This window comes from Triturus cristatus, chromosome 5_2, assembly GCF_964204655.1.
Source record: "Triturus cristatus chromosome 5_2, aTriCri1.1, whole genome shotgun sequence".
Classification (NCBI taxonomy): Eukaryota; Metazoa; Chordata; class Amphibia; order Caudata; family Salamandridae; genus Triturus; species Triturus cristatus.
The window spans coordinates 647,303,439-647,375,527 of NC_140588.1; the positions used below are offsets into that span (position 1 = coordinate 647,303,439).

General features: G+C 46.7%; 1 non-coding gene and 1 pseudogene across 1 annotated transcript; both read left to right on the plus strand.

Moving 5' to 3' along the window:
- Positions 1 to 15,387: 15,387 nt before the first annotated feature.
- On the plus strand, positions 15,388 to 17,012 carry LOC146829113 (18S ribosomal RNA; annotated as a pseudogene).
- Positions 17,013 to 17,898: 886 nt separating this feature from the next.
- Positions 17,899 to 18,052, plus strand: LOC146829114 (5.8S ribosomal RNA). Its single transcript, XR_014962345.1, has one exon. It is a non-coding gene; the product is annotated as a 5.8S ribosomal RNA (ribosomal RNA).
- The last annotated feature ends 54,037 nt before the right edge of the window (positions 18,053 to 72,089 follow it).

A 72,089-nucleotide genomic window follows, 5' to 3' on the forward strand; every position in this document is an offset into this window, starting at 1 on the left:
GGAGAGAAGAATTTATGAGTAAATGCCATGGGAAAGGTGGGTTTTTAGGAGAGACCTGAAATGAAGGTGAAAGGGAGAAAGTCTCAGTTCCAGCGGCAGAGAGTTCCAGAATGAGGGTGCCAAAAAGGAAAATCTGAGACCTCCGTGTTTTTTGCGCTTGAAGCGGGGAGTCTGAAGGAGCGCAAGATGAGAGGAACGGAGGTTCCTGGGGGGGTATAAGGATGCAAGAGGGAGGAAATAAAGGAGGGACCGGTGCCTGCCAGAGATTTATGAGTCAGGCAGCCAAGTTTGAACTTGCAGCGCTCCGAAACAGGAAGCCAGTGGAGGGCCTTGAGGAGAGGACGGACGTGGTGATGTTTAGGTTAGTGGTAGATAAGGCGAGCTGCCTGATTCTGAATCAGCAGCAATCTGTTGATTTGGTATTGTGGGATGCCAACGTACAGGGCATTGGCGTAGTCGATCCGAGAGATGACTAACGCCAGCAGTGCCAAGGTGAGGGCTTCAGTGGTCAGAAAGTGGGCTATTTTCCGGATCTTCCGGAGCTGAAAAAAACAGGAGGACACAGTGGCACTGACCTGGTGCTTCATTGAGAGGTTTTGGGAGATGTAAACCCCGAGGCTTTTCACTTTGTCAGCAGGGTGGGGGGGAGGGCCGAGGGAAAGGGGCCAGAAGGTGGAATTCCAGGGGTGGGATGGGCCTCCGACAAGAACGAGCTCCGTCTTGTCGGGATTGAGTTTAAGATGGTGAGTGCTCATCCAGTTACTGATATGGCAAAGGGTGGACTGGAAATCTTGAGCCGCTTCGTCCGAGGAGTCGAGATTGAAAACGAGCTGTATGTCATCTGCATAGTTAAATGCAGTGACATTCCTACCGCGGAGGGAGCGGATCAAGGGGGTGAGGTAAAGGTTAAAAAGAAGGGGTGACAGGGATGAACCCTGCGGCACACCGCAGGTGACTCTCGTCCGGTTTGCCGTGAACTGGGAAAGACAGACCGATTGATGGCGGTCTGCAAGGAAGGAACAAACCCAGTTAAGGGCCGTCCCGCTGATGCCTGCCTCTTTGACACGGTCGACTAAGATGGTGTGATCGACCGTGTCAAAGGCCGCTGACAGATCTAAGAGCACCAGGGCTTGACTGATGTTGGAGTCAGCGCCTCTACGAAGTTCCTCCATAACAGAGAGGATAACCGCCTCTGTCGAATGGGCAGGTCTAAACCCAGCTTGCTGGGAATCTAGAAAATTGGAGTCCTCAATGAAGGAGCTGAGGACGCTGGTCACATGCGTCTCAAGTACCTTGGTCAGGTAAGGCAGAAGGGAAATGGGGCGGAAGTTGCCCAAGACCGTGGGGTCGGCGTTGGGTTTTTTTTAATATGGGGACCACTTCGGCGTTCTTGAACTGACTGGGGACCACGCCGAGCAGGAGAGAGTTGTTCAGGAGGGCCAATGGAGGGCCAGAGCAGGTTGAAAAAGCGGTCCGGAGAATTGCCGGAGGGCAGCAGTCTGTGGGGGAACCAGATGAGACTTTGTGGAGCAGGGGGAAGAAGTCTTCTTCAGGTATAGGAGGGAGCTGTGTCAGGGAGCGAGAGTTGAGAAAGGGGGCGGCCTCTGGGAGGGACATTGCTGGGGCCCCGGAAGAGATACTGTTTTTGATTTTACTGATTTTGTCTATGAAAAAATGGTTAAGGGAATCGCAGAGTGCCTGGGAGGGGAGGGGTTTGATGGTCACCCTATCCGGGTGTGAAAGTTCCTCCACAATAGCAAAGATGTCTTTAGATTTTTACGCGGAGTTGAAAATTTTTGTGGAGAAGTAGGCAGATTTTGCAGCTGAGATTGCATGTTTGTATTCTCCGGATAATTTTAGGAAGTGGGCTTTTTCTAAGGGGTCGTAGTTTCGGCGCCAGCGACGCTCGGCTTGGCGAAGTCCCAGTTTAAGGGTTTTGAGGCTGTCGGAAAACCAGCGATGTGCGTCATGAGGGCGCTTAGTTCAGATAGACTTAAGGGGGGCGACTTTGTCGCTGGCAGATTCCAACCAATCGACGAGTGCGGCTTCCTGGGAATCTAGAGAACCTAGGCCGGGCGGAGCGGAAGATGTTAGGGAGGAGAGAAAGAGGTCGAGGTTAGCTTTATTCCAGTTGCGGGCCAGGAGGCTAGGGCCTCGACTACGGGGGGGCGGTGGGGGGACCAGAAGAAGGAAAGAGATTAAGAAATGGTCCGACCAAAAGCAAGGAAGGATCGTGAGTGATTTGATTTCAAGGTTGTAAGTCCAGACCTGATCTAGGGTGTGGCCTTTGGAGTGAGTAGCTGTGTGGACATTTTGACGGCCATTGAGGCCGCTTAATAGATCGGTGAAAGCCAAAGAGTGGGGGCTTTCATGTGGGTCAGATGGCCAGTAGTTAAAGTCTCCTAAGACCAGGAGTTTGGAGTTATTGAGTGTGAGCTGGGATAGAAGATCGCCAAAGAGGGAGGGGAAATTGGGCATGGGTTGAGGGGGGCGGTATACCAGGACACAGGTAAGAGGGGACACCGAGGATTCAAGTCTAATAGCCAGGCAGTCAGCCTGGGGGATGGTGAGTAGAGAGAGGGAAGAGAATCTGAGAGAGAGTTTGATAATAGCGGCTACGCCACCTCCGGATTTGCCAGCTGGTCGGTTGGCTTGGAGAATGTAATACCCCGGAGGAATAGCTGCCAGGATGTCGGGGGAGGAGTCCTCATTCAGCCAGGTCTCAGTTAGGAACAAGATGTCGGGACGGTCTGAGTCCAGAAGGTGGTATATGTCGTGTTGGTGACTGACAAGAGACCGGGTGTTGAGGTATGCAACTGCTAGCTCCATGTTGACAGGTGACTGAGCAGGCCGGGTTATAGAGGGTGGGAAGGAGGCAGTGTGCTCAGGGGTGATGGAGGATGAAAGGGCCCTGAGCTCTGGAAAAACACTATGGGCGTTGAAAATCCCCAGTTGGAGTAGTTTTGAATGGCTGGAGGGTTCCAGCGGCCAGAGAGCGTGTAATGCAATCAGGTCCCTAGGGGCATAGGATATGATTTGGGCAGAGTGACGGGCCCCGGGCCCCTGCCGGCCGTGGACGGGCGCAGACGGGCTTGCCTTAGGCGCGCCTTCGGCTGACACATGTTATATACCAGTGAAAGAAAGGGTTGGGAGGGGGCGTGGCCTGCGCGAGTGGGCGTGGCCTAAGGCTCGCGGCGAAATGGCGGCAATAGCAATTCAAACACCTCACCCGCTGCAGCGATAGCTCCGCTGTGCGGGGGGTGTCAAAGCCAAGTGATGAAGATATGCCAGGGGTAAGTGCAATCAAGAAGTATAAAATACACACAATAAGCAGTTTTTTTTAAAAAGAGCGAAGAGCGCTACTCCCGGCTGTGCCTCAGGAGAGCAAAGTGAGTCTAAAGTGATATAAAGTTCTGGGGTTTAAGGTCTACTACTTATACCCAGGTTTGTCTTTGTTCTCTTTGTTCAAAGGTATCTGAGCCCATTCCAAACCAGTTCTGTCCTCACTGGTGCAGTATGATCACAGGAGACTGAGACAGCATTGTACAATGAAGACAAGCCCTATTCAGGTGCTAAGACATCTCCTCCCACTACCCTAAATGCAGCCAAACCCCATTCAGCTCAGTTCTGAGACATCCAGGAAGGGCCAGGCACAGCTCAAACCCCCAGTGGATGCACATTCCCAGCCCCCGTCACTCCAAAACCAGACAGTCAATCCACAAACAGGGAGGAGCACACAGAATGGTTAAACAAGAAAATGCCTACAACAGGCATTTTCCAAAACACAATTTAAAAACCATCTTTACGAAAAGATGATTTATGAAATTCTGAGTTCAGTGAGCGTAAACTTTATTTCTATATCTTTTCCTAATGTGAATTTTTTACATTGTAATATGTTACAATGTCTCTCCCATTCTATCCTACCTGAGAGATACCCTCCCTCTCAATAGTGAAAAATTAAATTGGCACTATTTTACTATCAGGACATGTCACACACACCAGTACATGTCTTACCTTTCACATGCACTGCACCCTGCCCATGGGTGTACCTTGGGCCTACCATAGGGATGCCTTACATGTAAGAAAAGGGAAGGTTAGGGCCTGGCAAGTGGGTGCACTTGCTAGGTTGACATGGTGGTACAAAACTGTGCGCTGACACTGCAGTGGCAGGTCTGAGATACTTTTCAGGGCTACTCATGTGGGTGGCTCAATCAGTGCTGCAGGCCCGCTAGTAGCATTTTATTTACAGGCCCTGGCACACTCATTGCACTTTACAAGGAGCCTATAAGTAGATAAAATAAACCAATCATGGATAACCATTCACGATAACAATTTACACTGGGAGCATATGCACTTTGGCACTGTTCAGCAGGGGTAAAGTGCACTAGCTAGTACCGCCAACTTGAGGATGGGCAAATGCACGGCAATACCCAAAACGTCTCCCTCAAGAGGGAGGGTAAACGGGGGCAACCAGCTTCCTGTTCTCTGCTGACTATTTCACCATTTCTTCAAGTTGGTGTCTGTAGGAAATTGGGTTATTAGTTGCATGGTCTGCACAAGCAATAGGTCCACAATTGTCCTTACTGGGAACCAAGCACCCTATTGTAGCGCTTGACTCTCTTAGGGTAGTGAGGCAGAGCAGTCCAAGGCCTTCTTAGGGTAGAAGTTGTGGGCTAGTAATCACCATTCTCTGGCACACAATAATAATGCTCAATAAATGAAATCCAGTCAGTACTTTTTTTAAATGCAATTGTCAAAAATAATACTTCAGCATGAACTGCACTTATTAATACCCATGAAACATATGTACTTTGAACAGAAATCATTGACATCATTATGGTGAACCAATAAAGCAATTGAATGAGTAAAACCTGTGTATCTGTGTACTGTATATAAAGGTTTCTCTGTTAAACTACACTTATAAAAGCATCCCCAGATGGTGTCACATTGTAATGCTACTGCATTGCAAACATACACTTGGTCTCTAGAGAGCATTTTAACACATGGATTTATTTTGACCATCTTCAGGCTGTAAACACTGTAACGATACTTTTGGCCCCTATAGAGTGCAACACTCCCAGCTATAGAGCAAAAGCTCAAACCTTGAGAGTGCTAGAAAAAGTAAAAAAAATCCTGGGGCGGTGAATGTTTTGGGGTCCCCCCAACTTAGAATGGGGCCTCCTAAAATCTATTGTGGGAACAAGTTTTTGCATCACTGATGCCATTGGTGGTGAGCCCATTGTCCTGGGGAAACCACAAAAGGATAAACAGCACAAAATGCAGGGGTAACCAAATGAGCCCCACAAGGCATTATGGGGTGTTCCTCGCTAGTGCAGTAAATGAGAAAACATCAGTTCTCCCACTGAGCTAGGAGAGCTTTCATGCACTTTTCTTTAGCTTTTTCTTTGCTCTCAGGCGTGCCCGGTCCCACCTGGGCACCCTGCACTTGGATCACACTCGGGGTAGCCCAGGGAGCCCACATAGGCAGCTCTCTTCTGTGCTGCAGCTAAAACAGAAATGTCTATCTGCTTGCTTGCTCCCCCTAAAGGAGGAGTGCCAGAGTTCTCTGGGTGCTTAAAATGATGCAGGGAGGGAGCCCCATGCCTGCCCCCTTCCTGTGGAAAACATAAGAATTATCCTTGCACCGACCCGCTGGGCCCTGGCCCTTCCCGAGGGTAAATGAAGAAACAGTGGCAAGACACCACATGCTTCGTCGCTCCAAAAAGTTCAAATGTTGCCAACCCTTAAAATACTGTAACCTGGTCCCATTAGGCTGATTGTGACGATCTTGGGCTTGTTTAACTCTAGGTGGAGAGCTCTGTCCAACAGGGACAGTTGCAGAAACCCTGCTCACCTCCAAAATTGAAAAGACCCAGAAATGATGGATGGAATACAGAACAAACCAAACATTTACCCCCAGTCAAAAGATCTGGGCTACATTCATCCTTATTTTCCTCACTATGCTACCCCAGTTCAGACCCAGCCAGAGTGCAAATTCAAATTAACCCCATTTGACAGGATGAAACCTTCCTTTTGAATATTTTCAAGTCACTCCTAAGTCATATTGCCCATCAGAAACACACGGCTGGTAACTGTTATGCAGCATTTTTTTATTTGAACTGCTCTAAATACTGCTGCTATTCGGTTTGGGGGGAATTACTTATAAAATTGTATTTGCACTATAACATTTTTCAACAAAAGAAACCAGGGCATTAATTTGGGGTTGGATACTTGTGGCCATGTTCATTGCCACTTCTGCATCTTGCAACACTACAGCTGCCATTTTTGATAGCAGCCTAGCAGTTTAAACCCTGCAACTCTTCCCCATAAAAGGTTTGCTGGGGTGTGGACACTCAGCTGATGTTCATTGCAGGTTGCAAAAGGTAAGCCTGTCTGTGCCTGTCCATGCCTGACTGTGGCCAGGGGCCAGATCCGCTTCTGGTTTATTCCTTTTTTCAACATTAAGATTACATAATCAACAAATGAGTTCAATGTACTTAATATAATGCCAATTACCAAATGTTTGCACTCTATTTTGCCGCTCACACTTCTCTTCTATATGTAAACTTTGTAGGGCCGCCATAGCACTTGGCAACTCGGACAGTGAGAGTAAGGAATCAGTGTTGCTTTCCTCTGGATCCAAGTGGACCAATATGTTACTGCTGAACTGAAGGTCACTCTCAAAACATAGCATTGAGATTTGTACTCTTCTTGAAGATAAATCTCCAGACACCCTGTTTCTTACTGAAACTTGGCTAAATTAAAGTTCTTCACCTTACATTGTTATGCCACTTCCCCAGGGGCGTTCATTCATGAGGCTTGATAGGGAAAAGAAAAGAGGTGGAGGAGTAGTCATTGCTTCTAAAAACAAATATAAGTGTACTAGCAGGCCTATTGATATCAAAGATAGTGAATGCCTTTTGTCATCTCTTGGACTATCACCCACTTTTACATTCTCTGGGATTCTTATCTAATGGCCCCGGGAATAGCAACACAATGTACATCAGCTCTGCAAGAAATTGTGGCAGAATGCATCCTAAGTGAAGTAAACTTCATTGTGTTAGGCAACCTCAACGTACATTTCAAAGATGGTGAAGATATTACGGCAACTAGATCAAGACCTTGCAGCATTACAATTCAATTTGATTACTTAATTTGTGACCCCAGCCAGGGCCACTTATTGGATTCTGTTTTTTCTAATCTTAACCAGTTAGACAGGGAAGATGCCCTTCCAGTTCAATGGTCAGATAATTTTATCATCCGGTTCTGGTTTAGTATTCCCATGAGGCTGAAAGAAATCCCACATGGCAAGATCAGGAGACTGTGGAAAAAACCTCATAAAAGTAAATGGCAAACTATATTAAAGGACTGCATCCCAACCGAGGGGAGGACATGGCTATAATGTATACCACATTCGACAATTGGCTAACAGAGTCACTTGACTCTTTTATCCCTTATAAAGCTTTGACTCGTAGAGGGAGAGATGGCTGCGTTCCATAGTACCCTCCAAAGCTGGCAGGGCTTAAGAAAGAATCAAAGAAAATAGAAAGACTATGGAGAAAGGAGTATGACCCAAGCAACAAAATAATATATAGAAAATCAGTAAACAAGTACCAGCAGGCAATAAGCAGACTGGAGTCTCCTATTTTAGTACTAAAATTGAAGGCGCTAGCAATTTTTCACAAGAGCTATATAAAGTAGTCAATACCCTTATGACAATACTTGCTTGTATAGCAGCCCCTCCGACTTTAGCACAATTTTAGATAAATATGTAAATACACTTCTTTCAATTTTTTTAGAAACTCACTCCATCCTTCATCCCACCCAGATGGGCTTTAGACTCGAAATTACCACTGAGAGCGCACTGTTGATGGCCGTGGTGGAGCTGCTGGCCATCCTAGAGCTGGGTGGCTCCGCGGCCATGATCATGCTAGATTTCAGTGCTGCCTTAGACACTGTCTCTCATTGTATCCTGGGTTAAATACTGGAAAATGTTGGCATCACAGAACCTTCAAGATTTGCGATGGACCTTTTCTCTCAGCTATTTTTCCCATCAAATGCAGAGTACTGCATGGCTCTTCATTATGTCTGACTTTTTTAAGGCACACATCCTCCAGGTGGTAAAAATAGTGCAAACCCACAGTTTAGACTTCGTCTCCTATGCTGACGATACTCAGCAGGTCCTTTCGCTAACACCTGAAACTCAACAGGCATCCACAGGCTATATACCTGTCTAAAGAAGTAACTGAGTGGACGTCAGCCAGCAATTTAAAACTTAACAGGTGAAGACTTAAGTGCCGTTTGTCAGCAAAAGCACATCCTGCTGGAAAGAACTGCTCTGGCCTCAATGTCTTGGAGGGCAGCCAGTTCCTTCTAAAACCGTAAAAAGCCTGGGTTTCTGGCTGGACAGTAAAGTCACCATGGATGCCCATGCCAAAAAGCTGTCCGCAATCTGTCTAGGACTATTAAGTATGCTAAGGAAAATTATGCAGTGGGTTCCTCTCTCATCCAAGAGGATAATCATACAAGTATTGATTAACACCCACCTTGATTACAGCAGTTCCTTATTTTTGGGAAGTCCTCAAAATTTCCTAAAACGTCTACAGGTCATTCAAAATGCTGCAGCACGGTCATTGTTTAAGATTGCCAAACACCATTCCACTGCTCCAGCATTGGCTGCACTTGACTGGTTCCCAATTCAAAAAAGGGTCCTTTTCAAAGTCCTTTGCATGGCTCATCGAGCTATGCAAGGAAAAGGTTCAGTTTTACATACCCAGAAGATCATTACCCTCTGAGAGCTCTAACTTGCTGACCATCCCCAAGGTCAAGAGAGCCAGGTGTGACATTTACCTATTTGTCTTCCATGTTATGGAATGCCCTCCCAGTCAAACGAAGACAAATGCAGTCCGAAACTGCCTTCAGGATACTATTAAAGAAAGATCTATACTGAATTTCAGCCTGATTCGCCTAGGTTTTGCAGGTGGGCTGTCTCAGCGCCAGGAGGTCCTCTGGGGTAGCTGTGTGCTATATAAAACACAGTGCTTAGAATAGATTAAGGCAGGTTACATGGTACTTAAAAGCAGGATTTGTAATAGGTTAAGCCCCAAAACATTATTTTACTATAGAAAGGCTGACTGTTCAATAGAAAAACACTAGGATACACTATTACATTTAATAATGCCAACGTTTGGTTAGAGAACAGGTCAAAATATAATTCAAATACTCTTTGTAATAGTTATTCAAAACCCAATTTACTGGTATATTCATATTCTTAATAACATACTTTCAGGAAGTTACCTTTTCCCTGCCTATCGACTCTGGCGGTCTATTTGAATAAGCTTCAACTGTCAACTGGCAGTTGAATGAAGAGTTAAAACTGCTCCCATGAGGGTGGGAGGGGTTATGCTTCCTCTGGCGGATGACCAGAACTTGATTAATTTCAAAGAAGCTAATATGAGCTGACACCTGGGAAGGGTCCTTCATAATTCTGCCAGCCAGGTAGTCGCAAATCTCGATGGGAGGGGAGCTGCCCCCAAAAATCATTTATAGTGACCACAGAGGAAATGTTGATCATTTCGCTGGCCACACGTCTGGGGTGGGCATGCATGCTCTGCCCAGGGGAACAAAGGTTTTGCCATTTTGAATTTAAGCAGAGAGTGAGATTGTGGGATTATTTGCTGCAGGACACACAGGAAGTGCTGCAAATGTGGGTAGGTTAACCCCTCAGGACTTTTAAACTATTGCTTAGGGAGGGGACAGGAGACACCCACACCCACAAACAGCTGCCAGACATAAAGGTGCCACCATCAATAAGCTGCTCAGAATACTATTCAATCTGTGAAAGATGAGAAGAGGATTGAATTTGCCTGTATGAGAACTGAGAAGAGCCTAGAAAACTGGACCTGCTCTATGTGTTGCACCAAGGACAAAGAAGTGGACTCCAAGCATCATATGGCTGACCTTGTGTTTCAAGTTACAGTGATACAGTGAGCTACAAGTGCACTTTACTGAACAGCCCAGAGGACTAGTTCATACTAGACTTATCCTGAAACCTTCTGGTGGCCACAAGTGATGTTCCTGAAGTCCCGAAACCCATGGCCTGTGTCAATGTGAACTCCTACTACCATATCTTGAAACCTGAAACTTGGAATCTTTTTGCCTCCAGAGGCCCCTGAAGGACTGGGACTATCCTGCCAAGCTGATCCGACTAAGATGCATTGCTGCTGGGTTGAAGATTGAGGTTACACCTGCTCTGAGCTTGTCTGCAGCACAATATCCCATTGAGCTGGACCTAGCAGAGAAAGGATGTGGCCTCATGGTGCCCTTTTGGGCTACAGACTTCAATCTTGCCCCAGTGGAAGAATACGAGCATCAAAAAAGTGAATGAATCTGAACGTCGAAATCATCATCGGGCAGCAGCTCCAAAAATATCCTGACAGTGAGAGACCTTTGTTGTGAGCAGAATTCAAATGTCTCCCCTCTGTCAACAGCTTCAATGTGACCTCATCCACTAGCTATCCAACATCATGGAGGCCTCTTTGGCAAATTTATAGTCTAAGTCCAAAATTAAAACCTCTGACTGGGTCAAACATGCTTTCTGTATCAAACAAATGCTCCATTGCAGTCTGGCTTATCTCAGCCCCAGTGCAGCTGAATGATCATGTTTGGCATGTAACCATTTTAAACTTCAGACGTTCTAAATATCACTAGTCCCCTTATTGGGATTTTGTCATTTGGTGTCATTTTATTTATTATGTTATTATTTTGCCCTAAATTGGTTTAAGAATTATCTTCTGTTGGGTTTTGACTTTATTACTGTTTTTGTGCTGCATACATTTTTTACCCCTTGCCTTTAAGTTAAGCCTTTGTGTTCTGTAGCATAGTGTTAGAAATGGAGTGTTTAGTTGTCAGAGGTAAGTACCTTTGTCCAAGTAGGAACCCTTGCTTCTAGTCAGGTTAAGGTGGATACACACATTAGAATAACCCCCGCTTACCCCCTAGGTAGCTTGGAATGAGCAGACAGGCTTATCCCAAAGGCAATGTGTGAAGTATTTGTATTAAAAACACACAGTAATACAGTGATAACTAGGGCTGGGCAGACTTTGCGTAGTCCCACTACGCAGAATTTTGAAGAAAATTGTGGAAAACGAGCGCACGTCCTGAGTAGGGCTGGGCTGACCTTGCATAGCACAACTACGCAACATTTTGAGAAAAATTGTGGAAAACGAGCACACAACCTGAGGGGCCATGTGCCCGGGCCAGGGGTCCCTCGTGCTTGGGCAGGTTCCCCGATCTCTCCGGCCTGGCTGGGTTGAGAAGCAGGGACCGGCCTGTGCCTCCTGAGTTTCGGTCAGGGCCTGGGAGCCAACGTCCTGCAGCCTGCCAAGTGTCCATCTGCCCGGGACAAGGGTCCCTGGTGCAGAGCACCCGAGCCCTGCAGGGGCAGGCGGGAGCCCTACCGCTATGACTCGGCGCTGGCAGATGGGAGTCCTTTCGGTCCCGGCCATCTGGTCGCACCTTTCCCTCTGCCATCTGGTCGCACGCAATGCTTTCTAATGGGGCGATCAGATGTCCGGGCTGTCCTGGAAGTCCAGATGGGGGCTCAAACACCTCCCCGATCCTAGCCAGGGGTCCAGGAGGCCGGGCTGGTCCACGCCCTGGGTTCCCTCCGTCACTTGGTGCGCACGGGTACCCAGAAAGAGGGGTAGCCTTCCTCCAGATTACTAAGGGCAGGGTATGCCGGGACACCCCTCTTGGGCTGGCGGTTCTCTGCCGGGGACCAGATGGGTTATGCCCGGGCAACACCTCCCAGGCATCCGGGGCTCCCTCCTCCGGCCCACAGCATGGCAAAGTGCCCGGGACGGGCTCGATGGGTCACAGGGCGTCCGGGCCCCGGGAGCTCCTGCGGGCCTCCCCATGCCTGAGGCCCAGCGTGAGGGCTCCCCGAGCCCTGCAGCCCCCGAGACCTGCAGGCCCCGTGCCCTGCAGCCCTGGAGTAACGCAGCCCACGAGCCCTGCAGCCCTGGAGCCTTGCAGCCCCGGAGCCCCGGAGCCCTGCAGCCCCCAAACCCTGCAGGTCCAGAGCCCTGCAGCCCCCAAGCCCTGCAGTCCCCATGCCCTGCAGCCCCGAGCCCTGCAAGAGCAGGTGGGAGCCCTCCTGCGATGGCTCGGGCGGGCAGATTGGCATCATTTTAGTCCTGGCGATCTGGTCGCACCAATCCCCTCGGCCATCTGGTCGCACGCAATGCTTTCCAATGGGGCGACTAAATGGCCGGGCCGGCCTGGAAGTGCTGATTAGGGCTCATTCGCCTCCCTGATCCCAGCCAGGGCTCCAGGATGTCGGGCGCCTCGGCGCCTAGGGTCCCCTCTGTCACTCGGTGAGCACGGTTTATCAGAAAGGGGGGTAGCCTTCCTCCGGATTACTATGGGCAGGGTATGCCGTGACGCCCCTCCCGGGGATGATGGTTCTCAGGTGGGGACCAGATGGGCTGGACCCAGACGATACCTCCCAGGCATCCAGGGCTCCCTCCTCCAGCCCGCGGTGAAGCAAAGTGCCCTTGAGTCCTGCAAGGACAGGCGGGAGCCCTCCCACGAAGGCTCGGGCAGGCAGATAGGCGTCCTTTCTGTCACGGTCATCTGGTCACACCTTTCCCCTCGGCCATCTGGTCGCACGCAATGTTTTCCAATGGGGTGACCAGATAGCCGGGCTGCCCTGGAAGTCCTGATGAGGGCTCATTTGCCTGCCCGATCCCAGCCAGGGCTCCAGAAGGTCGGGCACGTCCGCGCCTAGGGTCCCCTTAGTCTTGCAGTGTGCACAGGTTACCAGCAAGGGGGGTAGCCTTCCTCCGGATTACTAGGGACAGGGTACTCTAGGCCTAGCGGTCCTCAGCCGGCAGCTGGAGGGGCCAGGATGCTGCCCCAGCCCTGGGTCCATCCCTGGGCCTGCCGCGTGGCAGGTTCCCCTGGATGGGGTCCGGTGGGACCAGGGAGCCTCCCCCTGCTGGGCTGAGTCCAAGGGCCCTGGGGAGGGCAGCCTCCCCACTCCAGGCTCTGTCCTCGGTCCTGCTGTGTGGCAGGTTGCCCGAACGAGGTCCCGCGGGCGCATGGAGGATTCCCCTTCACCTCTGGGCCTGGGTCCCCCCACCCCGGGCTCTGTCCTGCCATGTGCCAGGGTGCCCAGGACAGGGTCCGGCAGGCCCGGGGAGGAGTCCCCTGCGCCTCCGGGCCTGGGAGCCCCAGCTGGGTCCAGGGGCCCTGGCTGGGCCCCGTGTCGGGGTCTCTGGCCCTGGGCCCCATCCCCCGGCCTGCCGCACTGCCAAAGGCCCGGGGCGGAGTTCCATTGTGCCTGGGGAGCCTTCCATTGCTTGGCTGGGTTCAGGAGCTCTGGCCGGGGCCCCTGAGGGCCCCGGTGAGGGTGGCCTCCCCACCCCGGGCTCCGTCCTCAGTCCTGCCGCGTGGCAGGGTGCCCGGGATGGGGTTCGGAGGGCCCGGGGAGGCGTCCCCTGTGCCTCTGGGCCTGGGAGCCCTGGCTTGGTCCAGGGGCCTGCCGGGCCCCGGGTCGGGTGCTCCGGCCCTTGGCCCCGTCCCCCGGCCTGCCGCACTGCCAAAGGGTCGGGGTTCCGTTGTGCCAGGGGATCCTCCCATTGCTTGGCTGGGTTCTGGAGATCCGGCCGGGGCCCCTGAGGGCCCAGGTGAGGGCGGCCTCCCCATCCCGGGCTCTGTCCTTCGTCCTGCCGCATGGCAGGGTGCCCGGGACGGGGTCCAGAGGGCCGAGGGAGGCATCCCCTGCGCCTCCGGGCCTGGGAGCTCCGGCTGTGTCCAGGGGCCCCACCGGGCCCTGGGTCAGGTGCTCCGGCCCTGGTCCCCGTCCCCCGGCAAGCTGCTCCACTTTCGCGCCTTGGGTCCCCTCTATCACCTCGTGTGCACGGATTACAAGAAAGGGGGGTAATTTTCCTCCGGATTACCAGGGAGAGGGTCTGTCAGACCTCCATGAGGTCCGGTTATTCTGAAACAGGGGAGATGGTCCTTTTTCTCCGAGTTTGCTCTGTTAGACCTCCGTGAGGTCCGGCAATGCTGAGACGGGGAAGGCAGCACCCGGGCCCGCCCACTGGGGCCCCCAGGGGCCCGGGTATGCACCTGCCTCTCAGCCCCTTCCCGATGGTCCTTTTTCTCCAAGTTAGCTCAGTTAGCTCTCCGTGAGGTCCAGCGATGCTGAGACGGGGGAAGGCAGCACCCAGGCCCACCCGTCGGGGCCCCTAGGGGCCCGGGTACACACCTGCCTCTCAGCCCCTTCCCGATGGTCCTTGTTCTCCGAGTTTGCTCAGTCAGGCCTCCGTGAGGCCTGGTGATGCCGAGTGGGGGAAGGCAGCACCGGGCCCGCATGCCGGGCCCCCAGGGGCCCGGGTATGCACTTGCCCCTCTGCCCCTTCCCGATGGTCCTTTTTCTCTGAGTTTGCTCAGTTAGACCTCCGTGAGGTTTGGCGATGCTGAGACAGGAAAGGCAGCACCTGGGCTCGCCCGCCGGGGCCCCCAGGGACCCAGGTACGCACCTGCCTCTCAGCCCCTTCCCGATGGTCCTTTTTTTCCGAGTTTTCTCAGTTAGACCTCCGTGAGGTCCGGTGATGCTAAAACGGGGGATGGCAGCACCCGGGCCCGCCTGCCGGGGCCCGGTTACGCACCTGCCTCTCAGCCCCTTCCCGATGGTCCTTTTTCTCTGAGTCCGCTTGCCCCGGGAGCAGGCAAGGATGCTAAGCCAGCATACCCCCTGCGCAGGGTGACCTACCAGGGGATGCACCAGCCGTACTCTGATCGATTGGGCACTCTCGGTCCGTTTAGGGATGGACTGCTTGGCCATCCTCGGCTGTTGTTTTGAGTAAAGCGCTTCCACCCCACATGGACTGTCCAACTCAAGGGCCTGCCACCTGGCGGGAGACCCTACCCAGCAGAGCGAAGGCTGAGTGGCCCGGCAGCTCGTGCCCCCCAGGTGCCTGACCCGAGCAGGAGGGGTCGGGTTGCGCCAGGCCCTTGGATGCTGCTGCTCAGTAGGTCCGAAGGCCCCGCCCGCCACCCCATCACCCCTCTCTGCCCAACACATTTCCACAGCAGCTCAGAACGACTGTTCTGAGTGGTGCTGCTGCCGCCAGGCTCCGGCACCCCTGCGTCTCGCTCAGGCTGCACCTCGGCCTGCCTCTCCCTCCCGGGGGAGACGGCTGGGCCTGCCGGTGCCCATGCGACTGCACCTCTCCACACCCCTCCAGTGATTCCTCCTGCCCAGGCAGGTTGGCTCCTTTCCCTGGCAGGCTCCAGAGAGGGAGGGGTGCGTGAAGGCTTCCGGTCGGGAAGATGGGCAGATGGGCACGCGGCACCCACCCCGTCAGCAGATGCAGCTACCTGTTTGATCCTGCCAGTAGCATATGCTTGTCTCAAAGATTAAGCCATGCACATGTAAGTACACACAGCCGGTACAGTGAAACTGCAAAGGGCTCATTAAATCAGTTATGGTTCCTTTGATAGCTCCATCTGTTACTTGGATAACTGTGGTAATTCTAGAGCTAATACATGCCGACGAGCGCTGACCTCCCGGGATGCGTGCATTTATCAGACCAAGACCAATCTGGGCTCACCCGGCCGATTTGGTGACACTAGATAACCTCTGGCCAATTGCACGTCCCCGTGACAGCGATGATAAATTCGGATGTCTGCCCTATCAACTTTCGATGGTACTTTCTGTGCCTACCATGGTGACCACGGGTAACGGGGAATCAGGGTTCGATTCCGGAGAGGGAGCCTGAGAAACGGCTACCACATCCAAGGAAGCAGCAGGCGTGCAAATTACCCACTCCCGACTCGGGGAGGTAGTGACGAAAAATAACAATACAGGACTCTTTCGAGGCCCTGTAATTGGAACGAGTACACTTTAAATCATTTAACGAGGATCCATTGGAGGGCAAGTCTGGTGCCAGCAGCCACGGTAATTCCAGCTCCAATAGCGTATATTAAAGTTGCTGCCGTTAAAAAGCTCGTAGTTGGAACTTGGGATCGAGCTGGTGGTCCGTCGCAAGGCGAGCTACCGCCTGTCCCCCCCCTGCCTCTCGGCGCCTCCTTGATGTTCTTGACTGAGTGTCCTGGGGGTCCTTTGAAAATATTAGAGTGTTCAAAGCAGGCCGGTCACCTGAATACTTCAGCTAGGAGGTTCGAAGACGATCAGATACCATCGTAGTTCCAACCATAAATGATGCCGACTAGCGATCCGGCGCCGTTATTCCCATGACCCACCGAGCAGCTTCCGGGAAACCAAAGTATTTGGGTTCCGGGAGGAGTATGGTTGCAAAGCTGAAACTTAAAGGAATTGACGGAAGGGCACCACCAGGAGTGGAGCCTTCCAGCTTAATTTGACTCAACACGGAAACCTCACCCAGCCCGGACACTGAAAGGATTGACAGATTGATAGCTCTTTCTCGATTCTGTGGGTGGTGGTGCATGGCCGTTCTTAGTTGGTGGAGCGATTTGTCTGGTTAATTCCGATAATTAACGAGACTCCTCCATGCTAACTAGTTATGCGACCCCCAGCGGTTGGCGTCCAACTTCTTAGAGGGACAAGTGCCGTTCAGCCACACGAGATCGAGCAATAACAGGTCTGTGATGCCCTTAGAGGTCCGGGGCTGCACGAGCGCTGCACTGAATGGATCAGCGTGTGTCTACCCTTCGCCGTCAGGTGCGGTTAACCCGATGAACCCTGTTTGTGATAGGGATTGGAGATTGCAATTATTTCCCATGAACGAGGAATTCCCAGTAAGTGCGGGTCATAAGCTCACGTTGATTAAGTTCCTGCCCTTTGTACACACCGCCCGTCGCTACTACCGATTGGATGATTTAGCGAGGTACTCGGATCGACCCCGCCGGGGTCGGCAATGGCCCTGGCGGAGCGCCGAGAAGACGATCAAACTTGACTATCTAGCGGAAGTAAAATTAGTAGCAAGGTTTCCGTATGTGAACCTTCGGAAGCATCATTAACGGCGGAGCGGCCCGAGAGACCGACGGCGCCAGCCTGAAGCCCTCGGCTGCCTCCTGGAAGCACATACCATAGGCATAGGGGCCCGGCCCTGCCCTGGTGCGCCCTGGCCGGCGGAGCGGTCTGCAGCTGCATGGGTCGCTCGGGTGAGGACTGGGCCTTTGGCGGGCCTCTTCCACCTGGGAGGACCTGACCGAAGTGTGAGGGACCGGGGGTGGGGGCTGTCCCCTTTCCCTTTCTGGGAGGGGCACAGTGAGACGGAACCCAAGCTCACCCGGCACCACCCCCGCAGTGGGGGTAAACCGAATGACAGTGGGCTGGTACCACCCCTCCTAGAAGGTCCTGCTGCTGGCTGTGCCCTCCTGCACCCAATGTCCCGGCCCAACCGAGATCCGGGCGATTGAGGTTGGGCCCTTCTCGTGTGGCAGGGCAGCCTGGAAGAGAAGGGGCTGAGGGCCTGTGAGGGGACCCCGGCTCCTCTCGGTGGGAGGCGTGCGGGATGGGTGGGGTGGGCTCTACAAGCCAGCTTGTTGCATGGCTCGGGGCCACCAGCCAACGGATGGCTGAGGTGCAGGTGGAGCGATGCTCCCTCAATGCCAGGTACCCGGTTTGACCCGGTCCTGTGTGGCCGGGCCGAGGGGTTTGAAGACTCGTGCGGTCCCTCCCGGTTACTCCGGGAGGGACCAGCATCTGTGAGGCTGCCTGCTCCTAATGCACCATGAGCCCCCTTCCTCACCTGTGGGTGGGTGGGGGGACTCCTGGGCTGGGCGCCTGGCAATGTTTTTTCTCACAACGGTGCAGTCTGACTCCCAGAGGGGTAGCCTTGAATGAGGCACCCGTTTCTCCTGCGCCCGCAGGTGGGTGAAAGTTTTTGAAAAGTTGACTGTGACTCTTGGCGGTAGATCACTAAGCTTGCGCGTCAATGAAGACCGCAGCTAGCTGTGAGAATTAGTGTGAATTGCAGGACACCTTGATCATCGACACTTCGAACGCACCTTGTGGCCCCGGGTTCCTCCCGGGGCTACGCCTGTCTGAGGGTCGCTCGAACGTCAATCATCCCGGGGCTTCCCCGGGACGCGGCTGCAGCCGTCGCAGGGATAGCTCCGGTTCCCCTTCGTTCCCCCACAAGTTCAGACCCCCCGATCACCCGTGGCAGGGTCCCTGAGAAGGGGTCTGGCGACCAGTCCGCCCTGGGCCCATCCTGGGGCAGCTGGCTGCGTGCCGTGTATGGCTGTCTGTGGTGTCCCACCGGCTGCCCATGTGCCTGAGGCGCCCACCTCCGAGGCTGGCTTCCCGGCGAGGGTGAAACCCCTCCAGAGGCGATCCGGGGAAAGAGGGCACAAGCTGCCGGGACACCAGGCCTGACCTTCCCCGGCAACCCCCTTGACGCTCCGGCGTTATTCTTCCTACTACGACCTGAGATCAGACGTGGCAACCCGCTGAATTTAAGCATATTACTAAGCGGAGGAAAATAAACTAACCAGGATTCCCCCAGTAATGGTGAGTGAAAAGGCAAGAGCCCAGTGCCGAATCCCCGCACGGTGGCGGGCGCGGGAAATGTGGGGCACAGAAGACCAACTCCCCGGCGTCGCTCAGGGGAGGCTCACCCCGCGGACGATGTTAGTCCGGTAGCAGCCCCCGGCGTGCCTCCATCGCCCTTAGTGCATCGCATGTTCGTGGGGCACCTGGTACTAAATCATTCGGAGACGACCTGATTCTGGGTCAGGGTTTCGTAAGTAGCAGAGCAGCTACCTTGCTGCGATCTATTAAAAGTCATCCTCTGAGCCAAGCTTTTGTCTTTCCGTGTATGGGCGCCCGCAGACGCCCTCCTCCACCACACACAAAGGTGGGTCCCTGTGCTGCCGGGCCAGCAGGAGGGATGCGGAGGGGGTAACGTGGGCCTGCGGGAGGCTGCCTCAACCAGCCTACCCCTCCTGTCCCTGCCCCACAGGGGTGCGGGGGTGGGGGCCACCATTCCTTGCGGGTCGGCAGAGTGACCAGATGGCCTGGGCCGGCCGGGCCTCCCCTTCCGGCTGCTCCCGGGCAAGTCGAGCAGAGAGGCGAGCAGCGGCAGCCCCAGGGGAAGGAGCCTTTCAAGCAGCTGCCTCTGGTCGCCTGGCTACGTGACCAGATAGCCCTGCGGGCCGGGCGACCAGATGGCCCTGCTTGCCGGGCGACCAGATGGCCCCACGGGCCGGGTGACCAGATGGCTCCACGGGCTGAGTTACCAGATGGCCCTGCGGGCCGGATGACCAGATGACCCTGCAGGCTGGGTGACCACATGGCCCTGCGGGCTGGCAGCTGGGCTAACTCCAACTTTTGTCCTTCCCCAAACTTCTGTAAGCCCCCAATAGAAGCGCCGGGATGCCCAAGGGTAGCTGTGCGCTATATAAGATTTTAAATAATAATAAATAATAATAGTCGAGAAAAATGGGCTCCCCAGGCAGGCCGTCGGGGAGAGGAAGTGGCCTGGGCTTAAACCTCCTTGGTTCCAGCCGAGGGTCTGGGCGCTGGCAACCGGGGGTCCACCGGGTCCCGGGGAGGCTCTGCCCGGCCTGGCTAGGGTTCGAAAGCTGGGCCTGGGCCCGGGACTTGTGCTCTGTCCCAGGGTCCCATGGTGTGGGAGCCCCCCATCCTGCAAGCCAGCCGAGGGTCTGGGCGCTGGCTAAGGGTGTCCTCCGGGGCCTGGGGAGGCTCTCCCCAGCCTGGCTAGGGTTCGGAAGCTGGGCCCGGGGCTTGTGCTCTGTCCCAGTGTCCCAAGGTGCGGGAGCCCCCCGTCCTGCAAGCCAGCCGAGGGTTCGGGCACTGGGGACAGGGGTCCACCGGGGCCCGGGGAGGCTCTCCCTGGCCTGGCTAGGGTTCGGAAGCTGGGCCTGGGCCCGGGGCTTGTGCTCTGTCCCAGGGTCCCATGGTGTGGGAGCCCCCGTCCTGCAAGCCAGCCGAGGGTCCGGGCACTGGGGAAGGGTGTCCACGGGGCCCGGGAAGGCTCTCCCCGGCCTGGCTAGGGTTCGGAAACTAGGCCCGGGCCAGGGGCTTGTGCTCCGTCCCAGTGTCCCAGGGTGCGGGAGACCCCGTCCTGCAAGCCAGCCGAGGGTCCGGGCGCTGGGGAAGGGTGTCCACGGGGCCCAGGAAGGCTCTCCCCAGCCTGGCTAGGGTTTGGAAACTGGCCCCGGGCCCGGGGCTTGTGCTCCGTCCCAGTGTCCCAGGGTGCGGGAGACCCCGTCCTGCAAGCCAGCTGAGGGTCCGGGCACTGGGGTCAGGGGTCCCCCGGGGCCCGGGGAGGCTCTCCCTAGCCTGGCTAGGGTTCGGAAGCTGGGACTGGGCCTGGGGCTCGTTCTCTGTCCCAGGGTGCGGGAGTCCCCAATCCTGCAAGCCTGCTGAGGGTCCGGGCACTAAGGACAGGTGTCCACCGGGGCCCAGGGAGGCTCTCCCCGGCCTGGCTAGGGTTCAGAAGCTGGGACTGGGCCCGGGGCTCGTGCTCCGTCCCGCGTGCCCTGTGGGTGCGGGTGCCCCCCGTCCTGCAAGCCAGCTGAGGATACGGGCGCTGGAGACAGGGCTCCACTGGGGCCCAGTGAGGCTCTCCCCGGCCTGGCTGCTTTCAGAAGCAGGAACCGTGCCGGTGAGCAGGGGTGGCTGGCTTTATCTGCTACGCTGGCGGAGCGTAGTTTTCTGCCCACCCCTAGTGATAACACCACAAATGGACACCACATCTAAACTCAACAAGAACAAAACAACAAATATCCAACATGCATGTAATAAGAATAAGAATATGACTTTTCAGAGGTTTCCAGCAAGTTGGTCCATAGAAAACTATGGATGTGTGATTCTACACAAAGTACCTTTAGATTCATCAAAATTCAAAAGGCCATTCAGCCGCTTAGAAGGGAAGCATTGAGAAACAAAGAGATGCATCAGTTGCTAAGTCCTTGGGGAGGCAATGCAACAGTTATGCTGCATGCAGGAGAAGTGATGCATCAAATCCGGACTGTAGGGGGAAGTATGCGTCAACTCCAAGATGGTTCTGGTCTGTGGATGAGGAGACGGAAAACTTGGCACACAGTGGAATGTGTGGTAATTCGGGATGTGTTGTCGATCTATGCGACAGTTCTCTTCAGCCGCGATCCTACGATGCGTTGGTTCTTGCATCTGTGACAGGCACTGCATAGTCTCTGCAGCAGTGTGGTGGTGAGTGGAGATACTTCTCGCACAGCGGTGCTGCATTGGGAAAAAAGACGCAAGAAGTGTGATGTGTCGATTTTCTCAGTCCTTATGGTTTTTTCTAGCTCCCAAAAGCAGGAACGATCTCCAGGGGCTCAGAACTGGAATAGGCACCTCCTGGCAGTTCAGAACTCTCGGAAAACGGGGCGACACCAGTTTCTTCCAAATTTTCACAGTTAATTTAGTCATTGTATAAACTGTTTGCGTGCAAGCCCAGATGCGTGGTTTGCCCTGCGACCACGCGTTTCGCATCACATCAAGTCAAGATTTGGAGTGAGGTAACACCCCACCGGATGCACATCTTGATATGCCTTTAAAACATTAAATGATACATCAACAAATCCATAGCTTAAATTTAAACTCACCCCATAATCAATGTTCTCCCTCTAAGTGCGTGACTAAACGCCATGAAAATATGCCCAGACCAACCTCTCCCAAACTTCATAACCCTTCCTTTTTTTACCTCCACAATCACAATTGAAACCCTGAATGTCCGGATTTGTTGATGTATCATTTAATATTTTAAATGCACACAGGTCTGAACATATAATCTAATATTGCTGTTTTGAATTCGTACTGAACCCCTGATGAAGGGCTATAAAAGGCCCGAAATGCATTGGGTAATTTTAGACCACCTACTGAGGACGACTTATGTATACTTCGTGCTTCATAAAAAGACCTGGATTGGCATATCTGCCACATTAGAAACTTGTGAATACATAAGTACCTCTCATGTGACATAAAAAAATGAAATGTGAGACAAATTCAACAGAAATGAATAACTTTTGGAAAACATGGAGTAAAAATTGTGAAACGTGTATAAATCTGTGGCATCTTTGTGATTAATCAAGCTGTGTGTCCGGTGGGGTGTTGCCTCGTTCCAAATCTTGACATGAAGTTCAGAACTCTCAACAGCAGAGTTCAGAGGAGCTGGGGTGAAGTCTTTGGGTCCCTGAGACTTTAGAAGAGGTGATCAGCACACACAGGCCTTTGGAGATTCTTCTCCATGCAGGTTCACAGCAAAGTTCCAGTTTTTGCCCTTTCCTTGACAGAAACAGCAACTGCAGGCCAACCTTACCCAGCACACAGCAAAAGGGCAGTACTCCTCCCCACAGCTCTTCAGCTCTTCTCCTTGGCAAATATTCCTCTTGAGTCCAGAAGTGATATAAAGTTCTGGGGTTTAAGGTCTACTACTTAAACCCAGGTTTGTCTTTGTTCTCTTTGTTCAAAGGTCTCTGAGCCCATTCCAAACCAGTTCTGTCCTCACTGATGCAGTATGATCACAGGGGACTGAGACAGCATTGTAAAAGGAAGACAGGCACTATTCAGGTGCTAAGACATCTCCTCTCACTACCCTAAATGCAACCAAACCCCATTCAGCTTAGTTCTGAGACATCCAGGAAGGGCCAGACACAGCTCAAACCCCCAGTGGCTGTCTACAGTAAATGCACATCCCCAGGCACCGACACTCCAAAACCAAACAGTCAATCCACAAACAGGTAGAGGCACACAAAATGGTTAAACAAAAAAATGCCTGAAACTGGCATTTTCAAAACACAATTTAAAAACCATCTTTACGAAAAGATGATTTATGAAATTCTGAGTTCAGAGAGCCTAAACTTTATTTCTCTATATTTCCTAATGTGAATTTTTACATTGTAATATGTTACAAAGTCTCTCCCATTCTATCCTAAGGGAGATATACCCTCCCTCTCAATACTGAAAAATGAAATTGGCACTATTTCACTATCAGGACATGTCACACACACCAGTACATGTCTTACCTATCACACGCACTGCACCCTGCCCATGGGGGTAATATGGGCCTACCACAGGAATGCCTTACATGTAAGAAAAGGGAAGGTTAGGGCCTGGCAAGTGGGTGCACTTGCCAGGTTGACATTGTGATACAAGACTGTGCGCTGACACTGCAGCTGCAGGTCTGAGATACGTTTTAGGGCTACTCATGTGGGTGGCACAACCAGTGCTGCAGGCCCACTAGTAGCATTTTATTTACAGGCCCTGGCACACTCATTGCACTTTACTAGGAGCCTATAAGTAAATAAAATAAACCAATCATGGATAACCATTCATGATAACAATTTACACTGGGAACATATGCACTTTGGCACTGTTCAGCAGGGGTAAAGTGCTCTTGTTAGTACCGCCAGCTTGAGGATGGGTAAATGCACGGCAATACCCAAAACCTCTCCCTCAAGAGGGAGGGTAAAGGGGGTAACCAGCTTCCTGTTCTCTGCTGACTGTTTCACCATTTCTTCAAGTTGGAAATTGGGTGCGTGGTCTGCACAAGCAATAGGTCCACAATTGTCCTTACTGGGAACCAAACACCCTTTTGTAGCGCTTGACTCTCTTAGGGCAGTGAGGCAGAGCAGTCCAAGGCCTACTTAGGGTAGAAGTTGTGGGCTAGTAATCACCATTCCCTGGCACCTAATAATAATAATACTCAATAAATGATATCCAGTCAGTACTTTTTTTAAATGCAATTGTCAAAAATAATACTTCAGCGTGAACTGCACTTATTAATACCCATGAAACATATATACTGTGAACAGAAATCATTGACATAATTATGGTGAACCAATAAAGCAATTAGAATGAGTAAAACCTGTGTATCTGTGTACTGTATATAAACGTTTCTCTGTTAAACTACACTTATAAAAGCAGCCCCAGATGATGTCACATTGTAATGCCACTGCATTACAACCATACACTTAGTCTCGAGAGAGCATTTTAACACATGGATTTCTTTTAACCATTTTCAGGCTGTAAACACTGTAATGATACTTATGGCCCCGATAGAGTGCAACACTCCCAGCTATAGAGCAAAAGCTCAAACCTTGGGAGTGCTAGAAAAAAGTAAAGAAAATCCTGGGGCGGTTAATGTTTTGGGGTCCCCCCAACTTAGAATAGGGCCTCTAAAATCTATTGTGGAGACAAGGTTTTGCATCCCTGATGCCATTGGTGGTGAGCTCATTGTCCTGGGGAAACCACAAAAGGATAAACAGCACAAAATGCGGGTAAACCAAATGAGCCCCACAAGGCATTATGGGGTGCTCCTCGCTAGTGCCGTAAATGAGAAAACATCAGCTCTACTACTGAGCCAGGGGAGCTTTAATGCACTTTTCTTTAGTTTTGTTCTCACTGTTAGGCGTGCCCAGTCCCACCTTGGCACCCTGCACTTGGATCACACTTGGGGCAGCCCAGGGAGCCCACACAGGCAGCTCTCTTTTGTGCTGCAGCTAAAACAGAAATGTCTGACTGCTTCCTTGCTCCCCCTAAAAGAGTGAGTGCCAGGGGGATGAGGTCTCTGGGTGCTTAAAATAATGCAGGGAGGGAGCCCCATGCCTACCCCCTTCCTGGGGAAACATAAGAATATCCTTGCACCGACCCTATGGGCCCTGGCCCATCCCAAGGGTAAATGAAGAAACAGTGGCAGGACACCACATGCTTCGTCGCTGCAAAAAGTTCAAATGTTGCCAACCCGTAAAATACTGTAACTTGGTCTCATTAGGCTGATTGTGATGATCTTGGGCTTGTTTAACTCTAGGTGGAAAGTTCTATCCAACAGGGACAGTTGCAGAAACATTGCTCACCTCCAAAGTGGAAAAGACCCAGAAATTATGGATGGAATACAGAACAAACCAAACATTTACCCCCAGTCAAAAGATCTGGGCTAAATTCATCCTTATTTTGCTCACTATGCTACCCCAGTTCAGACCCAGCCAGAGTGCAAATTCAAATTAATCCCATTTGACAGGACAAAACCTTCCTTGTAAATATTTTCAAGTCACTCCTAAGTGATATTGCTCATCAGAAACACACCGCTCGTAACTATTATGCAGCATTTTTTGTTTGAACTGCTCTAAAATTCTGCTGGTATTCGGTTTGGGGGGAATTACTTATAAAATTGTATTTGCACTATAACATTTTTCAACAAAAGAAACCAGGGCAACAATTTTGGGTTGGATACTTGTGGCCATGTTCATTGCCACTTCTGCATCTTACAACGCTACAGCTGCCATTTTTGTTAGCAACCTAACAGTTTAAACTCTGCAACTCCTCCCCTATAAAAAGCTTGCTGTGGCATGGACACTCAGCTGATGTGCGTTGCAGGGTACAAAATGTAAGCCTGTCTGTGCCTGCCCGTGCCTGACTGTGGCCAGGGGCCAGAACCCCTTCTGGTTAATTCCTTTTTTCAACATGAAGATTACAACAAATGAGTTCAATGCACTTAATATAATGCCAATTACTAAATGTTTGCACTCAATTTTGCTGCTCACACTTCTCTTCTATATGTAAACTTTGAAGGGCCACCATAGGACTTGGCAACTCGGTCATTGAGAGTAAGGAATCAGTGTTGCTTTCCTCTGGATCCAAGTGGACCAATATGTTACTGCTGAACTGAAGGTCACTCTCAAAACATAACATTGAGATTTTTACTATTCTTGAAGATAAATCTCCAGACACCCTGTTTCTTACTGAAACTTGTCTAAATGAAAGTTAATCACCTTACGTTGTTATGTCACTTCCCCAGGGGCATTCATTCATGAGGCTTGAAAGGGAAAAGAAAAGAGGTGGAGGAGTAGTCATTTCTTCTAAAAACAAATATAAGTGTACTAGTATGCCAATTGATATCAAAGATAGTGAATGCCTTTTGTCATCTCTTGGACTATCACCCACTTTTACATTCTCTGGGATTCTTATCTAATGGTCCCCAGGAATAGCAACAAAATGTACATCAGCTCTGCAAGAAATTGTGGCAGAATGCATCCTAAGTAAAGTAAATTTCATTGTGTTAGGCAACCTCAACTTACATTTCAAAGATGTTGAAGATATTACGGCAACTAGATCAAAACCTTGCAGCATTACAATTAAATGTGATTACTAAATTTGTGACTACAGTCAGGGCCACTTATTGGATGCTGTTTTTTCTAATTTTAACCAGTTAGACAGGGAAGATGCCTTTCCAGGTCAATGGTCAGATAATTGTATCATCCGGGTCTGGTTTAGTATTCCCATGAGGCTGAAAGTAATCCTACCTGGCAAGATCAGGAGACTCTGGAAAAAAACCTCATAAAAGTAAATGGCAAACTATGTTAAAGGACTCCATCCCAACTGAGTGATGGCATGGCTATAATGTGTACCACATTAGAGAAGTGGCTAACAGAGTCACTTGACTCTCTTATCCCTTATAAAGCTTTGACCAGTAGTGGGAGAGGTGGCTGAGTTCCATGGTACCCTCCAAAGCTGGCAGGGCTTAAGAAAGAATCAAAGAAAATAGAAAGACTATGGAGAAAGGGTTATGACCCAAGCAACAAAATAATGTATAGAAAATCAGTAAAAAAGTACCAGCAGGCAATAAGCAGACTGGAGTCTCCTATTTTAGTACTAAAATTGAAGGCGCTAGCAATTTTTCAAAAGAGCTATATAAAGTAGTCAATACCCTTATGACAATACCTGCTTGTATAGCAGCCCCTTTGCCTTTAGCACAATTTTACATAAATATGTAAATACACTTCTTTCTATTTTTTTAGAAACTCACTCCATCCTTCATCCCACCCAGATGGGCTTTAGACCCGAAATTACCACTGAGAGCGCACTGTTGATGGCCATGGTGGAGCTGTGGGCCACCCTAGAGCAGGGTGGCTCAGAGGCCATGATTATGCTTGATTTCAGGGCTGCCTTTGACAATGTCTCTCATTGTATCCTAGGATAAAGACTGGAAAATGTTGGCATCACAAGCCCTGCACTCATATGGATTAGTGCTTTCCTGAATCACAGAACCTTCAAGATTTGCGATGGACCTTTTCTCTCAGCTATTTTTCCCATCAAATGCAGAGTACTGAAGGGCTCTTTGTTAAGTCTGACTTTTTTAAGGTATACATCCTCCAGCTGATAAAAATAGTACAAACCCACAGCTTAAACTTTGTATCCTATGCTGACGATACTCAGCAGGTCCTTTCACTTACACCTGAAACTCAACAGGCATCCACAGGCTATATACCTGTCTAAAGAAGTAACTGAGTGGATGTCAGCCAGCAACTTAAAACTTAACAGGTGATGACTGAAGTGGCGTTTGTCGACAACAGCACATCCTGCTGGAAAGAACTGCTCTTGCCTTAAGGTCTTGGAGGGCAGCCAGTTCCTTCTACAACCATAAAAAGCTTGGTTTTCTGGCTGGACAGTAAACTCACCATGGATTCCCATGCCAAAAAGCTGTCCGTAATCTGTTTAGGACTATTACGTATGCTAAGGAAAATTATGCAGTGGGTTTCTCTCTCATCCAAGAGTGTAATCATACAAGGATTGATTAACGCCCACCTTGATTACAGCAGTTCCTTATTTTTGGGAAGTCCTCAAAATTTCCTAAAATGTCTACAGGTCATTCAAAATGCTGCAGCACGGTCATTGTTTAATATTGCTAAAACACCATTCCACTACTCCAGCATTGTTTGCACTTGACTGGTTCCCAATTAAAAAAAGGGTCCATTTCAAAGTCCTTTGCATGGCTCATCGAGCTATGCAAGGAAAAGGTTCAGTTTTACATACCCAGAAGATCATTACCCTCTGAGAGCTCTAACTTGCTGACCATCCCCAAGGTCAAGAGAGCCAGGTGTGACATTTACCTATTTGACTGCCCAAGTTGTGGAATGCCCTCCCAGTCAAACGAAGACAAATGCAATCCGAAAATGCCTTCAGGATACTATTAAAGACCGATCTATACTGAATTTCAGCCTGATTCGCCCAGGTTTTGCAGGTGGGCTGTCTCAGCGCCAGGAGGTGCTCTGGGGTAGCTGTGTGCTATATAAAACACAGTGAATAGAATAGATTAAGGCAGGTTACATGGTACTTAAAGCAGGATATGTAAAAGGTTAAGCCCCAAAAATTATTTTACTATAGCAAGGCTGACTGTTCAATAGAAAAACACTAGGATACACTATTACATTTAATAATGCCAACGTTTGGTTAGAGAACAGGTCAAAATATAATTCAAAGACTCTTTGTAATAGCTATTCAAAACCCAATTTACTGGTATATTCATATTCTTAATAACATAGGGGCATATTGGCAAGACAGGCGATAAAATAATCGCCCTTTTAGCGTTTCAATGCTTTTGCATTTGACTCGTGAGGGACATCTATTAACCCCTTCGATGCTGCGCAGATTCCGCCGCTGTGCTGACGGAATCTTGCGCGGGTGTGGTCATGACGGAATGGTTCCGTCATGAGCACAGCTCAACCGTGGGTCATGACGGAACCATTCCGTCATGAGCACCGAAGGGGTTAACGACTACTGGAACTGCAGCTTGATGTAATAATAATTTCAATGCTTTTGCATTTGACTCATGAGGGACATCTAGTAACGACTAGTTGAACTGCAGCTCTTTGTGGAATTATTTTGATATTGGACACTATAATATTCACTGCCACTGCTAATCTCGTCCCATAATGCTTTGCAAGGCGTTTGGTTGGGATTGTATTTTTGCCCATAACTGTGCTTGGGGTGGTCCTAGGAGGAAGGGACCACCACTGAATCGTTCACCAGCATGATATGCTCTTTGTGTTCAAGGCATCTGCTTGGTCCTCCCCCTAGGTTAGGGGGGACCCCAAAATCATCACCTCTCACATTGACTAATATTTTCATTCTCAAAGTTTACTTTTGTGAATTGGTTATATGCTTTTAGCATGTAAAATTGCTTAATAACAGCATTTGTGGGTGTTGTTGATTTTGCTGTTACGCTAAGTGTTTTAACACAGTTTTTGCACTGTGCTATGTACATTGTGTGTAGTGTGTAGTACCGCAATCTACGCATGTTCCGTGAGGGTAGCATAGTGCTACGTCCAGGGATACCCGAAACCCATGGCCTGCGTCAAGATGAACTTCTACTAACATATCTTGAAACCTGGAACTTGGAATCTTTTTGCTTCCAGAAGTCTCTGAAGGACCAAGACTATCCTGCCAAGCTGATCTGACAAAGATGCATTGCTGCTGGGTTGAAGATTGAGGTTATACCTGCTCTGAGCTTGTCTGCTCACAATATCCCATTGAGCTGGACCTCGCAGAGAAGGGATGTGGCCTCATGGTGCCCTCTTCGGCCACAGCCTTCAATCTTGCCCCAGTGGAAGAATACGAGCACCAAAAAAGTGAATGAATCTGAACGTCAAAATCATCACCGGGCAGCAGCTCAAAAAATATCCTGCCAGTTAGAGACCTTTGTTGTGAGCAAAATTCAAATTTCTCCCCACTGAGGAGTCCTGCCAAATGTCAACAGCTTCAATGGGACCTCATCCACTAGCTATCCAACATCATGGAGACCTCTTTGGCAATTTTATAGTCTAAGTCCAAAAGTAAACCTTCCGACTGGGTCAAACAAGCTTTCTGTATCAAACAAATGCTCCATTGCAGTCTGGCTTAACCTAGCCCCAGTTCAGCTGGATGATCATGTTTGGCATGTAACCATTTTAAACTTCAAACGTTCTAAACATATCTGGTCCCCTTATTGGAAGGTTGTCATTTAGTGTAATTTTATTTATTATATGTTATTATTTTGTTCTAAATTGGTTTGAGAATTATCTTCTGTTGGGTTTTGACTGTATTACTGTTTTTGTGCTGCATAGCATTTTTACCCCTTGCCTTTAAGTTAAGCCTTTGTGTTCTGTATCATAGTGTTAGAAATTGAGTCTTTAGTTGTCAGAGGTAGGCACCTTGTCCAGTAGGGACCCTTGCTTCTAGTCAGGTTAAGGTGGATAAACACATTAGAGTAACCCCTGCTCACCCCCTAGGTAGCTTGGAATGAGCAGACAGGCTTATCCCAAAGGCAATGTGTCAAGTATTTGTACTGCAAACACACATTAATGCAGTGATAACACCACAAATGGACACCACATTTAAACTCAACAAGACCAAAACAACAGAAATCCAACATGCATGTAATAAGAATAAGAATATGACTTTTCAGAGGTTTCAAGCAATTTGGTCCATAGAAAACTATGGATGTGTGATTCTACACAAAGTACCTTTAGATTCATCAAAATTCACGAGGCCAAACAGCCGCATAGAAGGGAAGCATTGAGAAACAAAGAGATGCATCAGTTGCTAAGTCCTTGGGGAGGCGATGCAACAGTTATGAGGCACACAGGATAAGTGATGCATCAAATTCAGACTGTAGAGGGAAGTATGTGTCAACTCCAAGACGGTTCTGGTCTGTGGATGACATGTCGGGAAAATTTGCCACACAGTGGAATGTGTTGAAATTCGGGATGTGTTGGCAATCGATGCGGCGGTTCTCTTCAGCCGCGATCCTACGATGCGTTGGTTCTTGCAGCTGTGATAGACACTGCGTAGTCTCTGCAGCAGTGTGGTGGTGTGTGGAGATACTTCTCGCACGGCGGTGCTGCATTGGGAAAACAGCCGCAAGAAGGGTGATGTGTCGATTTTCTCAGCCCTTCTAGCTCCCAAAACCAGGAGCAATCTCCAGGGGCCCAGAACTGGAATAGGCACCTCCTGGCAGTTCAGAACTCTCAAAAAAGGGAGCGACGAAGTGCACACCAGTTTCTTCCAAATTTTCACAGTTAATTTAGTCATTGTATAAAGTGTTTGCGTGCAAGCCCGGATGCGTGGTTTGCCCTGCGACCACGTGCTTATCATCACATAAAGTAAAGATTTGGAGTGAGGTAACACTCCACCGGACGCACAGCTTGATCCTTGACCCTTGATATGCATTTAAAACATTAAATGATAGATCAACAAATCCATAGCTTAAATTGAAACTCCCTCCATAATCAATGTTTTCCCTCTAAGTGCGTGACCAAATGCCACGAGAAATATGCCCAGACCAACCTCTCCCATACTTCATAACCCTCCCTTTCTTTACCTCCACAATCACAATTGAAACCCTCAATGGCCGGATTTGTTGATGTATCGTTTAATATTTTAAATGCACACAGGTCTGAACATATAATCTAATATTGATGTTTTGAATTTGTACTGAACCCCTGATGAAGGGCTATAAAAGGCCCGAGTTGCATTGGGTAAATTTAGACCACCTACTGAGGACGACTTATGTATACTTCATGCTTCAGAAAAAGACCTGGATTGGCATATCCGCCGCATTAGAAACTTGTGAAGACATAAGTGCCTCTCATGTGACATAAGAAAATGAAATCTGAGAAAAATTCAAAAGAAATGAGTAACATTTGGAAAACATGGAGTAAAAATTGTGAAACGTGGATAAATCTGTGACATCTTTGTGATTAATCAAGGATCAAGCTGTGCGTCCGGTGGGGTGTTGCCTTGCTCCAAATCTTGACTTGAAGTTCAGAACTCTCAACAGCAGAGTTCAGAGGAGCTGGGGTGAAGTCTTTGTGTCCCTGAGACTTCAGAACAGGTGACCAGCACACACAGGCCCTTGGGGATTCTTCTTCACGCAGGTTCACAGCAAAGTTCCAGTTTTTGCCCTTTCTTTGACAGTACTCCTCCCCACAGTTCTTCAGCACTTCTCCTTGGCAAATGTTCTTCTTGAGTCTAGAAGTGATATAAAGTTCTGGGGTTTACGGTCTACTACTCATACCCCATTTTGTCTTTGTTCTCTTTGTTCAAAGGTCTCTGAGCCCAGTCCAAACCCGTTCTGTCCTCACTGGTGCAGTATGATCACAGGGGACTGAGACAGCATTGTACAAAGAAGACAGGCCCTATTCAGGTGCTAAGACATCTACTTCCACTACCCTAAATGCTGTCAAACCCCATTCAGCTCAGTTCTGAGACATCCAGGAAGGGTCAGGCACAGCTCAAATCCCCAGAGGCTGTCTACAGTGAATGCACATCCCCAGCCCCTGTCACTCCAAAACCAGACAGTCAATCCACAAACAGGTAGAGGCACACAAAATGGTTAAACAAGAAAATGCCTACAACTGGCATTTTCAAAACACAATTTAAAAACCATCTTTACGAACAGATAATTTATGAAATTCTGAGTTCAGAGAGCCTAAACTTTATTTATCTATCTTTTCCTAATGTGAATTTTTACATTGTAATATATTACAGGAAGGGTCTCCACTTGGCTGTCCCGGGAAAGATAGCCGTCGCGAAGATGATCTTGGTCCCGCGCCTGCTTTACCTCTTCTCCAATCTTCCAGTGGTCCCTCCGCGATCCCTGTTCCGTGAGCTGGATACCCTGCTTGGGACCCTCATATGGGGCAACGGCCGCAGGCGTATAGCCCTGGCAAAACTGCAATTACCTCTAGACCAGGGCGGGTTGGCAGCTCCCTCCTTCGAGGCGTATTTCCTTGCCGCCCAATTACAGTGGGTGTCGCGCTGGACGGCGGGCCGGGCACAGGAGGAGCTGATCACCGAGATGGGGCGGATTCAAACCCCCGCTGTCCATCGCATGCTGCTGCCGGGTGCAGCGCCGCCGCTATCCCGGCCCCTCCAGGTCATGACAGCGCGCGCCTGCCTGGCGCGTGTTCACCGACTCAGTCGGGATGCTGCCCTTTACTCTCCGCTGTTGCCGTTGGTGGGACTCCCTAGGGTTCGGGCGTATTACACAGCGCAAATGCTGCAGGTGTGGATGGATCACGATGTGACGGAGGTAGGGATGCTGTTCTCCGGGGAGAGCTTGCAGACCTTTAATGCACTGGTTGCAGACTTCGAGCTTCCCGGGGGGCAGTTCCTACGGCATAGGCAACTTCTCACAGATTGCCGCAGGCAGTGGCGTGGGATCGATACAGAGCCCCCCACGCACCCGGTCATCCATGCGATACTACAGATGGGGCCAGGCCGCCACCTTGTCACTTGGATCTTCAAAGCGGTACGGACCCTGCGGAGTCCTACGCTGGCGGCCCTTAGAGAACGCTGGGAAGATGACTTCCAAAGGCCTCTACATGACAGGGAGTGGATCAGGGCCCTGGAATACACTAAAAAGGTGCCCCGCAATTATCGGTTTAAAAACATCCAGTTGCATATGCTGCACAGGGCGTATCTCACCCCCGAAAGGCTGCAGAAATATTTCCCCAACGGTGAGTTCGGTTGCCCCAGATGCCTGGAGCCTGCTGCCTCATTCAAGCACATGTTTTGGGATTGTCCGACGCTCTACAGTTACTGGCACACTGCCCTTCAAATGGTCACGGGGTTCCGGGACATGGACACATGGGAGGCGTGTGCACTGGGTATCCATGGGCGACATAAACATCAGAAGGTGGAGAGGAGGTTTGCTTTCCTGGTGTTGCTCCTAGTCAAACGATGCATTGCTATGCATTGGAAGACGCCGGGGGGGCCTCCTCTAGCGGCATGAGTGGGAGCAGTCAAGAAGTGGTGCAAGGCGGAGGAAACCACGCTCTGAACGGAGGAGGCCCGGGGGATGCCGATCTCCATGCCCTGGGCCATGCTCATGCACGCTTTCACGCAGGAAACAGATGCTGTGGCGAGTTCAAGACTGGTTGACCCCCCGGGGACGCCCACGACTCCGGAGCACACCCCGGGAGATGCGCAGGCAGTCCAAGCACCCGGTGGCTCGCAGAGGCAGACACCACAGATCCCGCCGTCGGGTCCCTCATAGGCTATGATCGGCGCTCCCGCCTCCCTCGCCTCCCTTGCCACCCCTTCCCTCCTTTGCATTCGCGACCACCCTGACTTTGTCCCACACGATGGTCCAGCTCTCAAGCGCACAGCTACAAGCATCCCTGATAGGCGACATAGTGCACCCCCTTTTTCCCTGGTTCTCTGTCCCCAGTTGGTTAACGGTTAGCTAATGGCTGCAACCCTATCACCTCTACGACACCCCTTACAGGGGTTCACTCACATTGCACGGCACCCAAGCGGTGAGGCGATCACTGCGCGCTCCAGTAAGGCATACCCAGAGGCTGGTCCCGGATACATACCTGCAGCCCCACTCAGGGTAGAGGCGGGTGGCCTGAGGGCCCGCGAGACTAAAGGACCGAAAGGACTGGGAATGGACGCCCCTGATATGTCAGTCTCTATGATTATGGCGTTAACGCCTGTGCCTGCGTGTCTTACTGTTTACAAATGCCAATAAAAAGAATGTTTTTAAAAAAAAATAAAAAAAGGGAGAGATACCCTCTCAATAGTGAAAAATTAAATTGGCACTATTTCACTATCAGGACATGTCACACACACCAGTACATGTCTTACCTTTCACATGCACTGCACCCTGCCCATGGGGGTACCTTGAGCCTACCAATGGATGCCTTACATGTAAGAAAATGGAAGGTTAGGGCCTGGCAAGTGGGTGCACTTGCCAGGTTGACATGGTGGTACAAGACTGAGCGCTGACACTGCAGTGGCAGGTCTGAGATACCTTTTCAGGGCTACTCATGTGGGTGGCACAATTAGTGCTGCAGGCCCGCTAGTAGCATTTTATTTACAGGCCCTGGCACACTCATTGCACTGTACTAGGAGCCTACAAGTAAATAAAATAAGCCAATCATGGATAACCATTCATGATAACAGTTTACACTGGGAGCATATGCACTTTAGCACTGTTCAGCAGGGGTAAAGTGCTCAGAGTCCTAAAGACAACAAAAACAGGTCTGGAAAAATAGGAGGAAGAAAGAAAAAGTTTTGGGATAACCTTTTAAAAAGGGACAAGTCCAACACATAGCTTCCAGGGTGCTAAACTTAGGTTAACTGAATGACTTTACTGGTTCACCCTGATAAGGATTGTGTTTATTACTTGTGGTGGACCTCTATCATTCAACCCCCCAGCTAATACCCACATTTCGTACAAGATAAGCAATGTAAAAATTTAACTATGGTTTATTACCACAGTAATGTCAAATTAGCATGAGAAAACACTGGTTACTTCCCAATAGATTGCATGTTACAATTATTTCACACAGGAAAATAGCTCTCATACTAGTCAGATGGCACATTCAATGTGTTTTTACCTAATTGCACAGATGTAATCCCATTGTGCCCACTTTTAATAAAATTCGCTTTTTGAAACACACTGATAAATGCTACGGCCAAACCCATTTATTAAGATGTGCAGAGGGTTTTATGACATTTATTGCCATACTTTTGTTATCCCAAACATATGTCCCAACCATATAGGGTCAGCTGAATCCTCACTGGCCATAGAGTAACACATGACACTGTCAATGATGATATTCAATCAAATCATTAAGGGGCATATTATCAAGGACGGCGTTAAAATTATCGCCGGTTTAGCGTCAGAAAACTGCTGCTAAAGCGGTGATAATGGGCTTGATAATATGCCCTGGAGAATTCCAATAGAAGCCCATGTTCACACCAGAACATGGGCTTCTATTGGAATTCTCAAGGGCATATCATCATGCCCATTATTGCCCTTTAGCGGCAGTTTTCTGCCGCTAAACCGGCGATAATTTTAACGCTGTCCTTGATAATATGCCCCTAAATTGCTAAAACAATTTTGAAATCAAAATCGCACTTTAGCAGGGAAACGGGTCTCTAGCTTTCATACACTGGTGGGTCTTTAAAAGGCCTCAAGATGAGTGTAAAGAAGCCCTATTACCTGTCTATTTTTCAAAATTCGATTTTTACTTGACAGCTTCAGTAACACCAGATAAGTTAGTCATTCTTGAGTAGCATCTTCATTAGGGAATATGCCTTCCTAACATATACAGCCAAATATCGTTGAAAAGGGATTCCATTGCCAATGTTCGACCTAAGCCACATTTTATTATTAAGGAGAGTATCCTCTTCAATAATATTCTGTGTCAGGTCAGTTTTTACTTTACTGGCCAAAAGAACACGGCAAGCTTCGCCTTGCAGTAGGTTCCACCATTTTCTGCACTCCCATCTCCTCTGGCATAGGGAGACTAGTCTGCCCTGGTGTGTATTGCAGAGGTTAGCCTGCCCACTGGAAAAATGTTCCCTCTCATTTGGATCAATGTTTAACTGTATGAGAATTCCCTCAACTGATTTGGTTAGTTTATTTAGGTAGCCCTTCCACTTCCTTTTCGAAGAATCAGAAGTTTTTTTGCGAGCCTTTAATGTGTTACATATTACTGAAGAGGTACCAAAATGCATATTTTGGGAGATAAAGTCGAGCCTCGAGGTGAAATGTGTCAAGAGTTATGAGGGTGTATGGATCCAGAAGCAGCCTAGCAGCTGCAAGGGGTAGGCCTCTTAAAATGATTCAAGAATCAAGGGAGGCAATATGAACGATTTAGGGTGGAGGCATCCTGGCTGTGTGTTACTCAAGAAATTCTCTTCTCTTCTCTTTGTCTCCTATCAACGTTTGCTGCTCACTTCTTTTGACTCTCCTTATTTTTTTTTCTCTTTCTGTTTTTTTCTTCCTCACTCTTCCTCTCTTTTTATACCGCACTTTGTTCCCTGTTTCTTCTGTCTCTGTTTCATATTTCGTTCCTCTCCCTGTGGCATTATTCTTCTCTGCTCCTCTCTCCACCTCTTCATATTAATCTCATTTCCTCAAATACCCCTCTTTCCATACACCTCTATGTTTATGTCATCTACTTTCAAAAACTATCTTCTTTGCTGATCATTTAAGCAAATTCTTCTCTTTTCGCTTGCTTCTTTTTTTGTCGCTCACGTTTGACTTAATTCTTTCTGCTTCAGGCAATGGTTGGTTGTGCTCAGACGTGGTGGTTGTGCTGAACATGCCTGAGGTACAGAAGTTATGGCACGTGTTCAGCAGGATGTGAACGGTTAGAGACACTGCAACAGAAAGGGGATCTTTGTACTCAATCTCCAATACCATGCACAGCTGTGCGTGGGAAAATAGGTTTCTAAAAGAGATATCCACTGCTGTACCCCGTGCTGTCCAAAAACAACACCAGTGCGGTGTCCCAAACCACTGACGCCTGCCCATAGCATTGTTGCACAATAGGTTATGTGTGCATGCCAATGCATTTATGTCCTGTGAGTTTGCTCTGGCAACCATCATAGGATAATCGCTTGGGTGCCATAAGGGAAACTAACATTTAAGGCCTTTGTTTTGGATCCACTTCTGCAATATGGATGAAAAAAAGCAAAAAAAAAGTACTTCAGTAAAAGAAAAAAACATATATTTTAATGTTTTTTTTCTTTAAGAGAGTGTGGTTCATATCCTATAAACTATAATTCAAATTGCATACCACTTTTTCAGCTGAAGAGCATGAAAGGTAATACGCATAATAGAAAAGACCTGAGAGTCATTCTCTGTGTTGGTTTAATTTGATTTCCAGGTGTTTCATGTTTCATGAGCTTTCTCTGTCACGTACTAAAGATATGTCAGGTTAATGCAGGCTATAGTCATTGGCGCAAAGAAGTCTGTTGGGCATATTATCTAGGAAGTGGCGGTGAGAGGCGTTAGCTTCCTAGGCTTAACGCCTCTCATCACCACTTCGGAAGCTCCAGGCTGCACCATATTACCAAGGATATGGTGCAGCCTGGCCTTTCCCCTGAGATGGCGCTAAGTCTCATGATGTAACGGCAATGCAGGCAGCCTTGCACCAGAGTGCAAGGGTGTCTGCGAGCAGGGAGGTTTGTTTATGTACAGAAATGTGTCCCTTCCTGTATATAAACAAACCTTGGCATTTTGATCTATCTATGAGTGCTGCAACGCACATGGAAAAAGCAAAAAGGAGGAGAAATGAAGCATTTCTCCTCTTTTCGCCACCTTTAAGTTCGGCGTTGCCACCTATTATCGCCTCTCTTAATAATAGGTGGCAGCGTCGAAGTGAATGGAACGCCCACCGCAACACCCACTGCACGCCCCTTTGATGCTAATTTTAAAGGGGCACTATAACCAAGGCAGCGTTAAGCCACTTAACATGGCTTTTAACCATGTTATGTGGTTAAACGCTGCCTTGGTAATAAGGCGCTGACCGTATCGCCACCACAACGTCACAAAAAGTGACACTGTGGTGGCGATAGGGGCTTGGTAATATGCCCCTAAATTAAGTGTAGTCTGCCCAAATACGTGTTTTAATCATTGGGGAGTGCTCGTAACATACCAAAATACACTTCCAAACTCACAAACTATCCTTTCAAATGGAACGGGAATATAAGAAGGAAAAGGAACATAGCTTGTATATTTTAATTTCTAGTTAACATATGGACAATTACAATAGATAACTTACATTGACCAACTCTGACCACGTATTTGTCATCTATTTAAGGTTATAATGTATCTAATTGACATGAGCATTTTTTCTTCGTATGCATGGTTCCTACATTTGCTGAGACATGCAGGAAACTCGGTCATGTTTGCAGGTGAATAGACCTTCACTTGAAGAAATCTCAACAGGACGAATACTTGGGCTAGTTTCATCCGAGCTTGGCCCTGTGTCAGGAAAAACAAAGAGAACAAAAGCATGTTTCTCAATATGGTTATCATATGTTCATCCGTCTGTGGCCGGTCGTGTTTAGCTATTGCAAAGTATATTTACATGGAACACCTGGTCAGCAGGTAGAAGCACAGCTGTGGATTGAATCAGAAGTGAATTTGGCAGCTTGCTTTTGAATGATTTCATACACCGGGGGTAGAATCGTATAATCTCCTTTAGGAATGAAAGGTATTCAATGTAAACCTGATAATACTGAAGTAATATGATCTCACAGCTGTATTCCATGTAAGAACATGAGCTGCAGCCCTGCGGTTTTCTTTTCAGACAATGCTAGCAAAAATATAAACACTGTTCCTACAGCTACAGCAATAAAAACACACTGAAATCCACAATTCTGCAGTATGATAAATTTCCTATGCAAAAATATATAAACATAGTTCTTGCCCTTACTTTATTTTCTGAAGTAGCTACAATTTTTATGCAGATAAATGTTGTGCATTAGTTTCAGACAGTGTCATAAATAACCTTTATATTGCTTGCAGGTAAAAGTCTGTATATCAGAATATCGAGCACAAAAATATCACGCGGTAAAATTATCGAGCCCCTAATATCGAGAACCAAAATATCAAGATGGTGAGTGCCTATAGATAAGTGTTGACTTACTTTGCTTAACTCAACATCTAGATATGCATATTGCGAAGGCGCATATATGTGAAGTTAAGAATAATAAACTTCTAAATATCGATATATAATTACGCTCACGATATTTTGGATTTCGATATTTTGTCCCCACGATATTACTCAATCAATATTCTGGTGGAATACCAGATGAACACTGCCAATCGAAATCCTTCTGCTCAACCCCTTGCCTCATGAAAGATTGGGCACAGCATGTATTGCCTTTCTCAGAGTGTGGTGAAACGGCTTAAAAGTGCCTCTTCTGTGATATTAGCCAGTGCACAAATAGACCCACGCTTCTTTGCCTTAATATTAAGGTAACAAATATTATCAGACAAAAATATTGCAGCAAAACTATTGAGGGCAAAAGTACCCTTTGTACAAACGTGCTAATTATAGAATGTTGACTACAAGACTATTGTGGACAAAAATATAGGTAAGTATGCATATGTTAAATTTAAAAATCACTTAAAAATTAAATTGATTTGAATGAATCGCAAGCCATACCTCCCTGGAAGCCCCCGGGTGTCTAGTTTTCAGAAATGTATGGGTTTGGTAGGTTTCCCTAGATGGCCGCCGAGTACCGGGCCAAAAACCCAGGTGACCCCCCTTGCAAAACCAGGTGGTTTTGCGATAGGCAATTTTGATGTCACCTCACTACGTTTTGGGCCCTTGCCTGTCACAGGTACTTTGGCCTCCCACACAAGCGAGGCACCATTTTTACCAGGAGACCCAGGGGAACGCTGGGAGGTGGGAAATTTGAGTGAGCCCGGTGATGCCACAACTTTCCCACACAAAAATGTGTGAAAAAAGTGTTTTTTTCAGCTAAAATTGAGGTTTGCAGGGGATTCTGGGTAAGGAAACGTTGGGGGATCCACGCAAGCCATACCTCCCTGGAAGCCCCCGGGTGTCTAGTTTTCAGAAATGTATGGGTTTGGTAGGTTTCCCTAGATGGCCACCGAGCACCGGGCCAAAAACCCAAGTGACCCCCCTTGCAAAACCAGGTGGTTTTGAGATAGGCAATCTTGATGTTACCTCACTACGTTTTGCGACATTTTCTGTCGCGGGCACTAGGCCAACCCACACAAGTGAGGTACCGTTTTTCTCGTAAGACTTTGGGGAACGCGGGGTGGGTAGAAATTTGTGGATCCACGCAGATTCCGGAACTTTCCACTCCAGAAATGTGGGGGAAATGTGTTTTTTTTGACAATATTTTAGGTTTGCAAGGGATTCTGGGTAACAGACCCTGGTGGGAGGCAGTCAAATCCCCCCATCCTGGATTCCCCTGCGTGTCTAGTTTTCAAAAATGTAGAGGTTTGCTAGGTTTCCCAAGGTGCCCGCAGAGCTAGGGTTCAAAGACTACAGCTAGACATTTTGCCAAAAAAGGGTCATTTTTCACTGCGAAATTGAGGTGTGACCACGTTGTGTTTTGCGCCGTTTCCTGTCGCGGGCACTAGGCCGACCCACACAAGTGAGGTACCGTTTTTCTTGTAAGACTTTTGGGAACGCGGGGTGGGTGGAAATTTGTGGATCCACGCAGATTCCGGAACTTTCCACAACAGAAACGTGGGGAAAATGTGTTTTTTTTGACAATTTTTTAGGTTTGCAAGGGATTCTGCGTAACAGACCCTGGTGGGTGGCAGTGAAGTCACCCCATCTTGGATTCCCCTGGGTGTCTAGTTTTAATAAATGTATAGGTTTGCTAGGTTTCCCAAGGTGCCCGCAGAGCTAGGGTTCAAAAACTACAGCTAGACATTTTGCCAAAAAAGGGTCATTTTTCACTGCAAAATTGAGGTGTGACCACGATGCGTTTTGCGCCGTTTCCTGTTGCGGGCACTAGGCCGACCCACACAAGTGAGGTACCGTTTTTCTTGTAAGACTTTTGGGAACGCGGGGTGGGTGGAAATTTGTGGATCCACGCAGATTCCGGAACTTTCCACGACAGAAACGTGGGGAAAATGTGTTTTTTTTGACAATTTTTTAGGTTTGCATGGGATTCTGCGTAACAGACCCTGGTGGAAGGCAGTGAAGTCACCCCATCTTGGATTCCCCTGGGTGTCTAGTTTTTAAAAATGTAGAGGTTTGCTAGGTTTCCCAAGGTGCCCGCAGAGCTAGGGTTCAAAAACTACAGCTAGACATTTTGCCAAAAAAGGGTCATTTTTCACTGCGAAATTGAGGTGTGACCACGTTGCGTTTTGCGCCGTTTCCTGTCGCGGGCACTAGGCCGACCCACACAAGTGAGGTACCGTTTTTCTCGTAAGACATTGGGGAACGCGGGGTGTGTGTAAATTTGTGGATCCACGCAGAGTCCGGAACTTTCCACGACAGAAATGTGGGGGAAATGTGTTTTTTTTGACAATTGTTTAGGTTTGCAAGGGATTCTAGGTAACAGACCCTGGTGGGAGGCAGTCAAGTCACCCCATCCTGGATTCCCCTGGGTGTCTAGTTTTCAAAAATGTATAGGTTTTCTAGGTTTCCCAAGGTGCCCGCAGAGCTAGGGTTAAAAAACTAGAGCTAGGCACTTTGCCAAAAAAGGGTAAATTTTCACTGCGATTTGAGTTGTGACCACGTTGCGTTTTGCGCCGTTTCCTGTCGCGGGCACTATGCCTACCCATACAAGTGAGGTACCATTTTTATCAGGAGGCTTAGGGTAATTCAGATTTGTAAAGGAACTGTTATTATCTATTGACTTTCGATGCATTTCTGCCTTCCAAATGAAAGACATTGTGTAAAAAATAAGTCATTCTAAAAAATGACTGATAATTCTCATGCTAGTATGAGTATTCCCAATTTCAGAAATGTGCAAATATCTACTGTTTGTAAACTCTATATTTTGTTCCCATTTCAGAAATACATAGGTGTCTTTCATACCCATTTTTCCATGTACACATTTTTACAGAATAATTACTATATACCCGGTACATAATAAAAAACCATTGCAAGTTGCTGCTCAGTTTTTGGCTCTGGGCTCGTCGGGTTCTTGGTGAACCTACAAGTCCTATATATCCCTACAACCAGTAATGTCCATCGGATGCAACGGTATATTGCTTTCAAAGAGCTGTCATAATTAGAAGAAGTTACAGGTGAAATCGTTGACACAAAAGGCTGTTTTTTTCAACTAATTTTCAATTTATCCTATAATTAACTGTTTGTTTCTATAAAAAAACCTTGATGGATCTACACAAATGTCCCCTTGCTGAATTCGGAATTATGTCTTCTTCTCAAAAATGTATAGCTTTCCAGGATCCATTATTGCTTTTGTACCCATTTCTGCCATTAACTGGAAGGAGGTCAAAAGCACAAAAAATAGCAAAAATAGGCTATGTCCCAGAAAAATGCCAAAACTGTGTAAAAATTGTTGGGTTTCTGACAAAAGCCTGGTATCCCCAAAAAGCTGGGAAAATGGTGATTTCAACCCGACAAACCCTTTTTTGATAACATTTGCAGGGAAAACCCCAGATGCTTTCATTTCCAGCCCGTGTTTCCAATTTTTCCGAAAAAAATATTTTTGTTGCTGTATTTTGGCTCATTTCTGTGAGCCCTCCAGGGGAATCCACAAACCCTGAGTACCTTTAGAATCCCCATGATGATGGAAGAAAAGGACGCAAATTTGGCGTGTATACCTAATGTGGTCAAAAAGTTACAGGGGCCTAAGAGCCCACTACCCCAAATAGCCAAAAATAGGCTTGGCACAGGAGGGGGAAAAGGCCTGGCAGCGAAGGGATTAAAAGTTCTTTGTCGCTATTTGAAAACTCAGAAAATATGTCCTCATTTTAGTTTTTTAGAGCACTAACCATAATTTTAATGCAAATAAGACCCTCTCATATATGTAATTTCTAAAGGAAATGCTCTAGGTATTACAGTTTTGATTACATCAAGATGACGTCAGGCGTTCCACACTTTTGTAATAAATATAGAATGTTAGCAATCTAGTTGTTCATTGGGATACTGTTGAGAGGCAGAGGCCAGGGGCACGGACTCTGAAAATTGAAGGCAGGTAGGGGAGTGCAGAGGCAACAATTTGACCACACTGGGCAGGCAGGAAGGGCAGTGGCAGCACAACAGACTATGGAGGGCAGTGGAAAGGGGGGTAGGGGCAACAAACCAACAATACAGAACTGGCAATAGAGGCTGTGGCAATATAATAGACCATTGTGGGCAGAAGGAGGAGGCAGTGGTAGTACAACCATACATGCCAACAGACCCGTTTCAGCCAGGAAACGTCCAATGTTTTTAAGCTCAAATGGGCTATATTTGATCTGTCTCCTGTCTACAATCTCCTCAAAGGGGAAAATCAATACCCCAGTTTTTTGTCAAAATCTCACTCTTACCAAGTTCAAAATGTTCGCAAGTATGGTACATTGGATCATGGTTAGGCAGGAGGAATTGGGGTAGGGACATGGACTCGGATAACAGAGGACAGGAGGGACATGGGAAGGTACACCAAACTGACCCTATAGGGCAGGCATCAGGGTTTGCAGCAGCACAATACACCACACAAGGCATGCGGGACGGGAGTGCAGCACAACAATCCATAGAAAGCAATAGGGAAGGGACAGGACCATGCACATGGACAACAGAGAACAGAGGGGAGAGAGGCAATGGTAGCTAGCTGACCATAATGGACACCCAGGAGAGAAAGCTGCAGCATAACAGACCATAAAGGGCAGGAGGGACGGATCAGGGGCATTACAATGGAACAGACAAGCCAGGAGGGAGGGAATAGGGATCTGTACATGGAAACAGAGAGCTGGGGGCAAGGGGGCAGGGCAGGAGCAGCAAGATGACCATGGAGGTCAGGCAGGATAGGCACTAGAAACAAGACACACCATGGAGAGCAACAGTGAGACTATGATGGCATACACACAGACCATGGAGGGAAGGTGGGAGGGGGTCAGGGCCAGCTTGCTGACCGCACAGGGAAGGTGGGAGGGGCCATGGCAGCACAGAAGACCATGCAAGCGGAAGGGTTAGTGGCAGAACAATGGCTATGATGGGCAAGAAGGAGGGTGCAGGGGCATGCACAAAGGACCATGGAGGATAGAAGGGAGGGTCAGGACCTGGGCACAGACAAGAGAGTTCAGGGGAAGGGGCCTCACAACAGACCACACAGGGCAGGCAGGAGGAGCAGTTGCAGCACAACAGACCAGGGAGGGCAAAAGGGTGTGGCAGTAAAATGGACCATGGAGGACAGGAGGAAGGGGATAGGGGTATGGCATGTGGACAGGCAGGGTGGAGGTGGCAGGGACAGGTTACAGTCATATGAAAATGCTAGGCAGGTGGGAGGGGAGTGGCAGCTCAACAGAACACTGTTAAGCAAAAAAGTCCCTATTGTTATCAACAACCAGGAGGAAAGGTACTCTCCAGGAAACACATATCTATTGTTATAATGCAATCCTAGTTAGAAAGAGCAAAGTAAGTAGAAGCTGCAAATATATGAAGTGTATCAATATACCTTTTATTAAAACAAGTTCATTCTAAGCCACTTTATGTTGGATAAGTGCCTTACTAATCCTCCTGTAATAGGTTACAATCTAAATGACACTTTATAAAAAGGGGGACAATAAGGACTGTCCTCTATTGGATGTACTCAATACAAAAGTTAAAACCATAAAATCATAATAACATCAGTGCAATGTTTAGTATAATCGATACAAATGTTAAAAACAATCATGAACAATATTTTAATCTTATCAGTGGAGTTGTTAAAAAACAGTCGATGCTGCGTTTCGGTGATTTCTTTATATTTAGCACCTTCTTCATGACTAACAACTTTATATATAGATCTGTGTGGCAAAAGAAATACTAGGCTTAGAAACCATTCCTACGGAAATCATACATTTTTGCAGCAATCACTACTTCGTCTTACTCATTTCTATAGGTCATATAAATATTATCAAAGTCCTATCTATTCATTTTCTCACTGCTATCACGTCAGATGGCTTTAAAATTCATAGCACTAAAATATCCCTTTGTGTTTTTTCAATTCAATTCAGATGGAGTAGCGATTGCAGATGGTGCAGTCCAGTACGCAAGATACATTGCTCCCAGTGTGGCCCTCTCGGACTTCAGGTGCCACAAACTCAGTGCAACACAAGTCAATGCCACATGGCCTTATTAAGGCAGAATTCAATAGAAAAAAGACATTGGTCCGAGTGCAGCCCCCCTGGACCACGCATCATCGCAGGGTACGTACACGCTGAGCGCCAAAGGTACTACTAACTCAGTGCACCATAAGTCATCGCAAGGAAGAGCAAACAGTTTTATGTCAGCAGTGAGGCATACTATCACTAGAAAATTGAATTGAGGCATAATTCAATAGACAAAAGACATTGGTCCGAGTGCGGCCTCCCCGGACCACGCATAATCGCAGGGTACGTATACGCTCAGCGCCAAAGGTACTTCTAACTCACTGCAACACAAATCATCGCCACGTGGCCTTATTGAGGCAGAATTCAACGCAAGCCGCAACAGATCGTGCCACTAACCCTGTTCAACACAAGCCGGCGACACGTGGTACCACTCACCCTGTTCAACACAAGTCGATCCCACATGTGGAACTGTGTCCTGACTCCTGAATGGCAGTGACCCCAAGTCCATGGCAGCAACCACAGCACCAGACTCCCTCTGATCAGTTAGGCATATTTCCATATGCAAGGCCGGTGACACGTGGTGCCACTAACCCTGTACAACAAAAGGCGCGACACATGGTGCCACTAACCCTGTTCAACACAAGCCGATCCCACATGTGGAACTGTGTCCTGAGTCCTGAATGACAGTAACCCTAACATCATGGCAGCGATCACAGCACCAGACTCCCTTCAGTTTTATTTGTTGTTGTTTTGTTTAAATAAAATGTTTTATATGTATATCTATACATGACTAAGATTCTTGTTTGTCCAACCACACAGGGACAATTCTGGGCCCAAGAAGGTTGTTGGGGGTGTGTTGGTAATGTGGGAACAGGGTCCATTACCTGCTGATGTGGGGAGAGGCAGCGTGAAAGGGGTATCTCTCAAAGAAAGAACTCCAGTATGTTTTCAGAAACACCTCGGACAGATGCCAGCTGATGGACTGAATCACAAAATGGCTTTTCAATGCTTATGTAGTGTAACTTATGAACAGTTCGCGCCCAGGCTCGCAGAGGGACAACTGCGGCCCGTCCGGTCGACTCACAGACGAAGTACTACGAGCCGTCCGCTCCCAAAGGAACAGCAGCGTAGTAGCTCGCAGAGGTACAGGTACAGCAACGTACTAGCTAGCAAAGGTAGAGAGCTGCAAGCCGACGGACTGGCTTCTAATGCTATAGCTGCGAAGTGGTGATGTTGGGAAGAGGGAGCGTGAAAGGGTTATCTCGCACAGACAGAGCTCCGGTATATGAAATTGCCCCTGGGACCTTCCTTTTATATTTTCACTCGATGCAAGAAAGCGTGCTTTCTGGACCAAGACCTTTCTCCCTACCAAATTTGGGGTTATTCCGTTCAGCAGTTTGACCTGTAGCCTTGTCTAACGTTTCCTATGGAAAATCCATGGAGAAAACACATTTTCACCCCCCCACATAGTTACCTGTTGCAGACGTACTCGCTGTTGGTGTGCAGGTCAGTGGTCTAGTTGTCAACATGTCACGGCCACTCCCAGAGGGCAGGTTTGCACACACACACCACACCCATCCGGCACATGCGTCACAGCCCATGTGACCACGCAAATATAATGGATCGACAATGTCACATCCTTTATTGCCGGTGGTGACTGGATGGCGGACTCTCCACGGCCCTCAATCATAAAGAGTCCATGAAAATTTGCACAGAGGGTTAGTCGCACCCTGAGCTGTATGGCCATCAGGGGCCTACTACCACGTGGCGGGGACCTGACTTGCACAGTGTTAGTGCCACCCGAAGCTGATGTGGCTGTCAGGGGCCTACCACCATGTGGCGCGGACTTGAGTTGCACAGGGTTAGTTGCACCCTAAGTTGTATGGCCGTCAGCAGCCTACCACCACGTGGCGCTGACTTGTGTTGAACAGAGTTAGCGGCACCAAAACCTGATGTGGTCTCCGCCATTCATAACTCTGGACTCAGCGACATCTGTGAGATCTGCCGGGCCGCGGACCTTTGACGGGCACGTGCAGTGCCCACAGATAGACACTCCAGAGGCAGCAGGTAATTATTTGGTCCTGGATGTGCAGGGGCGGCAATATCTCTCTTTCTCTCTCTCTCACTTCCCTCTTTTTACTCTCTCTCTCTCTCACTCCCTTCCTTTCCTTCTCTTTCTCAATCTCCCTTCTCCCTTTCTCACTCCCTTTCTTTCCTTCCCTCTCTTTTTCTCACTGACTTTTGTTTCCTTCTCTGTGTCTCACTCCTTTGATATGCGCATTACACACGTCCTTATTTTGCGCTTTATTTTCCAGGCTGTGTCGTCGACATTCATGGTCCCGACAGGAGTCTTCCACCTCGTTGTTTTGTGTTCATTTTGTTAAATTTACTTTATCCTTTATAGTTTCCGTTTACGAAAAAATAAAGTTTGAAAAAAAAAATTCAATAAAGTTTATGGCTGTTACTTAAGTTCTCTGTGACTCTTTCTCGTTCTTATTACGATATTTGGTGGTGTCCACCATGGTGTTACATTTTGGGGCAGTTATCGCAGGAATACTGGTGATGTGTGCAGTTTGCACCAGCTTCTGAATAGTGTGTTAGATTTATCTCAACTTTAGTTGCATTAAAGTGCTGATAATGAGATGCAGAATAGCCGTTCCCATGCAAAAACACACGAGGTGCACTTTTGCGATTTATTCTAAATACTAAAATCCTGTCTTGAATTTCACTGTGGTAGTGGGTACATTTACAATGTAAACACAAAATCAATGAAGAAATCTCATTGTATTTATATTGATTGGGAATAGTGGGTCAGGTGCTGGATCTTAACGGGATACACTGCCCAGTTAATTTATTTTTCTGTACACGAAAAAACCACATCACAACTTTCACAACGAAGGCAAAAACTGCGATGCGAAACTAATTCCGGCGATAAGCCGCGTTAGCACCAGAGACTTTACACCTGCTTTCTGCTGGTGTTAAGCAGGATGACTACCTGCAGCATGAAAGGGAACACAGCCAAGAGCCACACCTGAACACCCACAGGTGCCATAGAGTCAATGAGCATGATACACGGATACCCATGAGGGCCACAACACTCATTGCAACAACCCAGTACCTCCAACGCCCTCCAAACCCGCATCTGAGCAAGTCTGTCCGTGTGGTCATTGTGTTAGCATGATAGGCACGGGCCCTGCAACATCACAGTGTGCTGTCTTCAGCGGATGTTACGATGTCACCTCAGCGTTGGCAGTGAGCCTGGAGATGTGGCTACGCACGCATCCTCCTGCATGCACAAGCAGCAAGGGGAAAGGGGTGTCTCACACATGTGGAGAGGTGTGGCTCACTAGTTAGAGGCGGCAGACCCGTAAGCAGAGAATCGGCCAGGGACCAGGGTTCAATTCCTGACGCGGCAGGGTCGTGGACCAGGGTCAAAACGGACTCGATAATTCTCGCCTCGGTACCTACTCTAACCAGGAACACACTCGGCAACTCTGGGCATTAAGGTTGCCTCATCTCTACAACGGCCCCCCACAGACGCTGGGGATGCCTGGTTTCACCTTGGAGATACCCATAAAGGGACCATCTCACAGGGATAGCCAGGACGGGTTCCCCAGCGGTCTACAGCGCCGGGACGCCCCGTTGCTGGGGTAGCTGTGCGCTTTACAAGTCTACAACATTTACATTTACATGTCCGTGTGAAAGAAGTGCGGTAAGTGTGTCTTTTTGTTCTGGTGTGGCTGCCACAAGGGCCGCAGCAGTCGATGTTGTAAAGTGGCATGCACCACCTCCAAACAGCAGTGCCACGTTGTGATTGGAATGCCACAGGAAATGCGTGAATAGGCATTACAATGGTGTGCCGTAGGAGTGCATGGGATACAACAGCGCAGTGCACAAAAGTGTGAGGGCTCGTGGGAGGGAGGAGCAGCTGTTTGGCAACATAACACACAGTGAACCCGCCCATGTGCCACATGCTGGGCATCTCATCCATGATGACCAGGGTCGCAGACATCCCACAACACCCAATCATATTTGCATCCGTCTCCCACATTACGTACTGCCCGATTTGAGAACAATGAGTGCACATCCCACACTCAAAAGTCCTTCATCGTAGTTAGCGTGCATGAAATGCCCTTCACATGTACTCCCACCACAACTCTGCCCTGCACCCATTCCACACAGACCTGGCTCATTGCACCAACCTATGCCATTTCATCCACAAGACTGGCACATGACAAGCCAGTGCAGCTACAAGCAGAGCCACTGACGCATAGCAGGGCATCCCGAACACATGGTCGACTCCATTCACGTCCACCTATACCTTGCACGTCTGCTGCATGTCCTGGGTGCACTGTTGGCAGTGCTGCGGATCACTTACCGGCTGAGCTTCCGCATTGCGGACGTCATCAGCGTTCAACCTGTATTGCAATGTCGCACGTGCCTATCCGCGTGGTGCATGGACGAATGCCTCTTCAACGTGTGGGCAGCTGGCATGGAGTACGACGGGTGTGTGCGCCCCCTGTTGGCCCATGACCAGGAGTGTCATGGTGATGCCCGTTTATGGCATGCATGGATGTTTGGCATGCATGTTGGGAACTGGGCCTGGGAGATTGCTCGATTTTGCTTTGGTGCACATTGGGTGCAGTTGTTGGAGTCAGCACATCTGTCCCAGTCAGCTGATGGATTACGTGGATGACATGTCAAATATTGTGGCCAACCATCACTCATTAAAGATAGTGGCTTACACAGCTGCACTCGCGTTTATGGATGAGTGACAAGGTACCTGCAACCACGACTCGATGTGCCACATTGCACGTGTCCTGCCGCATCATTGCACGTTGTGCATCTGGTCACATGTCCCAAGACGACAGTGGACATGGCTGCATTGGCGTCGACTCATGTCCGAGGGGCAGACAACCAAAGCTGCTTGACACTGACGTGTGTTGGTGATGCAATACCCCGAGGTGAACATGGACGTTTTACTACGTTCCTTATTCAGGCATGCTGCTGCATTTGTCTGCATATCGTGGCACTACTCTTGGCCGTACTGACACACACTTTATTTTATAAAGTTTCCACATTTTCACTTGTCTCCAAATGTGTTGTGTCTTCATTTGTATGCCAATGTGTGTGTCACAGATTCTTTGGCTGCCTGCCATACGTGAATTGCTACACCATCCGGACTGTGGGTTTGTACTTATGCGTTCTCATGTGCCTCTTTTGTACTGACACTTTTGGATGTTTATCCGCCGCAGGCGAGTGCATTTGTGTCCTGTGTTCAATTGTGTGAATGTTTGTGTTTGGACAACATTTTGTTGGATGTTGGTGTGCTCTGCTTCCTATGTGCATGTGCTGCATTGTGTGTGAGATGTCCCTTCATGTGAGGTTCTGTTCACCCTTCTCCCTTTCAGGCAGTGCGGTTTTCTCTTCTGAGCTTGTTCAGTGGTGTGATGTTGGCGAGTTGTGTGACTTGTGCTCCTTGTTGGTGTGTTTCATTTTGGCCATGGTTTGTCTGTAGTTGTGCTGTACTTAATTGTGCATGTGTGCCATTGTGCCCATCTCCCCTTGTCCCCCCACTCCCTGCTTGTTCCTCTTCCTGGTGCTGTTGTGTTTGTAATTTTGTTACTCCACACATAAATACACGTAAAGAACAAATTAGAATAGTTCCTTGATTCTTTTAGATTGCAAAACTTCTCCTCATTGGTTATTTTTGAATTTTCCATATAAACAGTTTTTTTTAATATTCAAGGACACATAGAAGTCAGAAGTGCAATGTATTCTCTCAACACACTTTCTAGAATATTCTACAACACGTGCAGGTTAAAAGTTCATGAATTTTTTTAAACCCAACAATATTTTTTTGCAAAATGTTCTTGAACATTTAACAGCACGTGCAGGTTAAAAGTTTATGATTGTTTTAAGTTTGAACAGTGCCTTCCAAATGCAAGTAGCAGGTGTGCTTGACTTGACCAAATTTTATCCTATGATATGTACTCCGCGTTTAAACTGCTTTTTCTTAACCAATTACAAAAATGCTTTTCCACAAAACGAATGTGCACCCTACTTTTAAAAAACATCATCTCCCAATCAGTTATCATTTTCAATGAGAAAAAAAGGTAGTTCTCCACCTTGAAACATATCTCTTATTCTACGAACGGACTGCATGAGCTACAGACATCTATCCATACTTCCCAGCCATACCTTCAAAATGCTAGTGTGAATCGTAGGACATAGCCATGTTTTCTGGTGCAAGAGGTATGCAGAACAGAGACGTATTGACTTAGACCTAGGTTTACAAAATGTGGACATTAAATGGTTTAGACAGAGAGGATTGAAGTGGCACCAATTGTTGCCTTTGGTTAAAACCTGTTTGCATCTCCAACACCCTGACCTCATGATTGTGCACTGTGGTGGAAACGACCTAGGCACATTGACTGGTGTAGGTTTGGAAATGCTAATGAAAGACACCTTTCGACAATTGATGTTGCTTTTGCCTCAAACTGTCTTTGTATATTGCAATATATGCCAAAGACAGAAGTGGAAATGGTCAAACCAATTTTGTCCTCAGATTGAAAAATCTAGGAAGAATATCAACAAAGCTGTGTCTGCATACCTCAGAGACCATAGAATGGGTTCGATCTACAACAACAACATACGTTTTGATTTGGCTGATATCTACAGAAGTGATGGAGTACACTTCACAGATCAGGGAATTCAAGTTTTTCTGAATAACCTGAAGCTGTGCATCCTCACTTATATGTAGCTCCAACTAACAAACACAAGGGCTCTTTTTAGAGCCACCCTATAACTGACAACTTAGGCCCGCTATTTTAGGGCCAGGTAACGGCAACTCCGGACCCTCGCCAAAATGTATTCTCCACACAGCTGTGGCGCAGCGGCCAGACCATCTGACTTTGAAGGACAGAGCTCTGGCTTTGATCACTGGCTCTAGTGACAACTCACGATAGCACCATGTGACTCTGGGCAATAGCTCACTTAATTTCCATGCCAGCCCCCAGCGCCTGCAGACCCATTTGAGTGAGTAGTTTGTGCTTAACAAATACCAGATTGATTGGAAACGGCAGAATTGAACTTCACACTCCCTCTGTCGCACCCCCCAATCACCCTACAGACGTCACACTGTTTAAAACAAAAGTTCCTTCTAGTACGTATGCACACATGCTCACACTACTTGGACAGGTGTGCCGCAGTGGCCAGAAGACATGAGTTCAGAGCACAGGGGTCATGGTTTAATCACCTGCTCTGGCAGCAGCTCAGCTCAGCACCATGTGACTCTGGGCAATAGCTCACTTAATAGCTCACAAAATTTCCACGCCGGCCTCCAGGGCCTACAGACCCATAGGGGCGAGTAGTTTGCGCTTTACAAATACCGTATTGATTTACCTTCGCACACCCTGTATAACACCACCTAAGCACCATATACAAGTTACCGTGTTCCAAACAAAACTTCCTCCTACTACGTATAAAATATTGCTGACACTACTTGGGCAGGAGTGGCACAGCGCCCAGAGCACATGACTTCACAGCATAGGACACACAGTTTGGGCTCACGGATTCGTCCAGCAGCAGCTCAATTTAGCAGCATGACACTCTCGGCAATACCTCACTTAATTTCTCGTACCCGGCACGTTCAGACCGGTAGGGGTCAGTAGCTCAGCGGCTTTATCCCCGAGTCCAGCTGCAGCTCAGTTTACGCCCCAGCTCCATCAGACCCGTACGAGTGAGTAGTTTGCACTTTACAAATACCGAATTGATTTGATACGTGCGAATTTACCTTCGCACTCCCTGTATAACACCCCCTAAGCACCATACACAAGTTACAATGTTCAAAACAAAAGTTCCTCCGAGTAGGTATAACTACATGCTGACACTACTTGGACAGATGTGGCACAGCAGCCAGAGCACATGACTTAACAGCATATGACACACAGTTTGGACTCACGCTTTCATCCCCGAGTCCAGCAGCAGCTCAGCTTAGCAGCATGAGACTCTAGACAATACCTCACATATTTTCCGTACCCCAGCACTTTCAGACCCGTATGGGTCAGTAGTTCATCCTAGTAGGGATAAACAGATGCTGACACTACTTTCACAGGTGTGGTGCAACGGAGAGGACACATGACTTTACAGCATAATACATACAGTTTGGGCTCACGCTTTAATCCCCGAGTCCCGCAGCAGCTCACCTTAACAGCATCAGACTCTAGGCAATACCTCACTTAATTTTTGTAGCCCAGCACTTTCAGACCAGTAGGGATGAGTAGTTCACTTTGCACCCCTGTATAGCACACCCTAAACACCTCACAGAGGTTACAGTGGTCCTACCCTCCTCTTTCCTACTTTTTTCACCCTTTTTTCCCCTTACTCGCTTCGACAAAATCACAAAATGGCTGCCAACACTTCCTAGTTGCAACCGCTCGCAGCCAATAAGCAGCAAGCTCGTGTTCGTAACGCCTCAGCCAATCAGATGGCAGAATTCCCAAATATAGATATCTGTAAATTTTACACCAAATAAACAAAAGCGTGCCTTCTAGACCAAGACCCTTCTCCCTGCCAAATTTGGGGTAATTCCATTCACCCGTTCGACCTGTAGCCTTGTCTAAAGTTTACTATGGAAATTGCATGGAGAGAACACGTTTTGGGGCACACCTTTTTTCTATGCCCCCCCTTGATGAATCACCCCTAAACTTTTAACATAGGAGCTGATATGAACAAAGAATGTGTTTGGAAAATTTCATGAAGATTCATCAAACGATGCCAAAGTTATAAGCAAAACAATAAATGCTCTTCCTATGGAAACTTGGTCCTAACTACAACTACCTATTGACAACCGCCAGTAGGTAATATATTACCTACTGGCAGTCGCCAGTAGGTAGTTATAGTTAGGACCTATTTTCCATAGGAAATCCGCAACATTCTATTGGGAATAACGTTGGTGACGATTGATGAATCTTCGCGAAAATTTCCAAACTTTTGGCCAGCTCCATTTCGCTCCTATCCTGGAAATTTCACGGTGATTCGTCAAGCGGGGGCTGAGAAAAAGGGGGGTCCCAAAACACATTTTCCCAAAGCATTTTCCCATAGGACCTGTTGGCGCAGCTACAGCCCGAAGTGCTGAACGGAATTACACCAAATTTGGCAAAGAGGTAGTCCTCAGTTCAGACTCATGCCTTTTGCATAAATGGTGTAAATCCGTTCAGTAGTTCCTGAGAAAATCAAAAGTAAAATCACATATATATCTGGGCGGAGCCTAACCACACATCTAATCGTGAGATCTGATTGGCTGTCAGCACTTCATCCAAGAAGTGTTGGCAGCCATCTTGGGACCAATATACATGATAGCACCTCATTAAAACGCATTGCAGTTAATAGAAGGTTTTAAGACTTTAGTTACATTATAAATCATTTGTTGAGGGTACCATACTCATTTTAGGAATTGTGGTGTGTTCTAAGGTGATTTTACCATGTGAAAAAGCCTTCTGCTGTGATATCATGAATCATGTTTGAGAGAAAACTATTTTCTCATGCTTTTCCCACAGAGGTTTGGAAGGTGATCTATAAGCTAAACTGAGAGCATATTTTCTGTGAATTCACATTATGTTTCTCAGTCATGTGAGAATGAAGTCTGACATTCTCAGTAAAACATGTACATCCAACAAGGTCAGAGACTGTCAGTTGATTCCTTAGTGTTCTACTGCAGCTTCCCAGAGTGTTCTAAAGAACAACTAGAGCGCTAACAGTCCTACTTATGGCACACCTGAAGCCATCTTGGTTGGAATAAAGTGGTAACTCTTAAAACATTTAATTTGAAAAGGAACAAAATGAGAGGGTTCATTTTGCCATATAAAGTATGATTAGTGCTGCAGAAAGAAAAATTAAGGCACATTTTGAGTGACTTCTCAAATCCTCTTCTATGTCATTAAAAAATTCTGACATGCAGACTGAAACATGCACTTTCAATACCAGCAGCAGACTTCCCTGGTGAGCAGCAGCTTTACTACAGTGATCTAATGAGCAAGTAGAGTGCTAACATTCAGAATTTATGGCAAATGTGTGACATATCTGAATGCCTTCTTGATGAAACCAAAGTAAAAAACTGAAAGAATTTCCCACTGAGGAGACTGCAGCAAATGAGGAAATTTGGAAACTTCATAACAAATAAATCTCCCAAGATGGCCACCAGAGACAAAAGAGCCCAAATGTTGCCCAAATATCACCCAGATGTAGCCCAAGTATAGCCCAATGACAGAATGTCCCAGAGTGTTCTAACGAACAACTGGAGCGCTAAGAGTCTTACTTATGACAAAAGTATGGCACACCTGAAGCCATCTTGATTAGAATATAGTGGTAACACTTAAAACATTTAATTTACAAAGGAACAAAATGAGAGGGTTCATTTTGCCATAGAAATTATGATTAGTTCTGCAGAAAGAAAAATTAGGGCACATTTTGACTTCTCAAATCCTCTTCTATTTCATAAAAAAATTCTGACATGCAGACTGAAACATGCACTTTGAATACCAGCAGCAGACTTCCCTGGTGAGCAGTAGTTTTACTACAGTGATCTAATGAGCAACTAGAGTGCTAACATTCAGAATTCATGGCAAATGTGTGACACATCTGAATGCCTTCTTGATGGATCCAAAATAAAAAACTGAAAGTATTCCCACTGAGGAGACTGCAGTAAATGAGGAAATTAGGAAACTTCATAACAAATAAATCTCCCAAGATGGCCACCAGAGACAAAAGAGCCCAAATTTTGCCCAAATATCACCCAAATGTAGCCCAAGTTTAGCCCAATGACAGAAGTGTGAAAAACACTTATTTTTTGTGTATTTGCAGTTTTATATAGTGCAGACTTGTCCGGTATTGGAGTGCTCTACATGAGCATTGGTTACATCACTCAAGATCAAATTCATTTTGGTTGTAGACATGGGGAGAGTAAGTGATTTGACCAGAATCACAGAATGTTGAGCTGAAGCATAAACTCCAACCTGGTTCCCCAGTTGCAAAGTATGCAGCTCTGGAAGTAACACCACATCCTCTCCCCTAGGTGCAACATTTAATCAAGTGGTCAACTGGATAAAAAAACATAAAGATTACAAATAATTTAAAAGTTCTTTGTCGCTATTTGAAAACTCAGAAAATATGTCCTCATTTAATTTTTTAGAGCACTAACCATAATTTTGATGCAAATAAGACCCTCTCATATATGTAATTTCTAAAGGAAATACTCTTGGTATTACAGTTTTGATTACATCAAGATGACGTCAGGCGTTCCACACTTTTGTAATAAATATAGAATGTTAGCAATCTAGTTGTTCATTGGGATACTGTTGAGAGGCAGAGGCCGGGGGCACCGACTCTGAAAATTGAAGGCAGGTAGGAGAGTGCAGATGCAACAATTTGACCACACTGGGCAGGCAGGAAGGGCAGTGGCAGCACAACAGACTATGGAGGGCAGTGGAAATGAGGTCAGGGGCAACAAACCAACAATACAGGACTGGCAAGAGAGGCTGTGGCAATATATTAGTCCATTGTGGGCAGAAGGAAGAGGCAGTGGTTGTACAACCATACATGCCAACAGACCCGTTTCAGCAAGGAAACGTCCAATGTTTTAAAGCTCAAATGGGCTTTATTTGATCTGTCTCCTGTCTACAATCTCCTCTTTTTCAATGTAACTCAAAGGGGAAAATCAATACCCCAGTTTTTTTTCAAAATCTCCCTCTTACCAAGTTGAAAATGTTCGCAAGTATGGTACATTGGATCATGGTAGGCAGGAGGAATTGGGGTAGGGACATGGACTGGGATAACAGAGGACAGGAGGGACATGGGGAGGTGCACCAAACTGACCCTACAGGGCAGGCATCAGGGTTTGCAGCAGCACAATACACCACACAGCACATGCGGGACGGGAGTGCAGCACAACAATCCATAGAAAGCAATAGGGAGGGGACAGAACTATGCACATGGACAACAGAGAACAGAGGGGAAAGAGGCAATGTTAGCTAGCTGACCATAAAGGAAAGACAGGAGAGAAAGCTGCAGCATAACAGACCATAAAGGGCAGGAGGGACGGATCAGGGGCATTACAATGGAACAGAAAAGCCAGGAGGGTGGGAATAGGGGTCTGCACATGGAAACAGGGGGCTGGGGGCAAGGGGGCAGGGCAGGAGCAGCAAGATGACCATGGAGGTCAGGCAGGATGGGCACTAGAAACAAGACACACCATGGAGAGCAACAATGAGACAATGATGGCATACACACAGACCATGGAGGGAAGGTGGGAGGGGGTCAGGGGCAGCTAGCTGACCACACAGGGAAGGTGGGAGGGGCCATGGCAGCACAGAAGACCATGCATGGCAAGCGGGAGGGTTAGTGGCAGCACAATGCTTATGATGGGCAAGAAGGAGGGTGCAGGGGCATCACAAAGGACCATGGAGGATAGAAGGGAGGGTCAGGACCTTGGCACAGACAAGAGAGTTCAGGGGAAGGGGCACAACAGACCGCGCGGGGTAGGCAGGAGGAGCAGTTGCAGCACAACAGACCAGGGAGGGCAGAAGGGTGTGGCAGTAAAACGGACCATGGAGGACAGGAGGAAGGGGATAGGGGCATGGCATGTGGACAGGCAGGGTGGAGGTGGCAGGGACAGGTTACAGTCATCTGACAATACTAGGCAGGTGGGAGGGGAATGGCAGCTCAACAGAACACTCAGAGTAGATAGGAGTGGCAGGTCCATGGAACATGGTGGGCAAAAAGGATGGAGCAGGGGCATGCACAAAGACATCGGAGGGCAGGGGGAAGGAGAATAGGGGCAGCAATCTAAGCACAGAGGCTAAGCAGGAGGTCAATGATGGGCCATAGAATTGGGCAATGGAGGGCAGGAGGAGTGGACTGGTACATCATGCTAAATGGAGGGCAGTGGCAGCATATCATACCATGCATGGCAGGAGGGAGGAGGCTAGTCAATGGATTCAGACAACAGAGGATAGGGAGGAGGTGGATGGGGCAGCAAGCTAACTGTTCAGAGAAGGTGGGTATTAGGAACTTTATTGTGTTTCTGTGCGAACTACTTAAAATATGAGTAAAATAAAAAGTATTACACATCCGGCGGTGGATGTGTGTTTTAGTAACCGTGAGGGGGGTTTCTTGCATAGTTTGGTCGAATTTTTGTCGAATCCCCTTTGAATGGCTTGGTGTGTGTGTATATTAAATGTGCCCGTCAATAGCTACCCATGTTTGTATAAATAAACGACAAGGGTGTCTACTTGGAGAGTACCCACCGGCGGGGGCGCTGGGATTAGGCACGGTTGGGCGTCAGACACGTCAGAGCTTCACTAGCGGTTTAAATACATTGCATGTGGATTCATTCTATGCATAGTCACCTTTTAATGAATATCACGCAAATCGTCATGGTGATAGGTACATACGGTTTGTCCAGCATGTCCTAGGTGTTTCTATAAATATATATTTTTTAAAAATATAAAAAAACAAAGGCCGGTCCTGGGGGATGGGGTCCCCGGGCCATAAGTGGCCTGAGGAGGGGGGCAATGCAGCCCCCTCCTAAAGAATTAAAAAACAAAAAAAGGCCATGACCCGGGGGTTGGGGTCCCCGGGGCCAATTAAGGCCTTGGGAGGGCCAAATTTATTTTTTTCAACAAAAATTTGAAAAAGAAGGGGGGCCACACAGCTCTCCTTATTAAAATAAATAAATAAATAATAGACCGGCATCGCGCCAGAGGACATGCCCCCTCCTTGCAGCACTCTGCAAACGCGCCCCCTGGCCAGTTGTAAGTTGGGGAATTAATTCCCCTTCAATACTGAGGGTCCCTAAGGGCCAACTAGCCCAACAGGTATCTCCAGTATGCACCAGGGAGCTGTGTTGCAGACAGGTGTTCTGAGGCCACGCCCCTTTTTACACCTCTATGCAACGCAGCTCTGTGGCGCTTACTGGAGGTACCTAGTGGGCTAGTTTGACCCTAGAGATCCTTAGGATTCAAGGGGATTTAATCTCTCAACTTAGAACAGCCACAGGGCACGTTTACACAGTGGTGAAGGGAGGGGACGGGGCCTGAGGTGACGTGTGCAAACACGCCCTGTGGCACGTTTTAAGTTGGGGATATAATTCCCTTTCAATCATGTGGGTCCCTGGGGGCTAACTAGCCCACCAGGTGCTTCCAGTAAGCGCCACTAAGCTGCGTTGCAGAGAGGTGGTCCAGGCCGTGCCACTTTTTACACCTCTCTGCAACGCAGCTCTGTGGCGCTTACTGGAGGTACCTAGTGGGCTAGTTGGACCCTAGGGACCCTCAGGATTCAAATGAACTTAATCTCCCAACTAAAAACGGCCACAGGGCGTGTTTACACAGTGGTGAAAGGAGGGGACAGGGCCTGAGTTAACGTGTGCAAACAAGCCCTGTGGCGCGTTTTAAGTTGGGGAAATAATTTCCCTTCAATCCTGAGGGATCCTGGGGGCCAACTAGCCCGCCAGGTGCTTCCAGTAAGCGCCACTGCGCTGCGTTGCAGAGAGGTGGTCTAGGCCGTGCCCCTTTTTACATCTCTCTGCACCACAGCTCTGTGGCGCTTACTGGAGGTACCTAGTGGTCTAGTTGGACCCTAGGGACCCTCAGGATTCAAGGGGACTTAATCTCCCAACTTAAAACGGCCACAGGGCATGTTTACACAGTGGGGAAGTGAGGGGATGGGGCCTGAGGTGATGTGTGCAAACAAGCCCTGTGGTGTGTTTTAAGAGGTAGTTTTAATCCCCTGCCCTATTATATACTAGGGGCTTACAGAAGAGGTCATGTTGATCACATGGGGACCCCAACACATAGTGTTCCCTAGTGTATGTAGGTACACTGTATTCTGAGTGTCTTTTAACATAGCACTGGCTCTAGGACTGGTTAGTCAGACTCAGTTACCACCAGTATCCGTCTGAAAAAGTTGAGGGTACAGGATGATTTTGCAACAAGGCTTCTTTCTGCTCTTCTGTTTGTTCTTTCTGCACGTTATCCTTCTTCCTGCACTTTTCTTCGTCTTTGAGGACTTCTGTTGCTTCTTTCTGCATTTGTTTTTTTTCTTTCTGTGTGTTTTTTCTTCTTTCTTCACATGTCCTATCTCTGTAGGCATAGTTAGAAATTAGCATTTAAAAAACCTTTGAAATTCACTGAAAAAAACATAGGTTTCAGGCACGTTATAGTTAGGGATTAGCATTGAAAAAACCTTAGAAATTCACTGAAAAAACCATAGGTTTCAGGGGCGTTATAGTTAGCTGGACTTTTCACTCATCCAAAACCATTGAAATTCCCCTGTTATAGTTAGTTCAGCTAACTATAACTCGCGCGCCCGCAATGCACTGCTGATGACGTCACATATTACATCACTCATGACATGGTCCGTGACATCACTGATGACATCACTGATGACATCTTAAATGACATCACTGATGACATCATCCTTGTGATAGAGTGGCAGACCTCCTCTCCCCCTAATATAACCTTTGGTACACACATTCAAAAATAGAAACTAAAATGTGCAAGACAATGGACATACCAATATCAGTTACAACAACCTATTCAGTAATTCTAAGATCCACATACACATCCACATCCACTCATTCACCAACAGTCCTATACAGTCACTCATACATGTACTCACTCATCATATGTACTCATACACCTATACATCCTGTTAAACAATGCCACTCATCCATAGAGTTACTCACACACATAGTCACTCATGCTAATAAAGAATCAAACATCCATTTACTTGCATATTCAGTTATACACACACCACCACACTTACTTCTACAGAAACTTACACATACTTAGTCTTTTAAACAATCACTTATAGAAACACATACTTATTCATACAGGAACTCTTTCAATCTCTCACTCTCACATATACTCACTTATATACACCAATAGTCACATATACTAGTTTAAAACATATGTAGCTACTCATAAAGACACTATTGAGACAGTCATTCACTCACTAACACACCCATGCAGACACTCATCCACCCATATCGTCTTCAACACATACAAACAGCGAGTCACTCATTCATGCACCGATGCACTACGTAATACCCCCCACCGAACCATACAGACACTCAGACACTCATACTGATACTCAAAAAACCAACTAATAACCTATATAGACACTCATGTAGCTACTCACCAACCCATGCAGCCACTTATACACAAAGTGAGAGACTGATACAGATATTTACATATTTAAACATTACTCACTAAGCCATGTATTCACTAAGATACACTTAATCAGTCAGTTATACAATCAATTTTTCTAAAACAAATCATCCATTTAGACACTTATATACCCATTTATTCTTCCATCGACCTTGAGATATACATATATAAACCATATGTAATTTTCAGAAAAACACACATTCACTGGATGATCTCATCAGTGATGTCATCAGTGATGTCATTTGAGATGTCATCAGAGACGTCATGAGTGATGTCCCTGACCATGTCATGAGTGATGTAATATGTGACGTCATCAGCAGTGCGGTTTTGGACGAGTGAAAAGTCCAGCTAATTACAACGCCCCTGAAACCTATAGTTTTTTCAATGAATTTCTAAGGTTTTTTAAATGCTAATTCCTAACTCTAACGTGCCTGACACTTATGTTTTTTCAGTGAATAAATATAAATATATATATATATATATATATATATATATATATATATATATATATATATATATATATATATATATATATATATATATATACTAAGAACATCCTGTTCCGCCGAATTGACGGGGGGAAACCACAGGCACGGACCTCCCACCTCCTTAGTGAAGAAAATTACGTACTCCCACTCCGGATTAGTGAGTAATGCAGTGCAGTTTATTTCAGCATGGATGAGTGCTAGGACCAGTGTCCTCCATTACGCGTTTCGCTCCTCTTGGGAGCTTGATCACATGATGCGTCTCCAATTACTGACTAATTTTAAAGTGAAAAATGTGCACATCTAGCTATAAAAACAGGCTAACTGTTTGTCAGTGAAAAATAGACTATAGCACTTAAAATGGTCATTTACACAAAATAAAAACACTGAAATTCCCATAATTCATGCAAGAGATAAAAATGAGGTAAAATGTAGATGTACAGTCTAGCAACTGGCAAAATGTCTGCATAGTGCAGTTTGTGATGTCAACAAGAATTGGTATTCTCTTATCTGCTCATGGTAATAAAAAAAAAACATGCAATCATTAGAACAAATTGTTTCCCACACTAGATACAGATAACTGTATACGAATGTCAAATCAGAGCATTATCAAAGGCAGATGAATTGTAAGTACAGTAAATATTTGCATAGTGCAATCATTTTCTTCCTTTAAAAATTACCAGAGCCGTACCTAAGCTTTTACAGAAAAACTGAACATATCGAATGCCAGAGAAATAATACAGCACTTGAACTAGACCATCTCTTATGCATACATTGAGCAGTGAATATTAAAATGACCATAATTTATATCCATGTTCGTTCAGAAGCAAAATTCATACTGACCGAAAAATTATTAGATTTTAAATATTAAAATCATCACAATTATATCAAACTAATATGCAGGCAATTAAAATAAGGTTCAGAGATTAGCAGTAGAGACATTCCATAATAAAGTGCATGTGCAATATTTTGTTGAAAGTAAAAAATCTCATGATAGTATCACCGAACCAGACAAGCTTGAAGAATACTAATATTCAGTGGAACAGATGTTGACGTGATGATTCACAGAATTTGCATCTTTATATAAAGACAGTACATCTATTTGAATTAAATAAATTAATTGCTTTATGTTTCAGATGATGGCAAGAAAAGAGAAAAGTGCTGTATGCCTAATAAGTGCAAAATGATGCTGTGCAAAGTGATATTGTGCAAATAGATAAATCAACACACTAGCAACATGGGGGAGATACCCTGAATCACCTAAGCCTAGGTGATTCCAAAGTGCAAGTGCAAAATGTAGTCGCAAGTCAGTGTGAATGTATAAAAAAATATACATATACACACACACACAGATTAGAAAATCTTAAACATCTCAATGCCATCTAAACACTGATGGACAGGAGCAAAAAAAAAGAATTTCAAAAAATATTGTTAACACGTGTTTTTTTCAAAAGATGGGAAAGAGACTCTAGAGAAAACTGTGAAGGTCCTCGTTCATGTTAAGGCCATTCGGAGCTCGTGTATCGAGAGCTAAGATAAAATGAGATTCACTCTGTCTCAAAAGTGTGTATCGATTCCCACCCCGGCTGGGGTTGGGGTTGGGGACAGATCCTAAAACATTGTACTCCAAGTCTTTTGGTTGGTTATCATGTACAGACTTGAAGTGCCTGGCCACCGGGTAGTTGTGGTCAGAATTCACTATGGCCCTAACGTGTTGAAGAATACGCCTATGTACCGGAAGCTTAGTGCTGCCGATATAGTCAAGATTACAGGTGCACCTCAGTTTGTAAATGGCATAATCAGAACGGCATGTTAGATGTTTTTGGATGGCAATTAGTTTATCACTAAAAGCTGTTTTATAGTGTGTATTGTTTTTTTAGCAAACGTGCATGCTCTACAAGAACTACACTTGAAAAAGCCAGTTTTAGTAAGCCAGGTCTTAACAGGTGATAGCTGGCAGATTTGGCAGAATGGGACCAAGAATGTTATCGGTCAAAATGATAGGCCATTCTGAATATATTACCTACTGGCGGTCGCCAGTAGGTAGTTATAGTTAGGACCCCTTTTCCATAGGAAAACCTCAACATTCTATTTTGAATAACTTTGGCGCCGGTCGACGAATCCTCGCGAATTTCTCAAAATAGGTGGGGCGCTACGTTCCGCTCCTACCCTGAAAGTCTCGGGGGGATTCGTCAAGCGGGGGCTGAGATAAAAGGGGGGTCCCAAAACGCGTTTTTCCCATGCATTTTTCCATAGGACCTTTAGCCAGGGCTACAGCCCGAACGGCTGAACAGAATTACTAGAAATTTGGCAGAGAGGTAGTCCTCAGGTCAAGGAAGTGCCTTTTGTAGGTTTGGTGTAAATCTGTTCAGTAGATCCTGAGAAAATAGCCTTTAAATTAATATATATATCTGTGGCAGCTTACGGTGTGCTTACCGTGCGCTTACGGTAAGCTTACGGTAAGCTTACGGTACGCGTACGGTGCCGTGCGCGAGCGCGATTCTGATTGGCTGTTAGATCATAGTAAACATTCGAATCGGTCGAAACCAGGAAGCGGCGGCCGCCATTTTCTCTCTCGAACTGTCAGGGGGGTGAATAAAAAAGGTGGATAATGTGAAAAGGGGGCAGGCTCGACAGTTCCTGACCCCCTAGCCTTGGTCAGGGGGTTCCAGAAGGACCCTCAAGGGCAAAAAAAAAAAAAAAAAATTTTTCGAAAAATCGCCGTATGCGCGTAGCGTACGCGCACGGTGACCTGCGGAATTCCGCGAAATTCGCGGAATTACGCGTACCGTGCGCGCACGGTAAAAAAAAATTTGCAAAAAGGAAAGCTTAAAAAAAAATAAAAAAAATTGTGAGGTAAGGTTGGCTCTTATAAGAGCCGTTGGGTTCATACAGGGATGGAGGAAAGAAAGAATGGGAGTATTATAAGCGTCTACAAACATGCTGGTCTATCTTATTGTTAATAAGGGGAAGACTGACCTCCCCAAAAACAATAAGACCACCACATTTTGTACACCTCATTTCAACACTCGCAAATCGAGGGTTGATGTCCAAAGGAAAAGAAGAAGGTGATGCTCCAACAACAGAGGAAGGGCTCAGCTGAGCTGCCGATGATGTACTCGGCTGAGCATCTGAGGCTGGGCTCTGGTGACTTACTGAAGAGTTTTCTCCAGTATGTCGAGCAAAGGTCCTTGGGTGTTTGTCCTGAAGGTGTCTCGTCATAGAGTGATTTCCAAAGGACTATTTCTTCCTTGGATTTCCTCTTGATAAAACACGATCACAAAGTATGCAAGTGACCAATTGAGCATTCACCTTTTTCTCCCCCTCTGGAAAAGTGAAATACTCCCATACAAAAGAAGTCTTTTGTTTCCTCCTTCTCTGGATCATGGTGGTGCTGCTGGCCTCACTCTCAGAAGAGCCCTGCTGTTCTGCCATTGTATCCCAATGTCAATCCAGCTCCTGCTCTTAGAGAATCACAAGCAGAAATGAGGGGAATGGGTGTGGTGTGGGAAGAATCTGGAACTGAAAGTAGTTTCAACCAATGAAAAGTGTTCTTTCAAGCAGTAATGAGGGGAATGGGTGTGGTGTGGGAAGTTTCTGGAAGTGAAAGTAATTTCAACCAATAAAAAGTGTTCTTTGTAAGTCACATGACCTACCGTGCGCGCACGTGACGCTTACGGTGCGCTTACGCAGCGCTTACGTCACTTTCGCGCATGCGCATTACACGCCCCTGCGTAACCGCGACGTTGCTTCCGGGTGTACGCGTACGGCACGCACGTATCACGTATCGCGCATGCGCATTACACGCCCCTGCGTAACCGCGATGTTGCTTCCGGGTATACGCGTACGGCACGCACGTATCACGTAGGCGCGCTGCACTAATTACGTCCAGAGCGCGTAGCGTCAGCTTACCGTACGCGTATTCTACAAGCGCGTAGCGTCAGCTTACCGTACGCGCACGGAAAAAAATGCATAAAAAAAAAACCTTTCCATAATGCAGGATATAGTACATAAATTATTAAAAAAAGGCTTACAAAAAATGACATAAAAAAAATTTGCATTAAATTATAATTAAATTATAAAATCGAAATAAAAAAACACTATCCACATTGACCCCACCCCCTGTGCTTTTGGTGGCCGAAGGCCACCAAATGTACAGGGCTTATTATAGTTGATAAAAACCGTGCACGGAACGAACTGCGTTAAGTGGGCGTGCACGCCACGAATGGCGTAAAGTAACTTAGCATTTAAAAAACCGTACAAATTCACTGAAAAAACCATAGGTTTCACACACGTTATAGTTAGGAATTAGCATTTAAAAAACCTTGCAAATTCACTGAAAAAACCATAGGTTTCAGACATGTTATAGTTAGCGGAAATTTTACTGATAAAAAACCAATGAAATTCCCCCGTTATAGTTAGTGCAGGCAACTATAACTCACGCGACCGCAATCTTCTGCTGATGACATATGTGTCTTTATGAAAAAAAAATATTTGTAATATATGTATAGCTAAAAATTTATGGAAGAAGACATGGGCAAATAAGTGTCTAAATACAGTATTAGCATCAGCAGAGGATTGCGGTCGCGTGAGTTATAGTTGCCTGCACTAACTATAACGGGGGAATTTCATTGGTTTTTTATCAGTAAAATTTCCGCTAACTATAACATGTCTGAAACCTATGGTTTTTTCAGTGAATATATATATATATATATATATATATATATATATATATATATATATATATACATTTATAAATATATATATATATATATATATATTATCTACTGGCGGTCGCCAGTAGATAGTTATAGTTAGGACCGTGTTTCCATAGGAAATCTCAAAATTCTATTTTGAATAACTTTGGCGCCGGTTGACGAATCCTCACGAAATTTTCAAAACTAATGGGGCGCTCCTACCCTGAAAGTCTCGGGGGGATTAGTCAAGCGGGGGCCGAGAAAAAAGGGGGGTCCCAAAACACGTTTTCCCCATGCATTTTCCCATAGGACCTTTAGTCGAAGGTACAGCACGAACGGCTGAACAGAATTACTTGAAATTTGGCAAAGAGGTAGTCCTCAGGTCAGGGATGTGCCTTTTGCATATATGGAGTCAATCCATTCAGTAGTTCCTGAGAGAATCAAAAGTAAAATCATATATATATCTGGGCGGAGCCTAACCACACATCTCATTGTGATATCTGATTGGCTGTCAGCACTTCATCCAAGAAGTGTTGACAGCCATCTTGGGACCAATATACATGATAGCACCTCATTAAAAGCATTGCAGTTAATAGAATGTTTTAAGACTTTAGTTACATTATAAATCATTTGTTGATGGTACCATACTCATTTTAGGAATTGTGGTATGTTCTATGGTGATTTTACCATGTGAAAAAGCCTTCTGCTGGGATAGCATGCATCATGTTTGAGAGAAAACTATTTTCACATGCTTTTCCCACAGAGGTTTGGAAGGTGATCTATAAGCTAAACTGAGAGCATATTTTCAGTAAATTCACATTATCTTTCTCAGTCATGTGAGAATGAAGTCTGACTTTCTCAGTAAAACATGTACATCCAACAAGGGCAGAGACTGTCAGTTGATTCTTTTGTGTTCTACTGCAGCTTCCCAGAGTGTTCCAAAGAACAACTAGAGCGCTAACAGTCTTACTTATGACAAAGTTATGGCACACCTGAAGCCATCTTGATTGGAATAAAGTGGTAACATTTAAAACATTTAATTTAAAAAGGAACAAAATGAGAGGGTTCATTTTGCCATAGAATGTATGATTAGTGCTGCAGAAAGAAAAATTAGGGCACATTTTGAGTGACTTCTCAAATCCTCTTCTATTTCATTAAAAAATTCTGTCATGCAGACTGAAACATGCACTTTCAATACCAGCAGCAGACTTCCCTGGTGAGCAGTAGCTTTACTACAGTGATCTAATGAGCAACTAGAGTGCTAACATTCTGAATTTATGGCAAATGTGCGACACATCTGAATGCCTTCTTCATTGAATCAAAGTAAAAAACTGACAGTATGCCTACTGGGGCGACTGCAGTAAATGAGGAAATTAGGAATCTTCATAACAAGGTTCCCAAGATTGCCACCAGAGACAAAAGAGCCCAAATGTAGCACAAATATCACCGAGATGTAGCCCAAGTATAGCCCAAGGACAGAAATCCCAGAGTGTTTTAAAGAACAACTAGAGCGCTAACAGTCTTACTTATAACAAAGGTATGGCACACCTGAAGCCATCTTGATTGGAATAAAGTGGTAACATTTAAAACATTTAATTTGCAAAGGAACAAAATGAGGGGGTTCATTTTGCCATAGAAATTATGATTAGTGCTGCAGAAAGAAAACTTAGGGCACATTTTGACTTGTCAAATCCTCTTCTATTTCATTAAAAAGTTCTGACATGCAGACTGAAACATGCACTTTGAATACCAGCAGCAGACTTCCCTGGTGAACAGTAGCTTTGCTACAGTGATCTATTGAGGAACTAGAGTGCTACCATTCAGAATGTATGGCAAATGTGTCACATCTGAATGCCTTCTTGATGAAACCAAAGTAAACAAGCATTGAAAATGCAATAGGTCTCGCCCTCGTTTAAGTTAAAGCAATTCTGTTTATAATTAGGTGGCTTTTTAGCTTTGCTTTTATTAGCGTTTTTCAAAATTTCATATACATACCATGCATATGTATGCATATATGTATATGTTTGCATGAATTTATATTTATATAGATTCACTGAAAAAACCATAGGTTTCACACACCTTATAGTTAGCTGGACATTTCTCTCATACAAAACCCATGAAATTCCCCCGTTATAGTTAGTACAGCTAACTATAACTCGCGCGACAGCAATCCACTGCTGATGACGTCACATATTACATCACTCATGACATGGTCAGTGTCATCACTCATGACATCACTGATGACATCTCAAATGACATCACTGACGATGTCACTGATGATGTCATCCAGTGAATGTTTAATTTGCAAAAAAATGTATAAATATAGGGAAAGGCCTGTTTAAGAATGAGTGGGTGTACAAGTGTGTAAAGGGTTGATTTTCTGTGTTGTGTAACTGACTCGACAAGTGAGTCCTTTAACTACATCTTACTTTAGACTAGTGCATAAACTGTATAAATGTTTTGTATGTTTCTGTGTGTTGAGATATAAGTCGTGGCATGGTTTTGTGAATAGCTATATAAGTGTCTATATGGGATTTTGATTGCTTGTCTCAGTATCTTTATGAGTTCCTACGTGTTTGTGTGGGTAAAGTGTGTGTGAGTGTGCATAAATGAGTGAGTGTGTGATTCTATGACTGGATGTTATTAAAAGTGCATCTCTGAAGGACTGTATGGTTGAGTGAGTGTATGTATGGCTGTATTATGGTTTGAATGTATGTCTCAGTGGTACATTTGTGACTAACTAAATATGAAAAAGGCATAATATATGTGTGTAAGAGTATATAAGTGGTTAGATGTGAGAGTGTGTAATTGTGACAGTGTCTGTATGGATGAATGTGTGCTTGTGTCAATGATTCTAATTGAGCATAAGAATATGATACTATTTTTGTGAGTGAGTGAACTTGAGTGTGTATAACTGCATTAATGAGTAAATGGCAGTGTGATTAATTGTATGAATGACTAGGTGTGAGAGTACCTCTATGGATGATTGTTAGTGTGTGAGTGTCTATATAGATATATGTATACATTTATATGATACTTTTTTATGGACTGAATGTAACTATGAGTGACTGTACAGGTGAGTGTGTGGAGGTGAATGAAGGTCTTAAAGTTGTTTTTAGGTATGCAGTTATTAGTATTACATTATTTATGGATTTGAGAATGGAACTGTGTAATTTTCAGTTGGTATATGAATGGTTTTATAAGGGTTTGAGAAGATGTGGTAATTTATCACATTGATGTCTTGAACAGTGACATCGTCAGTGATGTCATTTGAGATGTCATCAGTGATGTCATGAGTGATCTCACTGACCATGTCATGAGTGATGTAATATGTGACGTCATCAGCAGTGGATTGCGGTCACGCGAGTTATAGTTAGCTGTACTAACTATAACGGGGGAATTTCATTGGTTTTGTATGAGAGAAATGTCCAGCTAACTATAACGTGTGTGAAACCTATGGTTTTTTCAGTGAATTTGCAAGGTTTTTAAATGCTAATTCCTAACTATAACGTGTGTGAAACCTATGGCTTTTCAGTGAATTTGTACGGTTTTTTAAATGCTAATTTTTGAATTATTAAATTATATATTTAAAAAAAAAAATTTACTATGTATTCATTTATATATTATCTGTATCCTTTAATTTGTTTTTGCTTTTTTTTTATCTTTCAATTAGGAAAAAGTTGAACAGTTTATTTAATTTTTTCAATTAATTTTTCTCCACTTTTTTTTTTTATATAAATTCTTGGGGTGCGCGCACCTAGTACGTTTTCGTAAGTTTTTTATGAATACCGTCGTACGTTATTTACGTACACATACATACGTTATAGTGCGCGCTGGGAGCGCGCACCCAGTACGTATGCGTACGTATGTACGCATGCGTGCGTGCGTCGTACGCGCTCCACGCGGTTCACTTCCGCATACGCTTAAATTACACGCATTAACGTTCGCGTATACGTGTGTGCAACGTATGCGCGTTACGTACGCGCATATGACGTATGCACATGCGCTCCTACGCGTTAGCGCATGCGTAATCACAAGGTGCGCGCTCGGAGCTTGCACAGTGCGCGCACCTCGGGTTATATGCTTAATAAAACAACACTTCGAATTGGTTATCATTGCTTTCATTTTCTGATTGTTTCAACACCACACCCAATCCCCTCATGGCAAGTCTTGTGATCATGAATCATCACTTTTGATTGGTTTGAAGTACTTTCAGTTCCAGATTCTTCCCAAACCACACCTACTCCCCTCATTATTAGTTCTGATTCCTTTGGAGAAGGAGCTATTCTGTTGTTGAGAGACAATGGCTGAACAGCAACCATCTTCAGACACTGAGCAGGACACTCTTGAGAGGCAGAGGAACAGGAAGCAGAAAGACAGCTTTATATGGCAGTTTTTTACTTTCCCAGAGGGACAAAAAAAGGTAAATGCACCGAAAGTTACTTGTACATTGTGTCAAAAAGTCTTATCACGTGGGAATGCTAACAAGAAATATTCTTTTAGCATACACACAATGACGAGGCATGTTGAGGCAATGCATCCAGTATCTTTTCGTCAAGCTTCTGGAGCAAACCCTCCACCTGCTTATCCGACGACATCTGCAGCAGCTCAGCCGAGCACATCTTCGGCAGCTCAGGCGAGCACTTCTTCTGCAGTGGTGCCTTTGCCTTCTTCCACACCTCTTTTTGGACCACCTTGTTTGGGGAGGTTGTCCACACGCTGCACTGATTGCGGTCGACTTATTTCTGTGGGTGAGACCAGTCTTGATCTCATTCAGTGAAAATTTGATGCGCATGAGAGCAGTAGGCCATAGATGTTTTTTCGTTTTTTTCGTTTTTCTCTTCCTGTTTCCCTCCATTAACTCAAGGGCTCTTTTAAGAGCCACTTAAAAACTAAACCCCCCCAAAAATTTTTGAGGATTTAATTTTTTACATCTCTGGCCACAATTTCTATATGCACACAGACTCATTCTGTGTTGGTAGGCACAAAACACAGGCTGCCCCTTTCCTGGGTCTGCAATCCTTACAGAACAACAACTTCACAAATTAAATCTCAGACAACAATTCCTATATGCACACAGACTCATGCTGTGTTGGTAGGCACAAAACACAGGCTGCCCCTTTCCTGGGTCTGCAATTCTTACATAACTAATGCTAATTTCAAATGTGCTGCCATTTTCCTCTCTTTTCTTTCAAAGTGATTTCTGCTAAATCCTAACCATCACAATTAAAAACAAGCTGTCCTTTCCTTTCAACTGCAAGTCTTACTTTTCAACAGCAACGCAAATTAAATCTCTGTCAACAATTCTTCTCTGCACACAGACTCATGGTTTGATGGTAGGCACAAAACAGTATTCCTCATTCTTACCAGTAC